The 61891-nt window shown below is 49.4% G+C and overlaps 1 protein-coding gene and 1 long non-coding RNA gene across 5 annotated transcripts; one reads left to right on the top strand and one right to left on the bottom strand.

Annotated features, from left to right (window-relative positions):
- The first annotated feature begins 441 nt into the window (after positions 1-441).
- LOC134353544 (uncharacterized) lies at positions 442-11504 on the top strand. Of its 2 annotated transcripts, none has more exons than XR_010019638.1 (4): positions 442-575; positions 7484-7602; positions 9078-9191; positions 9287-11504. It is a non-coding gene; the product is annotated as an uncharacterized LOC134353544 (long non-coding RNA). The 2 variants fall into 2 exon arrangements; XR_010019637.1 differs by lacking the exon at positions 442-575 and adding an exon at positions 2754-3070.
- Positions 11505-18327: 6823 nt separating this feature from the next.
- On the bottom strand, positions 18328-54689 carry LOC134353545 (ras association domain-containing protein 8-like). 3 transcript variants are annotated; one of them, XM_063061555.1, is made up of 5 exons: positions 54580-54689; positions 34130-34274; positions 30287-31050; positions 21733-21883; positions 18328-19985 (listed from the first exon to the last, which is right to left on the bottom strand). In XM_063061555.1, exons 2-5 carry the CDS (start codon positions 34254-34256, stop codon positions 19879-19881), a joined length of 1149 nt encoding a protein of 382 aa, XP_062917625.1. In that variant the 5' UTR covers positions 34257-34274; positions 54580-54689; the 3' UTR covers positions 18328-19878. The 3 variants fall into 3 exon arrangements, with proteins under 3 accessions (XP_062917625.1, XP_062917624.1, XP_062917626.1); XM_063061554.1 differs by having other exon boundaries at positions 34130-34279; XM_063061556.1 differs by lacking the exon at positions 54580-54689 and adding an exon at positions 53999-54020.
- Between the last annotated feature and the right edge of the window lie 7202 nt (positions 54690-61891).

The following is a 61891-nucleotide window of genomic DNA, read 5'->3' on the forward strand; positions in this document are numbered from 1 at the left end:
CCCAGTGGACTCGGGCGTGGGGGTGGCCATTCAGGGCGGAACCACAGAGACCGGGAGCTGAGCATCCTTGTCCGGAGAACGATGGCGAAAAGAAACCGCAGGCACCGGAGAGGAGCTCTGCCTGACACAACCCTTCAACAACCGCAGACGGGTGCCACAGTAGTGCAGCAGTTAGTGTGATGCTATGACAGCTCAGGGTTCAATACCAGTGTCCTCTGTAAAGAGATTGTGCGTCCGCCCTGTGGAATGTGTAGGTGTCCTCCCACAGTCCGAAGGCGTATGCTCGGTGGGTGAGGTGTTTGTTGTGAACTGTCCCGTGTTTAGGCTAGGGTTAAGTGCTGGGTTGCTGGGCGGTGCAGCTCAGCGGGCCGGAAGAGGCTGTTCCGTGCTGTATCTCTAAATTAAAAAAAATTTAAGTGTCAGGGAAAGCCTGGGATTGCGGAAGAAACAGGGGAATGTCTGTTGCTTGAATTGGAGTGGTCAGTCCATGGATCGTCCGTCCCGAGACAAAACCTCACAGAATTCTGTATGAAGCTCAACGCTAAATGAGTGAGGGTACCAAAGGCAGAGGGGAGGTAGGTGCCTGCAGCTACGTACAGCACCTCACTACTCAATGTTAGCACTGAGGGAGAGTCACCCCGGGAGGGGGGGTACTGAGGGAGGGTCACCCCGGGAGGGGTGGTACCGAGGGAGAGTCACCCCGGGAGGGGGAGTACTGAGGGAGAGTCACCCCGGGAGGGGTGGTACTGAGGGAGGGTCACACCATGTGGGGGGTACAGACAGAGGGTCAGAGGGTCACTCCAGGAGGGGTGGTACTGACGGAGAGTCACACCGGAGGGGGGGGTACAGACAGAGGGTCACCCCGGGAGGGGTGGTACTGAGGGAGGGTCACACCAGGACGGGTGGTACTGACAGAGGGTCACAGGGGAAGGGCTAGTACTGACGGAGGGGTGATACTGAGGGAGGACCAGACAGCGGGTTAGGGACACTGAGGGAGGTTCACAATCTCTCCACTATCTCACTATCCCCCTCCTCTATCTCACTCCCACTCCCCTCCCTCTATCCTCCTCTTCCCTATCCCCTCTCCCCCATCTTACCCTCCTGTCCCCATCTCTATCTTTCCCCTGTCACTCCCGTTCTCTTCTTTCCCTCTCATACCCCTCCTCCCATTCACTACCATTCTACCCTCCTCCCCCTCCCTATCTCCCCCTCCCCACCCTCTCTCCCTCCCCTCCTCCCCTCCCCTCTCCTCTCTCCCTCCCCTCCCCTCTCCCCTCCTGCCCCTCCCTATCTCCCCTCCTGCCCCTCTCTCTCTCCCCCTCTCCCCTCCTGCCCCTCCCTATCTCCCCTCCTCCCCCTATCTCCCTCCCCTCCCTATCTCCCTCCCCTCCTCCCCCTCCCTATCTCCCCTCCTGCCCCTCCCTCCCCCTCTCCCCTCCCCTCCCCTCCCCCTCTCCCCTCCCCTCCCCCTCTCCCCTCCCCTCTTTCCCTCCCCCTCTCCCCTCCCCTCTCCTCTCCCTCCCTCTCTCCCTCCCCTCCCCTATCTCCCTCCCCTCCTCCCCCTCCCTATCTCCCCTCCTGCCCCTCCCCTCTCTCCCTCCTCCCCCTCCCTCCCTGTCCCGTGGGTGGTGCTACCCCAGATGCTACGTGCTGAGTGGAAGGTACCGGGAATCCGCGTGCTGATTGGTGCAGCCACTTGCCAGTCACTGACAGCTGGGGATAGGGCGGGACTATGAGGGAGAGAGAAAGTGAAACCGCGAGTAAGTGAGGAGTGAAAGGGGGAGATGGAGAGAGTGTGGGGGGGGGAGAGGGCAGAGAGAGAGAGAGTGGAAGAGGGAGAGATATAGAGAGTGAGTGAGAGAGAGGGAGGGAGAGATGAGAGAGAAGGAAGGGGTAAGGAAGAGATGTGGGTAGAGAGAAGAGAGTGGGGGGAGGGAAGGAGGGAGGAAAGAGAGGGGAAGGAGGGAGGAAAGAGAGGGGGAGGGAATGAGGGAGGAAAGAGGGGGAGGGAAGGAGGCAGGAAAGAGAGGAGGAGGGAGGAAAGGGGGAGGGGTGAAGGAGAGTGAAATGGCTAGGGGTGAGGTAGCACAGGAAGGGAAAGGGTGAGGGCAGAGGGGATAGGACAGAGTGAGGGTGTGGTGAGGGAAGACAGGGCAGGAGGTGGGTAAAACCACCAAACGGGGAGAAGTCAGGAGAATGGGGTTGAGAAGGATAATAAATCAGTTGTGACTGAATGGTGGGGCAGACTTGATAGACCAAATGGCCTAATTCTGCTCCTATGCCGTGTGGTGCTATGGGTGGAGTGGCCAGGTAGGGTTGGACACGGGGTGTTGTGAATGGGAGAGGGAGATCAGGTGTGGGGAGAGCGGACAGTGGGGGAGTGAACGGAGGGGACGGGTGGGGAAATGGATGAACATGAAGCAAGAGAGGGAGGGCAGTGTGCGAGGGGGAGGGTGTTATGGAGGATGATGTTATGAACATGGGGGTAGGTCGGCCACTGCCCCACACACACTGCGTTAACATGAAGCCCACTGTGCGTGTGACAGCGGCGAACCGGCTCTCAGGACAGCAGCTGGAAGATGGGAGGGGAGTGAGGGAATGGAGTAGACTTGGGGAAGGAATGAGAGGGTGGGGGTGCGGGGGCCATGTCAGACACTGACCCACAGTTTACTGTGTAACGTTCAGTGGGCCTGAAGCAACACCTGAATGGAGGGGGAGGGGGAGGCAGAGGGAAGAGGAGAAGGAGGGGGAGGGGTGTGTGTCCATGAGGCAGTTTATTCCCCTGGTGGGACCCCCCCAGAGGGCACTGGCAGTGGAGGATGGGTGATCTGCTCCGTAGGGTGGTGCGAGAACATTAAGCACTGGGCAGGGGCAATGTCTGAGGGAATGGAGATCTCAGACACAGCGGGGCAGCTGCATCCCACCCCAGGCTCAGCGTCAGGGAGCAGCTCCATGTCGACTGGACCCTCTGGATCTCTAGAGTGAAATCAAGGAGTTGGTCGTGGGCTTCAGGAAGGGGAAATTGAGGGATCACACACCAGTCCTCATGGAGGGATCAGAAATGGAAAAGGTAAGCAGCTTGAAGTTGCTGGTTGTCAACATCTCTGAGGATCTGTCCTGGGTCCAACATATTGATGAGGTTACAAAGCTACAACAGCAGCTGTATTTCATTAGCAGATGTTTTATGTCACTAAAGACACTCTCAAAGTTTTACAGGTGTACCATGGACAGCATTCTAACTAGCTACATTATCATCTGGAATTGGGGGGGGGGGCTACTGCGCAGGATCAGAAAAAGCTGCAGAAAGATGTAAGCTCAGCCAGTTCCATCATGGGCACCAGCCTCCCCAGCATCGAGGACATCTTCAACAGGCGATGCCTCAGAAAGGCAGCATCCGTCATTAAGGACCCCCATCACCCAGGACATGCCCTCTTCTCATTGCTACCATCAGGGAGGAGGTACAGGAGCCTGAAGATACACATTCAATGTTTAAGGAACAGCTTCTTCCCCTTCACCTTCAGATTTGTGAATGGACGTTAAACCCTCACTGGGTTTTTCTCTCTTTTTGCACTGCATACTTAATTTTTTAAATGTATGTTTCTTATTGTAATTTATAGTTTTTAGTATATATTGCAATGTACTGCTGCCACAAAACAACACATTTCACCATGTAGAGTGTGGAAATGATATTAAACCTGATTCTGACTCTGAGTGGAATCGCTCGATAGCTGAAGTTCAGCCAGAGGTCACAGCTTAAAACAACATCCGGAAACTTCCGCAGGAAGGACTGCAACAACACCCAGCTCTTGTTCAGGGAATGTGTGTGTGTGCGTGTATGTGTGTCAATGAGTGTGTGTCTGTATGAGAGCGTGTGCAAATGTGTCTGTGTGAGAGAGAGTGAGTGTGTGTCTGTGTTAGTATGTGCAAGTGTGTTTGTGTGTATGAGTGTGTGCCTGTGTCTTTAAGAGGTGTGCAAATGTGTTTTATGTATGAGACAGTGTATTTGTGAGAAAATGAATGTGTGTGTTTGTGTGAGTTTGTGTGTGTGTGAGAGAGAGTATGTGCAAATGTGTTTGAATATGTGTCTGAGTATGAATGTGTATGCCTGTGAGAGCATATGCAAATATGTTAGTGTGAGAGAGAGTGAGCATGGGTGGAAGTGTGTGTATGTGTGTTTCAGTGTGGATGGTGTGCGGGTCTGAGAGTGTGTGTGTGGGCACATGCAGAGTAGAGACGTGGCTGACCAGTGAAAGACACAGACAGGTGGTGCATGAAGCTGATGCGATTCAGTTTGGAAGAAGGCAATGGAAAATGGTGCAGGAAGAGAGAGATTGTGAAATACAGGTGCACTCCCATGGTTTTGCTGATATCAGAGTGGTGGGTGTACTGGGGAAGCCCCTGCCACTCAGCATTATGTTGATTATCCAGGGGCTTCGGACATCATATTGAAGTCAGCAGTAATGACCAATCAATGCCATCAGACTGACAAAGACCCCAAAGAGGATGTTTGTTATAGAGGGCGAGTCCAGGACCAGACGGGATGCTTAGTGATGATACTCATGCCTTTAGAACAGAGATGAGGAGGAATTTCTTTAGCCTGAAAGTGGTGACTCTGTGGAATTCATTGCTGCAGGCAGCTGTGGAGGCCAAGTCATTGAGTATATTTAAAGTGGAGGGTGACGGGTTCTGGATTAGTCAGGGGGTCAAAGGTTATGGGGAGAAGGCAGGAGGATGGGGTTGAGAGGGAAAATAAATCAGCCATGGTGGAACGGTGGAGCAGACTAGATCGGCTGAATGGCTAAACTTTGCTCCTAGCCTTACGGTCTTTTGGACGCACTGAGCCAAGGAGTAAGAAGGAGTGCTGGGTTAGGGGAATATGGGTGATTGAATTAACAACAGGAAGGGGGGTGAATGGGGGTTTGGCACAGGAATTGGAGCAAAAGGAGAGCAATGTTATCGCACAGTAAGCTGTTGTGGTCGGCTGTGAAAAGGAAGGAACGGGGCTTTAAACTGGGTAATGAATACTTGTCATTTACAGGGCTGTGAGGAAAGAAGAGCAGCAGGGTTATCACAACGCTTTACAATGCCGGTGATCAGGGTCTGGTTCTCTCCATAGTCTGTAAGGAGTTTATACATACTCCCGGTGAATGGGTGGGTTTCCCCTGGGTGCTCCAGGTTCCTCCCACCAGTTAGTAGGTTAATTGATCACGTGGCTCTAATTGTGCGGTGTGGGCTCATTGGGACGGAAGGGAATGTTACCCCTGCTGAATCTCTAAATAAAAATAAGGTGAAGAGGGAGGTGGGACTGATTGTAGTCAAATCACAATGGAGCCACATTGTTCTGTTAGTGTGTCGAGCAGTCTGACTCAGAAACACTTGCTGGCTCAGTCAGGTCATTACCTCGATGATCAGTGTAACACATGAAAACCAGACGCTGTAGGTTCCATTCTCACACCAGAGCTTTGCTGGAATTTCCTGGTTATGTTCACTGAGACCTCGAGTTCATTTGAGTTTTGAGATCATTCTGTGCTCGCTATTGAGGTGACAGCAGCAGGGAGTGTTACCTGCACTACCTCAGCCACTGGCAATCTTCTCACCTTTAGCTCAGGCTCTCTGGGATAATTTAGTCTTATCAATAACCCTGACTGCCTCTTGGTATTTTTTTAATTCTTCTGTTGGGATCTGGACATGATTAGGACAAGTTATTGTGATGATCAGTTATAGTAAAGTTCCATTGAGCGTAGGGCTTTACCTAGGGGAGGTGTCTGTAAGGAGCTTGCACACCCCGCTTTTGACTGTGTCGGTTTCTCTGGGTGCTCTGTGGACAGTCCAAAGACATACTGGTTAGGGTCAGTAAGATCTGGACACGCTATTTTGGCACTGGAAGTGTGGCGACATGTGCTGGCTGCCCCAGCGCATCCTTAACACAAACTATGCATTTCGCTGTATTTTTCAATGCACGTGGAATGGCGGCAGAACAAGACTGGCTGGAGTATCTGGAAGCAGTTCGGACGGCCCAGGAAATATACATCCCGAAGTTGAAGAAGTATTCTAAAGGCAAGATGACACAACCGTGGCTGGCAGGGAAGTAAAAGTCAATGTAAAAGCAAAAGAGAAGGCACGTAATAGAGCAAAAATGAGTGAGAAGTTAGAGGATTCGTGGACTTTTAAAAACCACAGAAGGCAGCTGAAAAGCCATAAAGAGAGAAAAGAGGGATGTTGGCGTTGAATGGTGAGCTGTAGTTGATAAAGAACAGTGAGGAGTAATTGATGTACTCACTGGAGTTTAGAAGAACGGAGGGGAGATCTCAGTGAAAACTGCTGAATATTGAAAGGGCTGGACAGAGTGGATGTGGAATGGATGTTTCCTCTTGTAGGTGATTCTCAGACCAGTGGGCACAGCTAGTTTTGTTTGCACTACCTTACTTTCCCTTTTCTATTTTCTATTTATGGTTTATAATTTAAATTTTTACTATTTACTATCAATTTGTAATCCAGGGAGCGCGAAGCGCAGGATCAAATATCGCTGTGATGATTGTACGCTCTGGTATCAATTGTTTGGCGACATTAAAGTAAAGTAGAGTAAAGCCTCGGAATAGAGGGATGTCCATTTTGAACAGAGATGAGGAGGGATCACCCCCAGAGTGTGGTGACTCTCTGGAATTCATTGCTACAGGCGGCTATGGAGGCCAAGTTATTGGGTAAATTTAAAACAGAGATTGATAGGTTCTCAATTAGTCAGGGTGTCAAAAGTTAGGGGGAAAAGGCCGGAGAATGGGATTGAGAGGGATAATAAATCAGCCGCGATGGGATAGCGGAGCAGAGTGGAGGGCTGAATGGCCTTATCCTGCTCCTATGTCTTATCGTCTTCAACCTCATATATATTGAACACATACCCTGTAGTACTGAAGGGAAGAGTTTACAATTGTCTACCTTCACTATGCCCTCCATCGGGGTAGACCTCACAGAGTCATGCATACACCTGACTTTGTCTACCATGTTGACGTATCAGTTAGTGTCTGTAAGGAGTTCGTATGTTCTCCCTGTAACCACGTAGGTCTCTTCCCACAGTCCAAAGATGTGGCAGTTGGTAGGTTAGTTGGTCATTGTAAATTGTCCTGTGATTAGGCGAGGGTTAAACAGTGGGTGTGTGGACAATACGGCTCAGTGGGCTGGAAGAGCCTGTTCCCACTGTATCTCTAAATCAGTATCGTACACAACATCCCTTCCGACCATTCATTTTATATAATAATAACTTTATTTATAGAACACTTTTCATACAGATGATCTGGTTCAAAGTGCTTTACGATGGGATAAAAGTCCAAACATGAAAATAAAATAAAAAATAAAAATAAAAGACAAAAAGATGTTGGTTAAATAAATGGTTTCTGAGCTGGTGTTTAAAAGTGTCAACTGTGTCTGCATCCGTTATAGATTTAGGCATTGAGTTCAAAAAAGCTGACTTGCCAATTATCATTTAAAGGAAATCGTTTAAATTTAAGAGACGTGCAGAAGAAGACCTGAGAGCTGGAGCAGGATTACAAAACAAAAACGATTCTGGGATGTACTCCTGTCCTAGACCATCGAAAGCTTTAAAAACAAGTAAGTGAACTTTAAAATCAATTCTGAAAGAAGCCAATACAGAGTAGAGAGGACTGGAGTTAGAAGTCTAGTGCAGCGTGTGAATGAGTTGAAGTTCCTCAATAGATTCCTTTAGAAGGACAGTAAACGGTTCATTGCAGAAATCTAGACTATTCCATATAGAGGTGTGAATTAGTTTTTCAGCCTCATTATGTGACAGAAACAGACACAACTTTGCAAGATTTCTTAAGTGTAGAAATGCTACCCTGGTCACTTTCTTTCTGTGGGAATTAAAATTCTCATCTGAGTCAAGGATAACATCCAGGCTAGTTACTTCTGATTTTTCAAGGGGAGCCAAGGGTCCCAAGTTATCAAGCACTTTATTTCTTTTGGTTTTGGGACCATCCAGAAGTATTTCAGTTTTATTTTCGTTTGGCTTTGGAAATTATTGCTAATCCATTTGCTTATTGCAGCTATATCAGAAGCCAGAGAAGTTAGAGTGTTATTATCATCAGGCTCAACTGCCATTTACAATTGTGTGTCATCTACATAACCGTGGAAGTCAAGTTTATGCTCTCTAATGATGTCTCTGAAGAGGAACAGGTATAAGGAGAAGAGTAGGGGACTAAGACAGCTTCCCTGAGCAATGCCAAAAGGCACATTGTATCTCTTAGAAAACTGGTCTCCAAAACAGACAAAAATATTAATGGAACTATCAACAAAAATGATTAGAGGCAGAACCAGAGAGGCCAACCCAATTCTCAAGGTGATCTAGGAAAATGTTGTAGTCAATTGTGTTGAAGGCAGCACTTAGATCTGGAAGAATCAGAACCGAGACTCAGTTGGTATCAGTGGTGAGCTTCAGGTCACTGACAATTTTGGTAGTTTGTTTCTGGTAAGGATGACAAGGAGCATCTCCAAAACCTCAAGATAGTGTTAAAAAGATTAGAAGATGGTGAGCTCAGAGCACAACACAAGTATGAATGCTTTAAACCAAGCATCGCTTACTGTGGTCAACCCATTGACGCACAAGAATGCTGAGAATATTGAAGATGCCCCAAAGCCAAAGGATGTTGTGATCCTTTTTTGTCAATTACTATAACAGGTTCCTGCTAAGCCTGGTCACTTTGCTCCATCCCTTCAGCTGATTACAGCAGATTGGGAAGAAATGGTAATGGACGAAGCAGTGTGAGGTGGCTTTGCGAAAGGCAAAGGAAGTGGTGACGTCAGACACTGTACTCCAGTGAAGCTTGCCTGCGTTGCCTCTCCTTATGGTGTAGGTGCAGTCATGTCACGTGTTATGTGTGATGGTAGTGAACGCCTGATAGCCTTTGCATCACGTTCCCTTACTGCTGCCTAGAAAAATAACGCACAAGTTAACAGAGAGGCTTTGAGTCTGGGTTGGGGTGGAGAACATTTTGACCAGTGCTTGTATGGGGGGAGAGTTTACCCTCATTACTGATCATCAACCACTAGTGTCCATTTTCAATCCACAGAAGGGTGTTCCACTAATATCAGCAGCACAGAGAGAAGAGATGGGCTCTGTTTCTTGGAGGACACAAATGCAAGATTGAATTCAAGAGGACGACTAACCATGGAAATGCTGATGGGTTAGACCATAAGACATAGGAACAGAATTAGGCCATCTGGCCCGTTGAGTCTGCTCCGCCACTTAATCATGTCTGATCCTTTTTTTCTCCTCCAGTTCCCGACCTGTGGTAGTGGCCAGTGCCGTCATGTTTGCTGTTGTGTGCTGGGGCAGCAGGCTGAGGGTAGCAGACACCAACAGGATCAACAAACTCATTCGTAAGGCCAGTGATGTTGTGGGGATGGAACTGGACTCTCTCACGGTGGTGTCTGAAAAGAGGATGCTGTCTAAGTTGCATGCCATCTTGGTCAATGTCTCCCATCCACTACATAATGTACTGGGTGGGCACAGGAGTACATTCAGCCAGAGACTCATTCTACCGAGATGCAGCACAGAGCGTCATAGGAAGTCATTCCTGCCTGTGGCCATCAAACTTTACAACTCCTCCCTTGGAGGGTCAGACACCCTGAGCCAATAGGCTGGTCCTGGACTTATTTCCTGGCATAATTTACATATTACTATTTAACTATTTATGGTTTTATTACTAGTTGTTATTTATGGAGCAACTGTAACGAAAATCCAATTTCTCCCGGGATCAATAAAGTATGACTATGACAATGACCTTCTCCCCGTAACCTTTGATGCCATGTCCAATCAAGAACCTATCAATTTCTGCCTTAAATACACCCAACGACCTGGCCTCCACAGCTGTATGTGGCAAAAATTTCCACAAATTCACCACCTCTGACAAAAGAAATTTCTCCGCATCTCTGTTTTGAAAGGGCACCCCTCTATCCTGAGGCTGTGCCCTCTTGTCCTAGACTCCCCCACCATGGGAAACATCCTTTCCACATCTACTCTGTCTCGGCCTTTCAACATTTGAAAGGTTTCAATGAGATTCCCCCCTCATCCTGAATTCCAGCAAGTACAGACCCAGAGCCATCAAACGTTCATCGTATGATAACCCTTTCATTGCTGGAATCATCTTTATGAACTTCCTCTGGACCCTCTCCAATGCCAGCACATCTTTTCTAAGATGAGGGGCCCAAAACTGTTCACAATACTCAAGGTGAGGCCTCACCAGTGCCTCACAAAGCCTCAGCACTACATCCCTGCTCTTGTATTCTAGACCTCTTAAAATGAATGCTAACATGGCATTTGCCTTCCTCACCACCGACTCGACCTGCAAGTTAACCTTTAGAGTGTTCTGCACAAGGACTTCCAAGTCCCTTTGCATCTCAGATTTCTGGATTTTCTCCCCGTTTAGAAAATTGTCCACACTGCTATTTCTACTACCAAAGTGCATGACCATGCATTTTCCAACATTCTATTTCATTTGCCACTTTCTCGCCCATTCTCCTAATCTAAGTCCTTCTGCATCCTACTTGTTTCCTCAACACTACCTGCCCCTCCACCAATCTTCGAATCATCTGCAAACTTGGCAACAAAGCCATCTATTCCATCATCTAAATCGTTTATATACAGCATAAAAAGAAGCGGTCCCAACACCGATCCCTGCGGAACACCACTAGTCACTGGCAGCCAACCGGAAAAGGATCCTTTTATTCCCACTCGCTGCCTCCTAACAATCAGCCAATGCTCTAACCATGTTAGTAACTTTCCTGTAATAACATGGACTCTTAATTTGGTAAGCAGCCTCATGTGTGGCACCTTGTCAAAGGCCTTCTGAAAGTCCAAACACACAACATCCACTGCATCCCCTTTATCTATCCTACTTGTTATCTCCTCAAAGAATTCCAACAGGTTCATCAGGCAGGATTTCCCCTGAAGGAAACCATGCTGACTTTGTACTATTTTGTTCTGTGTCACCAAGTACTCCGTAAACTCATCCTTAGCAATTGACTCATCACCTCATCCTTGACAATTGACTCCAACATCTCCTGAACCACTGTGGTCAGGCTAACTGGTCTATAATTTCCTTTCTGCTGCCTCCCCCCTATTCTTAAAGAGTGGAGTGACATTTGCAATTTTCCAGTCCTTTGGCACCATGCCAGAGTCCAATTATTTTGAAAGATCATTTCTGATGTCTTTGTATCTCTACCACGACCTCATTCAGAACCCTAGGGTGCAGCTCATCTGGTCCAGGTGACTTATGTACCTTCAGGTCTTTCAGCTTTTTGAGCACCTTCTCTCTTGTAACAGTAACTGCACCCACTTCCCTTCCTTCACCCACTACAACATCTGGCACACTGCTAGTGTCTTCCACAGTGAAGACTAACGCAAAATACTCATTTAGTTCATCTGCCATCTCCTTGTCTCCTGTTATTATGCCCCACCTCATTTTCTAGCAGTCCTATATCCACTCTCATTTCTCTTTTATTTTTTACGTACTTGATTAAACTTTTACTATCCACTTTGATATTGTTTGCTAGTTTGCCTTCATATTTCTTTTCCCTTCTAAGGATTTTTTTAGTTGCTCTCAGAAGGTTTTTAAAAACTTCCCAATCCTCTATCTTCCCAGTAATTTTTGCTTTGTTGTATGCCCTCTCTTTTGCTTTTACAACAGCTTTGACTTCCCTTGTCAGCCACGGTTGTACTATTTTACCATTTGAGTATTCCTTCATTTTTGGAATACACATGGCCTGCACCTTCCTCATTTTTCCTGGAAACTCAGGTCATTGCTGCTCTGCTGACTTCCCTGCCAGCAGCTCCTTCCAGTTTACTTTGGCCACCTCCTCTCTCATATAACTGTAAATTCCCTTACTCCACTGAAATACTGTGACATCAGACTTTACTTTCTCCCTATCAAATTTCAAGTTGAACTCAAATCATATTGTGATCACTGGTTCCTAAGGGTTCTTTTTAACTAAGCTCCCTAATCGCCTCCCGTTCATTACATAACACCCAATCCAGTATAGCTAATCTCCTAACAACAGGAATTCTGCAAATGCTGGAAATTCAAGCAACACACATCAAAGTTGCTGGTGAACGCAGCAGGCCACGCAGCATCTCTAGGAAGAGGTACAGTCGACGTTTCAGGCCGAGACCCTTCGTCAGGACTTCATCGACTGTACCTCTTCCTAGAGATGCTACCTGGCCTGCTGTGTTCACCAGCAACTTTGATGTGTGTAGCTAATCCCCTAGTAGGCTCAACAACAAACTGCTCTAAAAAGCCATCTCTTAGGCATTCAACCAACTCACTCTTTTGAGATCCATTACCAACCTGATTTTCCCAATCGACCTCCATGTTAAAATCTCCCATGACTACCATAACATTGCCCAAATGGATTGTCCCATTTACCCTTGGGAAAGGAAATACATGAAAAATTTACAAAAGAGGACACTCTTCTTGATGTATTCTCCCTAATGCAAATCAGAAGGCTTCCTATCCAAAGGGAAACCAGAAAAAAACCATCATTGTCTCAGGTCTACATGGCCACCCAGAATGGCTGGAATGTGCAGCAGAAATTGCACATCCCCCATTTTTACCAGCACTGAGATGAACTTGCCCTTGACGGGGTTTGCCTTATGTGGGGATTGAGAGTTGTTGTACCATCCAGGCTGACAGCTCAAGTGTTCGAAGAGCTAGGCATGGCCAAAATGAAAGTGTTGGCTGGAAGGTTTATCTGATGGCCTGTAGATCGGGCAGCTTGCCGTGCTCTGTTCAGGATGCCAACACACCCAGAAGGTGCCAAGAGCAGCGGCTCTCCATCCCTGGAAATGGCCCTCATTGCCCTTGCAGAGGATTCTTGTGGATTTTGCCAGACCATTCATGGGCACAAATTTCTTGATAGTAATGAATGCAGCTACAAAGTGGCCAGAAGTGACCCCAATATCCTTCACTACACCCTCACGTACAATGCTGATGTGTTGAGAATCTTTTTTGCAAGGTCTAGTGTTCCAGAACACTGAGTCAGTGACAATGGACCACAGTTTATTGTGGAACAGTTTCGGTTATTCCTGAAAATGAACGGAATAAGACATAGTACCACTGCACCACTCAGCTACAAATAGCTTGACAGAAAAGTTTGTCTAGAGTCTAAAGATCACTGACACTGAACCAGAAGCTTCTCATACATCAATGTAGCACAATCAACAACTGACCAGCCATGCTGTTCCTGAGTCGTCCCTTGCACTCACATTTGGATCTCCTCAGTCCCAGTCTCAGAAGGAGTATGCAGGACCAACAGCTGAGACAAATTGAAGGCTCTTAGGGCGAGGTGGTTCAATGTTTCATGCCTGGACAAGCATTCCCTGTGAAGGACAACAGAAGTGATCAAAAGTGTGAGTGGGTACTTGGAAAGATGAAGGACAAAGCCAGACCACTCTCTACACCGTGGAGATTGTGTCTGATGACACATTGATCAGTTGAGGAGAGCAAAGTCAATTGTTAGAGAAGCAGGTTGCCTACCGCTATCGGAAGCACTTTCTGCAGGTCTCAGAGTCGACTCCTACAACCACCACCCTGAAACCTGACATTGTTTCACAGCCACAAATCTCACCTGCCAAGCAGAGTGACCTCCCCTTCTCAGGAAAGACGTTATCCCTCAAGAGTAAGAAACCCTCCACAGCAATGAATGGGACAATTTAAAATTCACTATGTTGTGGACTTCTTTTGTCACAATTTAGAAGAGTGTGTATAACAGAAATAAAAAAGTAGTGAGGTAGTGTTCATGGGTTCAATGTCGATTTAGAAATTGGATGGCAGAGGGGAAGAAGCTGTTCCTGAATCACTGAGTGTGTGCCTTCAGAGTTCTGAACTTCCTTCCCGATGGTGATTGTGTGAAAAGGGCATCTCCTTAAAGATGGAGACTACTTTCCCGAGACACCGCTCCATGAAGATGTCTTGGATAATTTGGAGGCTGGTACCCATGATCGAGCAGACTAATGTTACAAGTTTTTGCAGCTTATTTTAATCATCTGCAGTAGCCCCCACCACCATACCAGACAGTGATGCAGCCAGTCAAAATACTCTCCATGGTACGTTTGTAGAAGTCTTTGAGTGTTTTGATTGACAAACCAAATCTCCTCAAACTCCTAATGAAATATAGCTGCTGTCTTGCCTTCTTTATGGCTGCATCAATATGTTGTGTCCAGGTTAGATCCTCAGAGCTTGACACCCAGGAACTTGAAACTATTCGCTGTCTCCACTTCTGATCCCTCTATGAGGATTGGTATGTGCTCCTTCATCTTACCCTTCCTGAAGTCCACAATCAGCTCTTTCATCTTACTGACGTTGAGTGCCAGGTTGTTGCTTTGGCACCATTCCACTATTTGGCATATCTCGCTCCTGTACACCCTGTTGTCACCACCTGAGATTCTACCAACAGTGATTGTATCATCAGCAAATTTATAGATGGTATTTGAGCTATGCCTAGCCACACAGTCATGGGTGTAGAGAGAGTAGAGCAGTGGGCTAAGCACACACCCCTGAGGTGCACCAGTGTTGACTGTTGGTGAGCTAGAGATGCAATTTCCAATCTGCACAGATTGTGGTCTTCTGGTTAGGAAATTGAGAATCCAGTCGCAGAGGGAGGTACAGAGGCCTGAGTTCTTTTCAATCAGAACTATAGGAATGATGGTGTTAAATGCTATTGTCAATATACAGAGTCCTGACATTGTTCAGGTGATCTGAGGCTGTGTGGAGAGCTGTAGAGATCATGTCTGTTGCAGATATATTGTGGTGATAGGCAAATTACAGTGGGTCCAGGTCCTTTCTGAGACAGGTGTTGATTCTGGCCATGACCAACATCTCAAAGCATTTCATCATCGTAAATTAGATTAGATTAGATTATGAGGACACTCAGTCCTCGTTTATTGTCATTTAGAAATGCATGCATTAAGAAATGATACAATGTTCCTCCAGTATGATATCACAAAAACACAGGACAGACCAAGGCTAAAACTGACAAAAACCACATAATTATAACATATAGTTACAACAGTGCAAAGCAATACCGTAATTTGATAAAGAGCAGACCATGGGCACGGTAAAAAAAAGTCTGAAGTTCTGATAGCCTCATCATCTCACGCAGACGGTAGAAAGGAGAAACTCTCCCCGCCATGAACCTCCAAGCGCCGCAAACTTGCCGATGCAGCACCCTGGAAACACTTGACCGCAGTGGACTCTGAGTCCGTCCGAAAACTTCGAGCCTCCGACCAGCCCTCTGACACCGAGCACCATCTCTGCTTTGACCCCGGCCCCGGCCGCCGAGCAACAAGCAAAGTTGAGGACTCGGGTCCTTCCCCTCCAGAGATTCTGGATCACACAGTAGCAGCGGCAGCAAAACAGGCATTTCAGAAGGTTCACCAGATGTTCCTCCGAGCTCTCATGTCTGCCTCCATCAAATCAGAATTGTGCACGGCACCCTACTTGACAGATAACAGAAATTCATCACCGGAGTGGCTGCTGCGAGCTGCGTCACGTCGCCATCTTCTCCTTTGTGAGCATCATTGGACAATAGTCCAATAGTCGTTGAGGCAGCTCACGCTGCTCTTCTTGAGAAATGTGTGTGTATTCTTTGTTGTTTACATAATGCACTGCAGGGTATATGTAAAAGTATGTAAATGGCATACATCATTACACCATCACATCCTCACAAAAGTAAAAACAAAGTACACGTGTTTATCTCCTGGTTCCTTGTTTTGCTTTCAATTAGTTTTAATGTTTTGGAGTTACAAACCATAACAGTGCACAGCATGGGGTTGGCTGCTTAAGAGATGCAGCAAAAAACAATGGGGTTATGTTAATTGGCCTGCAGCAAGCCAGGCAACTACAGCTCAAGTATTTTGCACTATCAGAAGAAATTGAAGGAAGTTTGCAGACCAAACTGAAATTATCACCTAGCATATCAAATAGCTGGTCTATCAATAGTTGGGAGATTTATAGAGTTGGCCCTCACAACACTAACCTTGGGCATCTGGCTGTCCATCCTCAGGCGCTTTTAGACCATATGTGTGAATTACTTTGTCCAACAAAAGGCATTTGAATCTTCAGATGTGTCTTATAGTGTGCTTTCACTGTAAATATTTCACTTCAAAGGAAGGCACGTATTGCAGAAAAAGATTTTATTGTAACTATTGAGATTGTATTGAGTCACCTTGACCTGAAGGGTATAAAAATGTGATGTACTTTCAGTTTGAGGCACTCTACCAAGAGGGTCTTCAAGAGGATGTCCATTTGCATGATGAATAAAGACTTTCATATCCACCAACTCTTCTGGTGTCTCCAGTGACTTAGTCACATCCACAATACTGGCATCCTGGAGACAGTTAGACTCATCCCATGAGCTAGAGGAATTTGGCAAAGGGGTGGGGTGGGGCAGGGCAGGGAGTTAGCAGAAAGTCCCGTCATGGAATTCATTCTGGTCAGAGGTCAGCACTAGTAGCCAGGTCAGTGGCCCCATGTTTGGCTCTGAGTGTAAAGGGGGAAGGGTGAAAACTGGCAGAGCGATGATAACAGGGGGCTCGAGAGCAAGGGGAGCAATCGATGCTGTTATGCTGTTGCTGAAACTCCAGATGGTTGAGGGTGGGGGTGGAGTAAGGAGCTGGGAGGTGATAGGTGGGAAAGATGAAAGGGCTGGAGATGAAGGAATCTGATAGGAGAGGAGAGTGGACCATAGGGGAAAGGGAAGGAGTCGGGGCACCGGGGGGGGGGGGAGGTGATAGGCAGATGAGAAGAGGTGAGAGGCCAGAGTGGGGAATGGGGGAAGGGGGAGTGAAAAATTTCTATCCTAAAGAACATTGCGAGCAACCTCTTGTCCCGGTGTTAGGTAGGTTTAAACACCACCTGCCCCATTGGAGGTCAGTGTCTCTGGGACATGTGGGTGTACCTGACCTGCACAAACCAACTCAAACTGACTGAACAGGTCGAGAGCGCAAGGCGGGGTACGAACGATGAGGAAGGTAAGAACAGACCCGCATTTTTCTACTGCAGGGTCTGACCATGAGACATGGGAGCAGAATCAGGGTTTTTGTCCCATCGAGTCTACTCCACCATTCCTGACAACTGTGAAATCAACAATAACTCACTGGGAAAGTTGAAGGCCCAATTTCTGCAAGTCTGCAGAAGCAGAGACGGCCTGACGTGAGGTTGGAGGACAGTACGTGTGTGTGGGCGGGTGGGCGGAATGGGGCTTGCTGTCTTCTGTCGGGCGGTGTGGACGTACTTTGCTGGCACCGGAATGAGTGGTGACACTTTGGGTTGTCCCCAGCACAGTTGTTAATGCAAACTATGCAGTTCTCTGTATGTTTTCATGTACACGTGATAAATACGTCTGAATCTAATTGTCCAGGCACCTGTCCTACCTCGGCACAGTACAACCCTCAGGCTTGACTCCTGGCCCCTGACGTGAACAAACTCAGGTAACCAGCCTTTCCTGTTTGTGTTAACAGTGGCCAGTGTTGGTTATAATCCTCTAGCTGTAACAGTAACTCAGTTCTCCCTCTCTCTGAGTTTAGGATAAAGGATAAAAGATTTAGAGGATTTGAGGAAATGCCAGAATGTGTGGCGAGTGTAGGATGAAAGTGTGTAGACAGCACACCTGAGCAACCCCAGGTTCCGCAATGATGAGTCAAAAATGGGCCATTCTGTTTTAATGATCAGAGGGAGTCTTAACCACCATCTCCCTCGTTATCACCTTGCACCTTATAGTCTGCCTGCCTGCACTGCGCTCTCTCTGTAAGTGTGACACTTCATTCTGCACCGGTGATGAAATGATCTGTATCGATAGCATGCAAAGCAAGGTGTTTCATGTACCTCCGTACATGGGGTGTGGGGCAGAGGGGGGTGGTTCACGTTCGTTTATCATTCAACCATACATCCCCCTGGGGTCAGGGTGCAAAACACATTACCGACAACACACAGCACCTATCACATACAGTTACAATGCGTAAAAACATGGTCACGAAGAAATAATCTAGCCTAAGTCCCTGAGGGGCATGGCCTGTAGATCGATGGTAAATTGTCCTGATCCAGTCTGCTCCTCCAGAGTGAACAGTGGGTGGGTGGTGCAAAGCGAGCGGGCAGTGGGAGGGGGTCACAGAGAGAGCGGGCAGTGGGAGGGTGGTGCCGAGCGGTACCTGTGATGGGCACTCGGGCGCTGAGGTATTTTATTTGTTTCAGCTCATCCAGTCACAACTGGACGTGATCTTCATGAGTGATCAATAAAACACAAACAGCTATTTTCAATTGTCATTTATTTTTGAACATTAAATACTTTAAATCAGAAAGATCGGAGCCAGTCATGACCTTTTATACACTACATTCCTGAGGGAGACAGACGGCTAATCAATCTAGGTATATAAACTATCGCATGTATTTATATTTATTGTGCTCTTTATCTTATTGTGTTTGTTTGTGCTGTATCGGATCCAGAGTAACAATCACTTTGTCCTCCTTTACACTGGTGTACTGGAAATGACACGGAATCTAACATCTCTCCCGCAGTTCCATCCAGGATTGGCGTGTAGTCATTATGAACCTGAACCGAGATTATAACCTCAAAAGTTCCGTATTTAACTCTCCAGTGGGCAAACTCAGAAACAGAACAACTCTGTAAAATCCTTACTCAGACAAGAAATTTAAATTATTCACATAGAAATAGAGTTTATTCTCATAATTTGCCCTTTCAAATATAGTTAAGGGTTTCTGTACAACTTTGTTAACATTATAATCCAAGACTGGGTGATTTTCCCACCACTGGCAGAGGGGGAAATGAGTGGGGAGGGAGAGAGAAAGAGAGAGGGGGAGAGGGAGGGGCAAGAGAGGGTGGGGAGAGAGAGTGGGGGAGGGGAGGGAGAGAGAGTGGGGGGTGAGAGAGGGTAGGGGAGGAAGACAGCTGGATTGAATAAGGTACAGAGTGACTCCCCACTCCCGAGGGTCCGGGAGGCAGGCCATAACAGGCTAATGACATTGAATTCAAGAACACAAGAGATTCCGCCAATGCTGGAAATCCAGAGTAACAGACAGAAAATGCTGGAGGAACTCAGCAGGTCAGGCAGCATCCATGGAAATTAATAAACAGTCGACATTTCGGGCAGAGACCCTTCATCAGGACTCATAGGGAGTCCGGAATTGGAGAACAGAGGTGGGGAAGGGAGACCCACTCAATTCTCTGCATGAATGATCATTAGTCACCCCATGGTAGATGCAAGGCTGGGTGGTGTTGAACCTGTTGGAGAGACACAGGGAGACAACAGTAGATCTATTCCCCGCAGTAGATGGAAGGCTGGGTGGTGTTGAACCTGTTGGAGAGATGCAGGGGGTCAGTCCAGTGTTAATTTTATTGCGTGGGAGGAACAGCCTCATGGATTGAAAGGCCTCGTCTCAAGCAGCACGGTAATGAAGTGGTTAGCGTAATGCTTTTCAGTGCCAGTAACGACTAAACGGAGTTCAATCCCTGGCAGTGCCTCTTCTCCACATGACTGTGTGGGTTTCCTCTTGGTGCTCTGGTTGCCTCCCAAAGACGTACACGTTAGGGTTAGTAAGTTGTGGACACGGTACGTCGGCGTCAGAAGTGTGTGATACTTGCGGGCTGCCCCCAGCACATCCTCGGACCGCGTTGGTCATTGGTGCAAGCGACCCATTTCACTAGATGTGTCGATATGCACTCGACAAATAAAGCAAGTCTTTATCAGTTTTAAGAGACTGGGTGGTGGACACTGCTCCCCCTGTCTGCAGTCTGTCCCACGGCACAAACCAGCCCCCTGGGTGGGGATCTGGAGTCACCATCCACACACAGGACACCTCAAACGAACACCCCCTCCGGGTTCAGGCTCGACACCACGGGGTTCTGCAGATTCCGCGGGTTTCCCAGGAAGTGCCTGGATGTGGTTCGGGCCGTGGAGTCCAGTTCTGAAACACAGAATATTGTGGTCGGGGTTAGAGCAGATCCAGCACACTTATCGGTTTATTCAGAGAACAGGCCCTTCGAGCCACACTACCCAACAACCCACTGATTTAACCCAAGCCTGATCACCGGATGGTTTACAATCACCTATTAACCTACTAACCAGTAAAGTACAGTACATCCTTGAACCGTGCGAGGAAACAGGACAGCCGGGGAAAATCCATGTGGAATGTGGAGACAGCGCTGGGACTGAACTCAGAACACGGAACTCTGGTGCCCTGAGCTGTAATAGCGTCACGCCAAGTGATACACTACTGCGGTGCCCCAAACGCATGTACCCTGAAACCTCAAAACATTCAGTGAAATGCGTGTCTGCACCAGGGTGAAGGGATGTTCAGGAGTTTGGGGGGGCTCAGGGTGAAGGGATGTTCAGGAGTTTGGGGGGGCTCAGGGTGAAGGGATGTTCAGGAGTTTGGGGGGGCTCAGGGTGAAGGGATGTTCAGGAGTTTGGGGGGGCTCAGGGTGAAGGGATGTTCAGGAGTTTGGGGGGGCTCAGGGTGAAGGGATGTTCAGGAGTTTGGGGGGGCTCAGGGTGAAGGGATGTTCAGGAGTTTGGGGGGGCTCAGGGTGAAGGGATGTTCATGAGTTTGGGGGGGCTCAGGGTGAAGGGATGTTCAGGAGTTTGGGGGGGCAGACAATGGGTGAAGGGATGTTCAGGAGTTTGGGGGGGCAGACAATGGGTGAAGGGATGTTCAGGAGTTTGGGGGGGCTCAGGGTGAAGGGATGTTCAGGAGTTTGGGGGGGCTCAGGGTGAAGGGATGTTCAGGAGTTTGGGGGGGCTCAGGGTGAAGGGATGTTCAGGAGTTTGGGGGGGCTCAGGGTGAAGGGATGTTCAGGAGTTTGGGGGGGCTCAGGGTGAAGGGATGTTCAGGAGTTTGGGGGGGCTCAGGGTGAAGGGATGTTCAGGAGTTTGGGGGGGCTCAGGGTGAAGGGATGTTCAGGAGTTTGGGGGGGCTCAGGGTGAAGGGATGTTCAGGAGTTTGGGGGGGGAGACAATGGGTTTTCGAGAAGAGTTGGGTGTCTGGCGGAGCGGGTTTCACCAACCTTGGCAGGGAAGGAGCTAGGAGAGATGTCGGGTGGGGATTTCGGAGAGTGGTGGGCGGTTGGGTCTGGAAGACAGGGTCCAAAGAGGGGTGGGAGATGGTGCTGATGGTGGTGGGTGGGGACTGGGAGAGGCACTTGCTGGAGAGGGGCATTAGAGAGGCAGAGGTGTATTTCTGGGTGGGAGGGAGTGAAGGACGGTCAGCCAGAAGAGAGGTGGGAGAGTTGGGGGTCACCTGGAAGAGGTGTGGGAGAGTGGGGGAAGGGAGTGTGAGGGTCATCTGGAAGAGGTGTGGGAGAGTGGGGATTACTCAGGAGAGAGGGGGAAAGGAGTGTGAGGGTCACCCAGGAGAGAGGGGGAAGGGAGTGTAGGGGTCACTCAGGAGAGAGGGGTGGGAGGGTGGGGTTGCCAAGGAAAGCAGTGGGAGGGTGGGGTGTGTGCCTGGGAGACACTGGGAGGGAGCAGCTGTGTCTGGCAGCGAGGCAGGAGTCACCGAGGAGAGGGATTTGTGCCTAGGAGACAGAGCCACTCCGTCTCACTGTCTGGGAGAGGGTAGAGGGATCTAGATGGTTGGGTATCTGGGTTGGACTGCAACAGGGGTGTTGTCAGTGAGAGACCCTGAGGATGTGTGGGTGTTGGACTGAACTCACCTCCAGGACTGGAGGGTGGGCAGGGTCCCTGGGCAGGCAGTCCCTCCTCAGTGCGGCCGTGGCCCCCACCACTGCCCGTTTGTTGGATGAAGTGCTGTAGGTTGCACTGTCTCAGCTCCTTGTTCAGCTCCTCCAACTCCAGCCCTTTGGCCTGAAAACACAGACACGGCGATCAGCAGCCATACATGGGCCAGCACAGGGCAGTAACAAAAGACCACAGGGACCACAGGGACCACAGGACATAAGAGCAGAAGTAGACCATTCAGCCCATCAAGTCTGCTCCACTGTTCACCGTGATTTATTATCCTGCACTGCTCCCTGTTACTATTGATGGTGAGGACCTGCAAGTACCTGGGGGAGCACCTGGACAACAGACTTGAGTGGAGCACCAACACAGAGACTGTGTACAAGAAGGGCCAGAATCACCTCTACCTCCTGAGAAGACTGAGGTCCTTTGATATATACGGGCCTCTCCACATGTTCTGCCAGTCTGTTGTCACCAGTACAATCTTCTACGTGGTGGTGTGCTGGGGCAATGGCACCAACATGGGTGATGCCAACAAGCTCAATAAAGTGAGTACGCCTCCCCCCCGCCCCCTGTTAGACTGTTATTGATCTCTGTTTAGCTCTTTTTACCACACCCAGCTGTTACGGTAATTGTTGCATTATCAAGTGCGTGCTGGAGCTTTTGGAAAGCATCAAGTTGGATAAGTCGCCAGGACCAGACGAGATGTACTCCAGGCTACTGTGGGAGGTGAGGGAGGAGATTGCTGAGCCTCTGGTGATGATCTTTGCATCATCAATAGGGACGGGAGAGGTTCCGGAGGATTGGAGGGTTGTGGATGTTGTTCCATTATTCAAGGAAGGGAGTAGAGATAGCCCAGGAAATTATAGGCCAGTGAGTCTTAACTCAGTGGTTGGTAAGTTGATGGAGAAGATCCTGAGAGGCAGGATTTATGAACATTTGGAGAGGCAGAATATGATTAGGAATAGTCAGCATGGCTTTGTCAAAGGCAGGTCGTGCCTTATGAGCCTGGTTGAATTTTTTGAGGATGTGACTAAGCATGTTGATGAAGGAAGAGTAGTAGATGTAGTATATATGGATTTCAGCAAGGCATTTGACAAGTTACCCCATGCAAGGCTTATTGAGAAAGTAAGGAGGCATGGGATTCAAGGGGACATTGCTTTGTGGATCCAGAACTGGCTTGCCCACAGAAGGCAAAGAGTGGTTGTAGAGGGGTCATATTCTGCATGGAGGTCGGTGACCGGTGGTGTGCCTCAGGGATCTGTTCTGGGACCCCTTCTCTTCGTGATTTTTATAAATGACCTGGATGAGGAACCGGTGGGATGGGTTAGTAAGTTTGCTGATGACACAAAGGTTGGGGGTGTTGTGGATAGTGTGGAGGGCTGTCAGAGGTTACAGCGGGACATTGATAGGATGCAAAACTGGGCTGAGAAGTGGCAGATGGAGTTCAACCCAGATAAGTGTCAGGTGGTTCATATTGGAGAGTCAAATATGATGGCAGAATATAGCATTAATGATAAGACTCTTGGCAGTGTGGAGAATCAGAGGGATCTTGGGGTCTGAGTCCATAGGACACTCAAAGCTGCTATGTAGGTTGACTCTGTGGTTAAGAAAGCATACGGTGCATTGGCCTTCATCAACCGTGGGATTGAGTTTAGGAGCCTAGAGGTAATGTTGCGGCTATATAGGACCCTGGTCAGACCCCACTTGGAGTACTGTGCTCAATTCTGGTCACCTCACTACAGGAAGGATGTGGAAACCATAGAAAGGGTGCAGAGGAGATTTACAAGGATGTTGCCTGGATTGGGGAGCATGCCTTATGAGAATAGGTTGAATGAACTCAGCCTTTTTTCCTTGGAGTGGCAGAGGATGAGAGGTGACCTGATAGAGGTGTATAAGATGATGAGAGGCATTGATCATGTGGATAGTCAGAGGGTTTTCTCCAGGGCTGAAATGGCTAGCATGAGAGGACACAGTTTTAAGGTGCTTGGAAGTAGGTACAGAGGAGATGTCAGGGTTAAGTTTTTTTTTAAACGCAGAGAGTGGTGAGTGCGTGGAATGGGCTGCCGGCAATGGTGAGACTCCTGGATAGGTACATGGAGCTAAGAAAAATAGAGGGCTATGGGTAATCCCAGGTAACTTCCAAGGTAAGAACATGTTCGACACAGCTTTGTGAGCCGAAGGGCTTGTATTGTGCTGTAAGTTTCCTATGTTTCTATGTAATCAGTGTGAAGTTGTAAATCTTGCAAATCTTGTAATCTTCGACTTGTAAGACTTGTGCATCTTATTTCTCTTATAATAATTGTATACCTGTGCTCTTGTAATGCTACTGTGGCACTGTGATTTCCTTTGGGATCAATAAAGTATCAACCTATCTATCTTATCCCTCCCAACCCCATTTTCCGGCCTTTGACACACTGACTAATCAAGAACCTTTCAACCTCTGCTTTAAATATATTCAATGACTTAGTTTCCACAATTGTCTGTGGCAATGAATTCCACAGATTCACTGGCCTCTTGCTAAAGAAATTCCTTCTCCTCTCTTTTTTAAATGGATATCCCTTTAATCTGAGGCTGTGTTATCTGGTCCTAGACCCCCCCCTACCACAGGAAATATCCTCTCCACATACACTCTAACCAGGCCTTTCAATAGGATTTAATGAGATCTCTCATTCTTGGAAACTCTAGTGAGTTCAGGCCAGGGGCTGTCAAATGCTCCTCATACATTAACCCTTTCATTCTTGGGATCATTTTCGTGAACCTCCTCCAGACCACCCCCCCCAATACCAGCACATCCTTTCTTAGATAAGGGGCCAAAAACTGCTCACAATACTCCCAAGTGCCTCTGACCAACGCCTTCATCCTGTCACCTCGCAGCCTCCAGGGTTAGTCTCAGCCTGTCCTTGTAACTTGTTGCTTTATCCCTGTCCTCTACCTTCTGCCTCTTCATAATGCTTTGCTGGTTGGCAGTCTCTTCCCTCAGTGATCTTCACGATTCTGTATGCGCATCTTCCAGTGAGATTCCTCACCGCCACAGACAGACCATCCCTCTCCCTGATCGCTGCAGCATACTCCGTTCAGATTTAGGGAATATCTGCTTAAATGTCCAGCCCTGCTAATCTCCTGTCTCACCTCATCCACCTTAGCCAGCTCTGTGCTCACACTCTTCTCAGAATCAGAACCAGAACCCGGTTTATCATCACTGAAAGATTACGTGAAATCTGTTGTTTTGTGGCAGTACAGTGCAAGAAATAAAAAACTGAAAAGGTGGCTGCATAGGGTGGGAGCAAAAGAGGAGACAAGCACCCAGGGCATGCCCTTCACCACCAGGGAGGGGGTACAGACGCCTGAAGACACACACTCAGCGATTCAGGAACAGCTTCTTCCGCTCTGCCATCCCATTCCTAAATGGACATTGAACCCGTGAACACTACCTCACTTTTTAAAAATATATAATATTTTCTATTTTTTGCGCAATTTTTAATCTATTCAATATAAGTATACTGTATAAAGTATACAGGATATGATTTAATTATTTATTTTTTCTTCTAAATTATGTATTGCATTGAACTGCTGCTGCTAAGTTAACAAATTTCACATCACATGCTGGTGATAATAAACCTGATTCTGAACTTTATTTAAGTTTAGGACACTTCCCTCAGACCCATCTTACTAGCCCTTAACCTGAGCTTTAAATTTTGCCATACTGTGATCACCTTTTGTGAGAAGTTTTCCACAAGATCTTTAATTTATCCTGTGCCTTCAGATAACACCAGCTGGAAAATTCCCACCTCCCACCTTCCCAGCCTTTCCTAGTTTGTGAAGATTTAGCAAGTCATCGAAAATCTTGACAAACTTCCATAGGTGTGTTGTGGACAGTACATTCACCAAGTGCATCATGGCCTGGTATGCATACACTAATGCCCTTGAGTGGGAAATCCTACAAGAAGTAGTGGATATGACCCAGTCCATCATGGGTAAAACCCTCCCCACCATTGAGCACATCTACGTGAAGCACTGTCCCTGAAAGCAGCATCCATCATCAGGTAACCCCAGCACCCGGCCGTTCTTTTCTCACTGCCGCCATCAGAATGGAGGGGCAGGAGCCTCAGGACCACATCACCATGCTCAGGAACAGTTATTACCCTCAACCATCCATAGGACACTCGACGGCCTACAGGGACGAGGTCCAGCACCTGGCCGTGTGGTGTGCCGACAACAACCTGGCCCTTAACACCCAGAAAACCAAGGAGATCATTGTGGACTTCAGGCATGCTAGGAGCCACACTCACGTCCCCATCTACATCGACAGAACTGTAGTGGAGCGGGTATCAAGCTTCAAATTCCTTGGTGTCCACATTTCCAAGGATCTCACCTGGTCCCTGAGCTCCTCCATCCTGATCAAAAAGACGCAACAGCGCCTTTATTTCCTGCGGAGCATCAAGAAAGCTCACCTCTGTCCCAGGATACTGACTGACTTTTACCGCTGTACCATTGACAGCATACTCACCAACTGCATCTCAGTGTGGTATGGCAATTGTCCTGTATCAGACCGCAAAGCAGTCCAGCGTGTGGTGAAAACTGCCCAGCGGATTATCGACACCCAATTGCCCACCATTGAGAACATCTACCATAAACACTGCCTGGGCAGGGCGAAAAGCATTATCAAGGATGCATCTCACCCTAACCATGGACTTTTTACTCTCCTCCCATCCGGTAGGCGCTACAGGAGCCTCCGCTCCCGCACCAGCAGGCACAGGAAGAGCTTCTTCCCTGAGGCTGTGACCCTGCTGAACCTCACATCACAGCGCTAAGCAATATTGCACCCATATTGAACTGTCTCAGTACTTTTATATTTGTGTGCTGTAGCACTTACTTTTTATTCACAGTTATTTTGTAAATAACACTATTCTTTGCATTTCTGGTCAGATGCTAACTGCATTTCATTGGCTTTGTATCTGTACTCGGCACAATGACAATAAAGTTGAATCTAATCTAACCTAATCATCAGGCTCTTGAACCAGAAGCGATAACTTCACTCACCCCAACATTGAAGTGTTCCCACAAACTATGGACTCACTTTCAAAGACTCTTTATCACACGTTCTTGATATTTTTTGCTGTTTCTTTTGTTTGTATTTACAGCAAATGTCCACAAGAAAATAAATCTCAGGCTTGTATGTTGTGGTATATATGTACTTTAATAATAAATTTACTTTGAACTTTGCACCCTCCTCAAGTCATATCTCCAAGAAACCATCCTAAATACCCTCCATGAACTTGTCCCTACGTCTCCCCTGTGATTATGGCAGTACCTTCCTTACAAGCCTCTACCTTCACTGGATTCTGACAGGAACTGCCCATACATCTCCATCCCAGCTCATCCAGCAGTAGCTGCTCTCTGCCACCAGGTGGCAGCAATGCCCCATCTCGCACAAGACACCCATTGGGTTGTAACCAAAACAGCTCAGTTCCCAATCACATGACAGGGCCTGATACTCTTTTCCAGACATGCTGCCTGGCCTGCTGAGTTCCTCCAGAATTTTGTGTGTGCAGCTCAATTTCCGTTCATTTGGCCAATCGAGTCTGCTCTGCCATTCCATCACGGCTGATTTATTATCCCTCTCAACCCCATTCTCCCGCCTTCTCTGTAACCTTTGATACTCTGACTAATCAAGAACCTCTCAACCTCTGCTTTAAATAGAACCAATGACTTGGCCTCCACAGCCCTTATGGCAATTCACCACCCTCTGGCTAAAGAAATTCCTCCTCATTTCCATTCTAAAAGGACGCTCCTCTATTCTGAGGCTGTGTCCTCTGGTTTTAGACTCTCCCACCACAGGAAACATCCTCTCCACATCAACTCTATCAAGGCCTTTCACCATTCGATAGGTTTCACCCCTCATTCTTCTGAATTCTAGTGAATACAGGCCCAGAGCCATCAGATACTCTTCATATGACAAACCATTCAGTCCTGGAATCATTTTCATGAACCTTTGAACCCTCTCAAGTTTCAGCACATCCTTTCTAAGGTAAGGGGACCAATAACGGCTCACAATACTCCAGGTGAGGCCTCACCAGTGCTGTATAAAGTCTCACCATTACATCCTTGCTTTTATATTCTAGTCCTCTCGAACTGAACACTAATATCTCATTTGCCTTCCTCACCACAGACTCAACATACAAGTTAACCTTTAGAGAATCCTGCACAACAACTCCCAAGTCCCTTTGTGCCTCAGTTTTTTTGTATTTTCTCTCCATTTAGAAAAGTCAACAATTTTATTTCTCCTACTGAAGTGCATGGCCATACACTTTCTGACACTGTATTCCATATCCCATTTCTTTGTCCATTCTCCTAATCTGTCGAAGTTCTCCTATAGCCTTTCTACCTTCTCAAAACTACCTGCCCCTCTACCTGTCTTTATATTGTTTGCAAACTTTGCAACAAAGCCATCAATTCCATCATCCAAGTCATTGAAAAGTACCCCAAAACCACATCCTTAACAATCGATTCCAATACCTTCACAAGCACTGAGGTCAGACTAACTGGTCTATAGTTTCCTTCCTTCTGCCTCTCTCCCTTCTTGAAGAGTGGAGTGTCATTTACAATTTTTCAGTCTTCCAGAACCATTCCAGAATCTAGTGGCTCTTGAAAGGTCATTACTAATGCCTCCACAATCTCTTCAGCCACCTCTTTCAGAACCCTGGGGTGGACACCATCTGGTCCAGGTGACTCATCTACCTTCAGACCTTTCTTAATAACCTTCTCTCTAGTTATGGTAACTTCATACACCTCATGACCCATGACCCCTGGAACTTCCACCACACTGCTAGTGTCTTCCCCGGTGAAGACTGATGCAAAATGCTTATTCAGTTTGTCTGCCATTTCATGGTTCCCATTACTACCTCTCCAGCATTGTTTCCCAACGGTCCAATTCCACTCTCACCTCTCTTTTACACTTTGCGTATCTGAAGAAACTTTTGGTATCCTCTTCAATATTATTGGCTAGCTTACTTTCATGTTTCATCTTTACCTTCTTCTCAACTTTTTTAGTTGCATTCTGTTGGTTTATAAAAGCTTCCCATTCCTCTAACTTCCCACTAATATTTGCTCTATCATATACCCTCTCTTTGGCTTTTATTTTGGCTTTGACTTCTCTTGTTAGCCACAGTTGTGTCATCTTTCCTTCAGAAAACTTCTTCCTCTTTGGGGTGTTTATGTCCTGTGCCTTCTGAATTGCTTCCAGAAATTCCAGCCATTGCTGCCCTGCCATCATCCCTGCCAGTGTTCTTTTCAATCTCCCACTTAAGAAAGCTGATGACTCTATCCATGATGTCCGGGGCCCTGGCACCCAGAGGAAGCATACGATGCAGGAATCTCGTTTTCACCTACAGAACCTCCCGTTTGTTCCCCTAACTAACGAATCCCCTCTCACCACAGTGTGCCTCTTCACCCCTCTTCCCTTCTGAGTCAGAGTCAGACTCAGTGCCAGAGACTCGACCACTGTAACTTTCCCCTGTTAGGTCACCCCACCCTCTCAACAGTATCCAAAGTGATATACCTGTTGTTGAGGGGGATGGCCACAGGGGTACTCTACACTGGCTCCCTAACCCATTTCCCCTTCCTGTCACCCAGTTTCCTGTGTCCTTGGGTGTAACTGCCTCTCTACATGTCCTATCTGTCACCCCCTCAGCCTCCCGAATGATCCAGAGTTCATCCAGGTCCAGCTCCAACTCCTTAACGCGGTTTGTTAGAAGCTGCAGCTGGACACACTTCCCCTCTCATTCTTCTAAACCCCAGCGAGTACAGGCCCAGATTCATCAATCACTCCTCATACATTAACCCTTTTATTCCTGGGATCATTCTCGTGAGCCTCTCCAAGACCAGCACATCCTCTCTTAGATAAGGGGGCCGAATCTGCTCACAATACGTCCGACTGATGCTTTATAAAGCCATTTGCCCACATTTACCTGCTGAAACTCCCCAGCCAATCCACGTGCATCGGCATGTCTGAACACACACACACACACACACACAATGATCTAGTAACAGCTTCTTCCCCTCTGCCATCAGGTTTCTGAATGGCCATGAACCCTCTGACAATACCTGCCGCTCTGCATCTCCACTACTTATTCAGGTGCAATTCTTGGTGATTCGCTGTCTTTGCACTGTACCACTGCTGCAAAAGTGTTATTTACTTTATTTGGGATACAGGTCCTTGTGGCACAGCAGCCACTCACGGATTTAACCCGAGTTAATCACAGGACAATTTACCGTGAATAATTAACCTACCCTTGGGACTGTGGGAGGAAACCAGAGCACCTGGAGAAAACCGTCGCGGTTCACGGGGAGAATTAGAGACAGCGTCAGAATTGAGGTCTGGACTGTGATGCCCTGAGCTGTACTAGTGTCACACTAACAGGAAGACAGTGACAACGAAGCTGACTGTAAGAGTGTTCCTGGCCCGTCCTGCGCCGTCCCGTTGCCCTGCCGGACTGTGTGTGGCGTGAGCAGTGACACCAGCCTCACCTGCAGCCTGAGCTCGGCCTCCTGTAACGCTTGTTCCACCATGAGCAGGGACCTCTGCAGCTGCTGGTTCTCCTCGTCGACACCCTGGATGTCGGCTCGCACGCGGCCGATGGCCACCCTGGTGCTGTTTTGGTCGGCCAGCTGCGCCGCCCTCGCTCTCTCGCCCTCCTGCTTGATCTCCCGGCCTAGCAGCTGCGCTCGGTGGCCCATCCCCAGCAGACTCTCCGCCACCTCTTGCATGTTCCCCTTCAGTTCCTCCAAGCGGCTCAGGAGCTCCCTCTCCCTCCACCGCTCTGCCTGCAGTTCCCGCTCCCAGTAGCCCTCCTCCTCCTCCTCATCCCCCTCCTCAGTCCTCCTTGCCGCTCCCTCCTCCGACTCTCTGGGCTGCCTCCTGCTCGCCGTCTCCGCCAAGCAGGCGCCGTGCCTCTCCGCAAGCTCCCTCAGCTGCCTCTGCTGTCGCTGGATCAGCTGGACCAGGTCCTCCTTGGCGGGGGGGCCCGCTTCGGCCCCCCGCGACTTCCACTTCTCCCGCTGGGAGCGGTCGGGCGCCCCACCGGTGAAGGTCAGGGACTTCTTGGGCCGGCTGTGGGCAAGTCCTGGGCTGGGGTTCTCCGGGGCGGTGTGGCCAGTACGGCGCAGGATGAACTGGATGTCGCGGGCAGACTGGCCACATGCGGTCAGCAGCTGGACAGGACACTCGGTTGGCATCAGCTGGCGCTCGCTGCCCTGGAAACTCTGAATCAGCACATAACGGCCTGTCTGACCTGCAGCAGGGAGCAAAGGGCACAGGGTCAGAGGCATCACAGCTGGGGCAGAGGGCACAGGGTCAGAGGCATCACAGTGGGGGCAGAGGGCACAAGGTCAGAGGTTTCAAGGTAGGAGCAAAGATCAAAGGGTGAGGGATCTGCGATGGGGACAAGGATGGGGTCAAGGGTCCCGCAGAGGGAGCAGAGGTTGAGATCCTGTGGAGCAATAAAGGTGAAGAAGTCAGAGATGGGAATGGGGTGCAGTGGGACCCAGCGCCATCCATCTGCAGTCGTGTGTCTGCGACTTGGGTCAGGCCGCCAGCGTGTGAGCGGCTGGTGACAGGAGGAGGCAGCGAAGCAGGCCCCAGGACCATTGGACAGAAACGGGATCGATAGGGTGACAGGAATGAGGAGCAACAGCGACTGGAGGGTCAGAGGCCGCGTGTCCTCATCCCTCATACATTCCCAGGTAGGTGACTGGAATCACACCCCATCTATACCACCCAGCTGTCTCTGCCCAAACCCTCATAACGCTTCACTGTCTCCCCTAACCCCTAAACCCCCATTCCATCTCCACAACCACCCCATCACCCCTCGTCTCCCACCCAAACTCCTCCCTCACCGCCCATCTCCCCCCTCACCCATCTCCACAACCACCCCACTGCCCTCCTCTCCCACCCAAACACCTCCCTCACCACCCACCCATCTCCACAACCACCCCACCGCACGCCTCTCCCACCCAAACCCCTCCCTCACCACCCACCCATCTCCACAACCACCCCACCGCACGCCTCTCCCACCCAAACCCCTCCCTCACCATCCACCCATCTCCACAACACCCCATCACCCCCTCTCCCACCCAAACCCCTCCCTCACCACCCATCTCCACAACCACCCCATCACCCCCTCTCCCACCCAAACCCCTCCCTCACCGCCCACCCATCTCCACAACACCCCATCATCCCTCCTCTCCCACCCAAACACCTCCCTCACCACCCATCCATCTCTCCACCCTCACCCATCTCCACAACCACCTCATCACCCCCTCTCCCACCCAAACCCCTCCCTCACCACCCACCCATCTCCCCCCACCCATCTCCACAACCACCCCATCACCCCCTCTCCCACCCAAACACTTCCCTCACCACCCACCCCACACCACAACCACCCCATCACCCCTCCTCTCCCACCCAAACCCTCCCCTCACCACCCACCCATCTCCACAACACCTCGTCATCCCTCCTCTCCCACCCAAACACCTCCCTCACCACCCACCCATCTCCACAACACCCCACTGCCCTCCTCTCCCACCCAAACCCCTCCCTCACCACCCACCCATCTCCACAACACCCCATCATCTCTCCCACCCAAACCCCTCCCTCACCACCCATCCATCTCCACAACCACCCCCTCTCCCACCCAAACCCCTCCCTCACCACCCACCCATCTCCACAACAACCCCACCAGCCCCCTCTCCCACCCAATCCCCTCCCTCACTGCCCACCCATCTCCACAACCACCCCATCACCCCTCGTCTCCCACCCAAACTCCTCCCTCACCGCCCATCTCCCCCCTCACCCATCTCCACAACCACCCCACTGCCCTCCTCTCCCACCCAAACACCTCCCTCACCACCCACCCATCTCCACAACCACCCCACCGCACGCCTCTCCCACCCAAACCCCTCCCTCACCACCCACCCATCTCCACAACCACCCCACCGCACGCCTCTCCCACCCAAACTCCTCCCTCACCACCCACCCATCTCCACAACACCCCATCACCCCCTCTCCCACCCAAACCCCTCCCTCACCACCCATCTCCACAACCACCCCATCACCCCCTCTCCCACCCAAACCCCTCCCTCACCGCCCACCCATCTCCACAACACCCCATCATCCCTCCTCTCCCACCCAAACACCTCCCTCACCACCCATCCATCTCTCCACCCTCACCCATCTCCACAACCACCTCATCACCCCCTCTCCCACCCAAACCCCTCCCTCACCACCCACCCATCTCCCCCCACCCATCTCCACAACCACCCCATCACCCCCTCTCCCACCCAAACACTTCCCTCACCACCCACCCATCTCCACAACCACCCCATCACCCCTCCTCTCCCACCCAAACCCTCCCCTCACCACCCACCCATCTCCACAACACCTCGTCATCCCTCCTCTCCCACCCAAACACCTCCCTCACCACCCACCCATCTCCACAACACCCCACTGCCCTCCTCTCCCACCCAAACCCTCCCTCACCACCCACCCATCTCCACAACCACCCCACCACCCCCTCTCCCACCCAAACCCCTCCCTCACCACCCACCCATCTCCACAACCACCCCATCACCCCCTCTCCCACCCAAACCCTCCATCACCACCCACCCATCTCCACAACACCCCATCATCTCTCCCACCCAAACCCCTCCCTCACCACCCATCCATCTCCACAACCACCCCCTCTCCCACCCAAACCCCTCCCTCACCACCCACCCATCTCCACAACAACCCCACCAGCCCCCTCTCCCACCCAATCCCCTCCCTCACTGCCCACCCATCTCCACAACCACCCCATCACCCCCTCTCCCACCCAAACCCCTCCCTCACCACCCACCCATCTCCACAACCACCCCACCACCCCCTCTCCCACCCAATCCCTCCCCTCACCACCCACCCATCTCCACAACACCCCATCATCACCCCCTCTCCCACCCAAACTCCTCCCTCACCACCCACCCATCTCCACAACCACCCCATCACCCCCTCTCCCACCCAAACCCTTCCCTCACCGCCCACCCATCTCCACAACAACCCCATCACCCCCTCTCCCACTCAAACCCCTCCCTCACCACCCACCCATCTCCACAACCACCCCACCACTCCCCTCTCCCACCCAAACCCCTCCCTCACCGCCCACCCATCTCCACAACCACCCCATCACCCCCTCTCCCACCCAAACACCTCCCTCACCACCCACCCATCTCCACAACCACCCCACCGCACCCCTCTCCCACCCAAACCCCTCCCTTCACAGCCCATTCGTCCCCACCCACCTCTGCCCCAAAGCCCCCCACCCTGGTTCTGCTACTCACCTATGGCCTGTGCCAGAGCGATCACGACTTGCTGGCAGTTGGTGTCCTCGGTCACCCCGCACACCACTCTCTGTACACCCTCCACCCACACCTTCAGCTCCATCAGGGTGCTGGCCGACACTGGCATCGGGGCCCCACGTGGGCACTGCTCTGCAACAGGGAGAGGGCCCTCAGCAACGGGTGAGAACAGTGATCCCTGGCACCCCTCACCCTGTCCCACCTAGCCATCCTTACTTACCATCCCTCCCACAGAGTGACCCTCTGTACTGGTCCAACAGTCCGTCCTGGTCCGAGCACACAGACCCCGTGACAGGAAAGCTCACTAGCATCTTCAGGAGACTAAAGAAATTTAAAATGTCCCCTTTGACCCTCACCAATTTTTATCGATACACCACAGAAAGTTTTCTATCGAGATGCATTACAGCTCGGGACGGCAACAGCTCTGCCTGTGACCACAGAGAGTGTGGACACAGCTCAGCATATCATAGAAACCAGCCTCCCCTCCATGGACTCTGTCTACACGTCTCACTGCCTCAGTAAAGCAGCCAGTGTAATCAGAGACCCCACTTACACCGGACATTGAATCTTCTCCCCTCTCCCATCGGGCAGAAGATACAAAAGCCTGAAAGCACATCCCACCGGCTGAAGGACAACTTCTACCCCACTGTTATAGGATTATTGAATGGGCTTCTTGTACGATAAGGACATTTAACCTCACAATCTAGCTCGTTATGACCTCGCACCTTATTGTCCATCTTCACTGCATTTTATTTGTAGTTGTTACACTTTGTTCTGCATTCTGTTATTGTTTTACCTTGTTCTATCTCAACGGTCATAAGACCATAATCATGATTATCCGCCCAGTCTGCCAGAGCTGCCTTCACATGCTAGGACAGGCCAGTCCTGATCTCCCCAGCTTACAAGGCTCGCCAGCCACTCTCGCCTGGTCTCACGAGCCTGTCAAAGCAGTGGTCAGAGGTGTGGCTGCTGTGGTATGAACATAGGTACTTGGAGCTACAGGTGAGGGCGGAGTGTCTGCTGGGGCCCAAAGTGGGCCCTCAGTGGTTGGGAAAGTGTTAGGGTCTATAATTAAAGATGAGGTTTCGGGGTACTTGGAGACTAATGATAAAATAAGTCAAAGTCAGCATGGTTTCTGTAAAGGGAAATCTTGCCTGACAAATCTTCGAGGAAGTATCAAGCAGGGTGGACAAAGGAGAGGCAGTGGGTGTCATTTACTTGGATTTTCAGAAGGCATTTGATAAGACGTCACACATGAGGCTGCTGAACAAGATAAAATCCTATGGTGTTACAGGAAAGATACTGGCATGGATAGAGGAATGGCTGACAGGCAGGAGGCAGCGAGTGGGAATGAAAGGGGGCCTGTTCTGGTTGGCTGTCAATGACTAACGGTGTTCCTCAGGGGTCAGTATTAGGACTGCTGCTTTTCACATTGTTTGTCAGTGATTTAGATAATGGAATTGATGGCTTTGTGGTAAAGTTTGCAGATGATATGAAGATAGGTGGAGAGGTAGGTAGTTCTGAGGAAACAATGCAATTGCAGTAGGACATAGACAAGTCGGAAGAATGGGCAAAAAAGTGGCAGATGGAATACAGTGTTGGGAAATGTATGAAAATGCATTTTGGTAAAAGGAACAATAGTGTGGACTATTATCTAAATGGGGAGAAAATTCAAACATCAGAGGTGCAGAGGGACTTGGGAGTCCTCGTACAAGACTCCCAGAAGTTTAATTTACAGTTTGAGTCTGTGGTAAAGAAGGTAAATGCAATGTTGGCATTTATTTCAAGGGGAATAGAATATAAAAACAAGGAGATAATGCTGAGGCTTTATAAGACACTGGTCAGGCTGCACTTGGAGTTTTGTCAACAGTTTTGGGCCCCATATCTCAAAGAAAGTGTTGTCATTGGAGAGTCCAGAGGAGGTTCACGAGGATGATTCTGGGAATGAAGGGGTTAACATATGAGGAGTGTTTGGCAGCTTTGGGCCTGAACTCACTGGAATTTAGAAGAATGTGTGGGGATCTTATTGAAACCTACTGAATGTTGAAAGGACTAGATAGGGTGGATGTGGAGAGGGTGTTTTCTATGGTGGGGGTATCCAGAACTAGAGGGCACAATCTCAAAACTGAGGGGTGACCTGTTAGAACAGAAGTAAGGAGGATTTTTTTCCACCAGAGAGTGGTGAATCTGTGGAATGCTCTGCCACAGACTGTGGTGGAGGCGAAGTCCGTGGGTATATTTAAGGTGGAAGTTGATCGTTTCCTGATCGGTCAGGGCATCAAAGGATATTGTGAGAAGGCGGGTGTGTGGGGTTGAGTGGGATCTGGGATCAGTCATGATGGAATGGCGGAGCAGAGTTGATGGGCTGAATGGCCTAATTCTGCTCCTGTGTTTGATGGTGTTAAAGGGAAGTGAGCTGCCCCGGAATGGACATGCCAAGCCCCTTCACCAGACATGCTACCCTCCTGGACACCCCATAACCAACGGCTCTGTATCGTTCTCCGGAGAGCGAAGGACATGACGAGGCAGAGAAGAGATCAGGGTCATCCACTGCAACCAAGACCTCAGCTGTGATGACCACTCGAGCTAGAGAGAGTGGGATTTCCCCAGTGCAATACCCTTTTCACTTAGAAACCACCACACAGGTCTCCTGTCATTGTTGTATGTGACAGACAAGCAACACCTCAACGCACTGTGAAATGATCTGACCTGTATAAACAGAGCACAGCACAAACTTTTCACTGTAGCACGGCAATTGGAACAAAACTGATTTCCTATCGCATCCCACATAGTACAGAGAATATCACCAGCGTGCTGGGGGGAAGCAGTTGGCGGGTAGGGTGTGGCAGTGAGCCGCACTGGAGTGCGGAGAGTCTGGAGGAAGTTCCAGCGTGCTGGGGGGGTGGGGAGGGAGGGAGGGACAGAGCCTGAGAATGCTGATCACATTCCTCGGCCGCTCTGCATTCCAGGGCAGAGCCAGGTTGAGCAATGTTACTCTGACACCATCACATGCCTGGCGTAGTAAAGGGTATTAATCATCACACGACAATTACCGGCGAGAGGGAAACTCCGCTTGGCAAATTCAGGCAGTTCTTGAGGACAGAGAGGGCAGGGCTGATGACTGGGGAGCAAATGGATGCAGTGTCACCCGAGTGCCAAAAGACTTCCGAGAAATTTGCCTCAGTAAAGCAGCCAAAGACCTCACTCACCCCGGATATTCTTCCCCCCCACCGCCCCCGCCCCCCCGGGCTCAAGGAGAACTTCTACCCACTGTTCAGACTTTTTAAACATCTCTTATACAATCAGATTGTACTATGTCATAGTCATAGTGAGGCACGGCACAGAAACAGGCCCTTCAGCCCATTTAGTCCATGCTGGACTATTTAAACTGTCTACTCTCATAGCCTCCATATTCCTGACATCGTCATACCTATCCAAACTTCTCTTAAACATTGAAATCGAGCTCCCATGCACCTCTTGCATAGGACACTCATTCCACACTCTCATGGCCCTCTGAGTAAAGAAGTTTCTCCTCATGTTCCCCTTAAACTTTCACCTTTCATGTTAACCCATGACCTCTAGTTGTGGTCCCACCCAGTCTCAGTGGAAAAGCCTGCTTGCATGACCCTATCAAAGAGCTGATTGTAGACTTCAGAAAGAGTTAGAACAAAGGACCATGTACCAACCCTCAGAGAGATCAGAAGTGGAGAGAGTGAGCTCGTTCCTGGGTGCCAAGATCTCTGAGGATCTAACCTGATCCCAACATATCGATGCAGCCATAAAGAAGGCAAGACAGCGGCTATACTTTATTAGGAGTTTGAGGAGATTTAGTTTGTCACCTAAAACGCTCGAGAACTTCTACAGATGTACGGTGGAGAGCATTCAGACAGGCTGCATCACCATCTGGTATGTGGGGGGTGGAGGCAGGAGGCTACTGCTCAGGATCGAATGAAGTTGTTAAAGTAGTCATCTCCATCTTGGGTACTAGCCTCTGTAGTATCCAGGACATCTTCAAGGACCGGTGCCTCAGGAAGGCGTTCTCCATCATTGAGGGCCCCCATCACCCAGAACATGCTCTCTTCTCATTGATACCGTCAGGAAGGAGGTACAGAAGCCTGAAGGCACACTCAGAGTTTGAGGAACAGCTTCTTCCCCTCTGCCATCCAATTTCTAAATAGACATTGAACCCGTGAACACTACCTCACTACTTTTTTATTTCTGTTATTTTGCATAACTTATTTTAGCTTCACTATTTAATATGCATATACAGTGTCTATAAAAAGTATTCAGCCCTCTTGGAAGTTTTCATGTTTTACTGTTTTACAACATTGAATCGCAGTGGATTTAATTTGGCTTTTTTGACACTGATCAACAGAGAAAAACAGTATTCCCAGATCCATTTGTTGTACCACACTTCTCTGTGCCCGATCGTTCACTGTGTAAAACCTACCCCCTGTTAGTCCTACCAAAGTGCAACAGCTCACAGGCTGAGGGTAGCAGACACCAACAGAATCAACAAACTCATTCGTAAGGCCAGTGATGTTGTGGGGATGGAACTGGACTCTCTCACAGTGGTGTCTGAAAAGAGGATGCTGTCTAAGTTGCATGCCATCTTGGACAATGTCTCCCATCCACTACATAATGTACTGGGTGGGCACAGGAGTACATTCAGCCAGAGACTCATTCCACCGAGATGCAGCACAGAGCGTCATAGGAAGTCATTCCTGCCTGTGGCCATCAAACTTTACAACTCCTCCCTTGGAGGGTCAGACACCCTGAGCCAATAGGCTGGTCCTGGACTTATTTCCTGGCGTAATTTACATATTACTATTTAACTATTTATGGTTTTATTACTATTTAATTATTTATGGTGCAACTGTAATGAAAACCAATTTCCCCCGGGATCAATAAAGTATGACTATGACTCACACTTGTCTGCATAAAATTCCACCTGACATTTTTCAGCCCATCTTTCCAGCTGGCTCAGATCCCACCACAAGCCAAGATCGCCTTCCTCACTGAGCACTGCACCCCCAGTCTTGGTGTCATCAGCAAGTTTGCTGATCCAGTTAACCACATTATCATCCAGATCACTGATATAGGTGACAAACAACAATGGACCCAGAACAGGTTCCTGCAGCACACCACTAGTCACAGGCCTCCAGTCAGGGCAACCATCTACTACCACTCTCTGGCTTCTCCCGCAAAGCCAACGTCTAATCCAATTTACTACCTCATTCTGAATGCTGAGTGGCTGAACCTTCCTGACCAACCTCCCATGTGGGACCTTGTCAAATGCCTTACTAAAGTCCACGAAGACAACATCCACTGCCTTGCCTTCATCCACTTTCCTGGTAACTTCCTTGAAAAACCAATAAGATTGGTTAGACATGATCTATCACGCACAAAGCCATGCCACGATCCTTAATGAGCCTATAATTTCCTGGTTTATTCTTAAAGCCTTTCTTAAACATCAGAACGACATTGGCTATCTTCCAATCTTCTGATATCTCATCTGTCACTAAGGATGATTTAAATATCTCTGCAATTTCTGCATTTGCCTCCTGCAGGGTCCAAGGGAAGAGCTCGTCAGACCCTGGGGATTTATCCAGCCTAACAGTTGTGGGACTTGAGGACCCGAGTTATCAGGAAAGGCTCAATAGGTTTGGACTTTATTCCGTGAAATGTAGGAGAGTGAGGGGACGTGCGATAGAGGTATATAGATTTATATAGGAGAATGAGGGGAGGTGTGACAGACGTACACAAAATTACGAGGACTGTAGATAGGGTCAATGCAAGCAGACTTTTTCCACTAAGAAAAGAAATTCTGCAGATGCTGGACACCCAAGCGACACAAACAACACACTGGGAAAGGTGCAGGACTGCAGAATGGTCTCAGCCCAAAATGCTAACTGTACTCTCCTCCACAGATGCTGCCTGGCCTGCTGAGTTCCTCCAGCATTTTGTGTGCCTTGCAATTTCCACTAAGGTTGTGTGAGTCTACAACTTGAGGCTATAGGTCAAGGGTGAAAGGTGAACCTGAGGGGGAACTTCTTTACACCGATGGTACATGATGGGAAGGGTATGGAGGGTGTGTGTCCACAGGTCTAGGCAGAAGACCAGGCATGCATGGACTAGATAGGCCAAAGGGCCTGGTTCTGTCTTGTATTGCTCTAAAAGTCTGGAGAGAAGGCCATCTAGCCTGCTAACACACCCTCAGTAGTTTCAAAGTGTACCGTCTACAAAATCCACCACAGTTACTCACTGTGGCTACTCAGATCCGAAAAGTCCAGATGAGTAGAGGGGTGTTTGGGTCCAAGTTCATAACTCTCTGAATGTGGCTACGTTCAAGAGTCAAGGGATTGAGTTCAGGAAGTCATGTTGTACCTTTATAAAACTCTAGTTAGCCTTCATCTGGAATACTGCATACAGTTCTGGTCACCCCATTACAGAAAAGATGTTGAGGCTTTGGAGAGGGTGCAGGAGAGGTTCACCAGGCTGCTGCCTGGATTAGAGGGCATGTGCTATCATGAGAGGCTGGACAAACTTGGGTTGTTTTCTCTGGAGGGTCGGAGGCTGAGGGAGATCTGATAGACATTTATAAGATTATGAGGGGCATGGATAGAGGAGACAGACGGTATCTTTTTTCCAGGGTTGAAATGTCTAATACCAGAGGTCATGCATTTAAGGTGAGAGGGATAATTTCAATGGAGATGTGAGGGACAAGGTTTTTTTTATTCAGAGGGTGGTGGGTGTGTGGAACGCACTGCCTGGGGTGGTGGTAGGGGCAGATACATTACAGACATTTAGATAGGCACATGAATGTGAGGATAATGGAGGGATCTGGACATTGTGTAGGCAGAAGAGATTAGGTTAGTTGGCCATTTGATTACTAATTGAATTGGTTCAGCACAACACTGTGGGCCAAAGGGCCTGTTCTGTTCTATTCTCCATGTTCTCCCTTATCGTTCTCCCACACAAACAGACAAAGTGAATATCCCCATCGCCAGGGTGATGACAGATAAGAAATAAATGCTAGCATTGGAAGCAGCAATCTTGCCCTGTAAATGAACAATCCAAAGACATTAAGGTTAGGGTTAGTACGCTGTCTGTATGCTGCATTATTGTCAGAAGCTTGGCCATTCTTGCGGGCTGCCCCCAGCACAATCCTCAGACTGTTGGTTGTTGACGTAAACAATGCATTTCACTGTTTGTTTTGATGTACGTGTGACAAATAAAGCTAAGCTTTATCTCATTTTTTTGTTGGTCCAGGGTTAACAAAGTGGATAGAGTGGGTAATCTTTAACCACTCACATCCTCCATACTCTAGCAAACACTGTCCAGGCCGCTGGGATAAAGTTTCACTGGTTGGGGGGGGGGATGTGGGGAAGTGCCCCAAGGAGGGGGTGGGAAAGTGCCAGAGGGATTGGACCCCAGTCAGTGGCAAATTGAACTCGTGTACCTTGAGTTCATGAGTGGGTGGGGAAGAGTCGGACTGAGTAAGTGGTTCGGAATCAGAATCATTATCATTGACATCACAGGATCACAGGACATCCTCTGAGCGCGACCCCCCACCCCACCCCGACTGGGTGACCATAAACCAGGAGCCTGGGACTGAAGTGCAGCCAGAACTTGAGGAGCAGCCCCTTCAGATATTCACACGGGCTGCAACCCCTCACATCCATGGGGGCATGGTACATTGACTCCTCCCGGCCACAGACAAGACAGGTGGACAGAGTAACAGTGAAGCTGCTCGGGAATCTATTACACGGTACTGCCCTGTACAAAACCCCTCCGCCCCAGGTCCCCAATGTACAGGGGAATGACCCCTGCACAGACAGACTTCCGCTGGTGGCCTCCCTCACTGCCTGATGGTAAGCCAGGCTGCCACAGTGTGCCCGGACGGCAGGCGAGGGCACTGAAGTGAGAAATATGCAACGGGAGCCCGTACGAGAACCATCTCGACACATCGTGGAACGGCATGGCGGGCATCTGTCAGACAGCTCACGCTATGTGGGACCAGCTTGCAAAGGAGATCTCGAGGTTTGGGTCCAGCAGAGTGGGGAGCCACCGCACACCCCTGAGCTACCCTCCACACCCACTGTGGCAGGATGGGAAACGACCTTCCCTGTGGCATGAGCTCTGCCCCCTGTGGGCGCAGGAGTACTGTGACCAGGAGAGCCCATTCCAGACCTGCAGTAGCTTCTGGTGAAACCCTGGCATCTCCCGCATGGTGACGTGGCTGATGCTTGCCACCGGGAGCTGTGTGCCCTCCTTTACGTAATGCCACAGGCAAAGTAAGTGTGTCACCAGTGCGTGCCATCTCAGAGGGTGTTGAGGCAGAGAGCTGCCAGCTGGCTATGTACGTACACCAGTGACCGACCACCCTCTGCAATCAGAATACTCAGGACCACAGCAGAGACACAGTACCTGGTGTGCCCCAGAAGAAGTCCACCAACTTTGTCAGGATCCTGGTGACAAATACAGTCGGTGGGACTAGAGTGACCAGCTGGTACCAAGGCATGGAGGCTACCGGCTTGTTAATGACCAACGCCCTGCCCTGGTAGAAGATTGCCACCATCCCAGTCAGCAGAGACTTCCATCTCTACGACCCGCCAGTTCGCCGGTCAAGTCTCTGCAGTGAAGATCCCCAGATAGAGGAGGTCTGTGGTGCTCCACGCAAATGGTCTTAGATCCTCTGGCAGGAAGTCCATCTCCCGCTGAGCCACTAAAAGACCAGAGCACATTCTCCTGTTGACCCTGGCTGGCAGACAGTGTGGCTGAGAAGACCGGTTGGTAGTCTCGCATCCTCTGTAGGTCAGCAGGGTTGGTGATCATAAGGAGGACGTCGTCAGCATAAGTGGTAAAGACTATCATCATGTCCAGTTCGCCAGAACCAAACCTGTTAACCACTTACGAAGAGGGCACAGGACAGGCTGTACAACATCGGGCAGCCCTGATGCACACTCACGCCCCCACCCCCCAAGCAAAAGGGTGCCGCCAAGGATCCATTGACCTTGATCAGGAATTTGGTGGCAGGGTCAAACAGACAGACACGGGCAACAAGACGCAGTCAGAGTCCTGAGGAGAGAGCCACGATTCACCCTGTCAACCACCTTCTCCTGATCCAGAGAGAGAAAGGTGGCTGACAGGCCAACGTCACAGGGCAGAGGGATCAGGTCTCGGACAGGGTGGATATTGTGCTGAAAGGATCGGCCTGGGTGGATCAGCACAGAGCCCAAGCGATTGGCCGTCGCCTGGGCAAAGATCGCATATTCGGTGTGCAGGAAAGACTGCCTGGAGCTCTGGCCTGAGAACAGGAGTGAGGTGTGTGCGGGAGGGGTTAACGTGATGGGGCTCGGGTGCTGAGTGAAATTAAGCTGTTCCACCGCTCTCCGACTCCTGCCCGGCTGACGCGAGTCACCCCCTCCCCGTTTGTTTTGGAGCTGTCATCACCTGTGTAGCTGCTGTTTACAGGACACAGCGGCCTGTGGGGCTGGGAGCTGATGTATTGTTTTTGGCAGTGGGAGAGGCACGGGAACTCAGCCACAGCTGGCGCCTGTTTGAGTTGTGCTCTAACTCAGTGCTCCACAGCCTACAACTCACACACAAAGGCAGGGACTCCTGCACTCTCTGCCGTGAGTACGTGTACATCATGGCCCACCTACCCTGCCACAGTGACAGCCCCCTCTCGCCGGATAAAGGTTCACAGGCAGAAATCCTCACAGCGCCGCATCCTGCGGCCACTCTGCCCGTTTAGAACACAGAACAGTACAGAATGGGATCAGGCCCTTCAGCCCCAGCATCTCTGTGCTGATCACGACAAATCAAACGAACCCTACCTGCCTGTACGTAGTCTCTCTCCCTCCATCCCCTTTTAAACTCCAATATCGTATCTGCCTCCGCCACCACCCACTACTCTGCTTAAAAAATACTCACCCCGTACATGTCTCTTTTGAACTTTCCCCCCCTCACCTGAACTCTATGCCCTCTGGTATTTGACATTCCTGCACTGGGAAAAAGATGCTGTCTGTCCACTCCATCTATGCCTTTCATAATCTTATAAACCTATCAAATCTCCCCTTCTCTGCCACTCCAGAGAAAACAACCTGTTTGTCCAACCTCTCGTTGCCCTCTAATCCAGGCAGCACCCTGGTGAAGCTCTTCTGCAGCCACTCCAAGCCTTCACGTGCCTCCTGCAATGGGAGACCAGAACTGCACCCAAGATTCAAGATTGTTTCAAGTCATTTACAGTACACAGGCGTAAAGGAGAACAAAATAATTGTTAAAAGTTGTTAATTCCAGATCTGATGCAGCACAAAAAACACAATAAGATAAAGAAAACAATAATTAAAAACAATAAATATAAATACATAAAATAGCTTATATAGATTGTGTGTCCATAAAGTGATGCTAGGCACAGGAGTGTCTGTACATAAGGTGACGGACAGGAAATAATAAAGTAGTGGTGTTTGGGAGCGTGGAGGGTGGGTTAGTGGGTGGAGGTATTGATCAGCCTCACTGCTTGGTGAAAGGAATGGATTTTTTACCGTTCGGTCATGCTCCAAACATGACCTAACCAGAGTTTTATACAGCGGCAATGACTTCCCAGCTTATTGAGATGAGTCACCCCGGCACACCTCCATATCCCTGAAAAACGGAAGTCATCAGACACCTTCAGTCTTTGGCATGAGAACTGAACTCTGCTATTAACAGCCAGATCAGGCTCGCCCCACAGTCCCTGAAAGAGTCAGTGTATGATATATATGTGATATATGGTAGTGGAGAGGTTGGTGAAACAGTCTCTCCACGACGCCCAGGCGCCCCCTGCCGCGGGTGGGTGGTGAGACAGTCTCTCCACAACGCCCAGGCGCCCCCTGCCGCGGGTGGGTGGTGAGACAGTCTCTCCACGACGCCCAGGCGCCCCCTGCCGCGGGTGGGTGGTGAGACAGTCTCTCCACGATGCCCAGGCGCCCCCTGCCGCGGGTGGGTGGTGAGACAGTCTCTCCACGACGCCCAGGCGCCCCCTGCCGCGGGTGGGTGGTGAGACAGTCTCTCCACGACGCCCAGGCGCCCCCTGCCGCGGGTGGGTGGTGAGACAGTCTCTCCACGACGCCCAGGCGCCCCCTGCCGCGGGTGGGTGGTGAAACAGCCACATTCCTGCCTGGAATTCTCTCTCTCTTCATTCTGCGAGCTCCTCCCTGCACCAGAGGGGCATAAAAGATTCCGCAGATGCTGGAAATCCGAGCTACACACACAAAATGCTGGAGGAACCCAACAGGCCAGGCAGTATCTATAGAAAAATAAACAGTCAAGAGAGATTATTCCTCTCCATAGATACTGTCTGACCTGCTGAGTTCCTGCATCACTTTGTCAGTATTGCTCTGGTTTACTGGGATCCTGCTCTCCCTATCTGTGATATTTACCGCGAGCATTGCAGATGAAGGGCCTGAATCATTGTTGAGGATCCCGACCACAATCTCTCTGACCCTCTACCGTCAGGGAGGAAATACAGGAACATCAGGACCCATCCCACAATCTCTCTGACCCTCTACCGTCACGGAGGAGATACAGGAGCATCAGGACTAGGACTGTCAGACTGGGTAACAGCTTCCTCCCTCAGTCTGGGAGACTAATGGATACCCTGCCACTACCAAGGTCTCGTCAGGGGGACAGTGAGCTGTTTACTGCGCTGTGCACCACTGCATTTTGATCATTCCTGCCTGTGGCCATTAAACTTTACAACTCCTCCCTTGGAGGGGCAGACACCTGGTCCTGGACTTATTTCCTGGCATAATTTACATATTACTATTTAACTATTTATGATTTTATTACTATTTAATTATTTATGGTGCAACTGTAACGAAAACCAATTTCCCCCGGAATCAATAAAGTATGACTATGACTATGAATTATATTTAATTAACTTGTTTGTGGTAATATTTTGGCTTATGTTCTGTGTGTGATATATGTAATAATACAGGATAAACAAGCAAGAACGATTTACTTAGTAGATATAGCCATTCCAAACACACACAACATACGGAAATCAATAATGAAAAACACCAGAAATATGCTGAATTAAAAGAGGAAATTGAAAGACTATGGAACATGAACAAGGTATATATTGTCCCAACAGTAGTATCTACAACTAGAATCAACCCAGTCGCTATACAATAGCATTAAACAATTAGATGCACACAGCAATATCTATGTAAATCTCCAGAAAACCACAATACTAAACGCCACGAGAACAGCCCAAAAGTTCCTAGCGGTTGAGAAATGAGCGTGCTTGGCTATGCCCATACAGGTTTTACCAGCTTGAGCTGAGGAAAAAAATAAAAATACAGCAATGATAATAAATAAATATTGAGAACATGAGATGAAGAGACCTTGAAAGAGGTTGTGGGAACAGTTCAGTGATGGGTCGAGTGAAGTTATTCCCTCTGGTTCAGGTGAACGCAGCAGGTCAGGCAGCATCTCTAGGAAGAGGTACAGTCGACGTTTCAGTCCCGAGATGTCATCGTTGGCCTGAAATGTCGACTGTACCTCTTCCTAGAGATGCTGCCTGGCCTGCTGCGTTCACCAGCAACTTTTATGTGTGTTGCTTGAAATTCCAGCACCTGCATATTTCCTCGTGTTTGCCCTCTGGTTCAGGAACCAGTTCAAGAGGTCGAGGGGTAATAACTGTTCCTGAACCTGATGGTGTGGATCCTGAGGCTCCTGACACCTTCTTCCTGATGACAACAGCAAGAAGAAAGCGTGATCTGGGTGGGGGGTGTCCCGCATTCCTGTGACAACGCTCCGTGTCGTGCTCAATGGTGGGGAAGGCACTACAGCACAGAAATAGGTCCTTCAGCTGAGCTAGTCTCTGCTGAACTATTAACCTGCCTCATCCCACTGACCTGCAGCCAGACTGTAGTCCTCTCCAGCCCTCCCCATCCATGCACCTATCCAAACATTAAAACCGATCCTGCATTCACCACTTGTGCTAGCAGTTCACTCCACACCCTCAACACCCTCAGAATGAAAAATTCTCCTTACACATTCCACCTTTCCCCCTTAATCCATAATCTCTAACTATAATTTCACCCAACCTCAGTGGAAAAAGCCTGCTTGCATTTACCCTACTACATATAACCCTCTTCATTTTGTAAACTTCTATCAAATCACCCCTCAATCTTCCATGTTCCAGGGAGTAAAATCCTAACCTATTCAATCTTTCCTTATAACTCACGTTCTACAGTCCTTGTAAATTTTACTCTTTCAACCCTATTTACACCTTTCCTGTAGGTAGGTGACCAAAACTGCACACAATACTCCAAATTAGACCTCACCAATATCTTGTACAACATCAACATCACATCCTGACTTCTGTACTCAGTACATTGATTTATGAAGGCCAATATGCCAAAAAAACTTTCTTTACCACCCTACCTACCTGTGACACTACTTTCAATGATGGATCTGTATTCCCAGATCCCTTTGTTCTACCACACTCCTCAGTGTCCTACTGTTCACTATGTAAGACCTTCCCCGGGTTGGTCTTACCAAGATGCAACACTTCGCACTTGCTACATTACATTCCATCTGCCATTTTTCTGCCCTTTTTCCAGCTGGTTCAGATCCCCCTGTAAGCTCTGATAGATGCCCTTGCTGTCCGTTACACCCCCAATCTTGATGCCATCCACAAATTCGCTGATCCAGCTTACCACGTTACCACACCTGCGGCACACCACTAGACACAGGCCTCCAGTCAGAGAAACAATTATCAACAACCTCTCTCTGGCTTCGTCCACGAAGCCAATGTCTAATCCAATTTATTTTCTCATCTTGAATGCTGAGTGACTGAGCCTTCTTGACCAGCCTCCCATGTGGGACCTTGTCAAGTGCCTTGCTAAAGTCCATGTAGACCACATCCACTGCCTTGTCTTCATCAACTTTCCTGGTAAATTCCTCGAAAATCTCTTTAAGATTGGTTAGACATGACCTACCATGCACAAAGCCATGCTGACCATATCTAATCAGTCTCTTTCCATCCAAATACTTGTATATCTGGTCCCTTCGAATATATTCCATTAACTTTCCCACTGCTGATGTCAGGCTCACCAGCCTATAATTTCCTGGTTTATTTTCAAGAGTCTTTCTTAAACAGTGGAACAACATTAGTAATCCTCCAGTAGATCCCCTGTCGCTAAGGATGATTTAAATACCCCTGTAATTTCAGTACTTGCCTCCCACAGGGTCCGAGGGGACACCTCATCAGGTCCTGAGGATTTATCCACCCTGATTTTCCTCAGGACAGCACATGCCTCCTCTTCTGTAATCTGTATTGGGTCTAAGACCTCGCCTCTGCTTTGCCTCACTCTATGGACTCTGTGACCATCTCCCGATAAATACAGATGCAAAAAATCAATTTCAGATCTCCCACACCTCTTCCCTCTCAACACATAAATTACCATTCGATCTTCCAGAGGGCCAATTTTGTCCCTTGCTCTCTATCCTATTGCTCCTAATATATCTGTAGAAGTCCTTAGGATTCTCCCTCGCCTTGTCTGCCCGAGCAATATCGTGCCTTCTTTTAGCCTCTAATTTCTTTCTTAAGTGTTCTCTTGCACTTCTTATACTTCATTAGCACCTCACTTGTTCTTACCTGCCTATACCTGCTTTGCACATTCTCTTTTTTTCCTAACCAGGGCCTCAATATCACTCGAAAACCAAGGCTCCCTCAACCTGTTATCCTTGCCTCTTATTCTGACAGGTACATACAAGTTTTGTATTCTCAAAATTTCACTTTTGAAGGCCTCCCACTTACCAAGTACACCTATGCCAGAAAACAGCCTATCCCAATCCACATTTGCCAGATCTATTCTGATACCATCAAAATCGGTTTTTCTCTCATTTAGAATCTCAACCTGAGGACCAGACCCATCCTTTTCCATAATTATCTTGAAGCTAATGGTATTATGATTACTAGATGCAAAGTGTTCCCCTGCATATATTTCTGTCACCTGCCCTCTCATTGCCTAGTAGGAGATCTGGTATTGCACTCTCTCTAGGTGGGACTTTGATTATGGAACTTTACGGAGACATTCGACAAACTCTTTCCATCCAGCCCTTTGACCATATGGGAGTCGCAGTCAATCTGTGGATAGTTAAAATCACCTACCATCACAACCTTGCGTCTCTTGCAACAGTCTGCGGTTGCTTTGCAAATTTGCTCCTTAAAATCTCACGGACTGTTGGGTGGTTTATAATATAATCCTATTAACGTGGTCACACCTTTCTTATTCCTCAGTTCTACCGATGATGCCTTACTGGACAGGTCTCTCCAGTCGGTCCTGAGTGAGCACTGCTGTGATATTTTCCCTGACTGTGATTGCCAACCCTCCCCCTTTAATCCCTCCCCCACTCCATCATATCTGAAACCACAGAACCCCGGTACACTGAGCTGCCAGTCCTGCCCCTCCTGCCTCACCAGCGGCTACAATGCCATAATTCCATGTGCTGATCCATGCCGAGCCCATCTGCCTTTCCTACAATACTCCTTGCAGTTTAGCACATTAACCCACCGCTTTGATTCCTAACCTTGAAAATAACAACACCTTTCTCCAGAGCCTCTCCACTAACTGTTCCGGCACTCTGGTTCCCATCCCCCTGCAACTCTAGTTTTAACCCCGCTGTGTAACATTAGCAATGATGAGGAAGCAGTGTGCATGTGGCAAGATCTGCAAGAACGATCGCAGCTTGAAGATCCACCAAGCGAGGATGAAGTGTTTGGTGGGAGCAGGAGCAGCACAACACGCAGGTGTCCAACCTGGTGAGATGAAGGAGGGGCCAGGCCCGGAGTCACCCCATAGTGCCCGGAACCTCCAAGTGTTGTAAACTAATCCCTCTAACGTGAAGTCTAACAGGAGGTGGATCAAATGGCCTGCAGCTAACATGACTTCACTGTGGAAGCAGTTTGATGACGATGTTAACCAAATTCTGGAGGCAACGGCGAAGGGAGGGGTTGATAGGAAGCTGCAAGCTGGATGGAGAGCGAGGTGTCTCCCAGTGGAGGTTGGTTGTAGGGGATTCGCAGCCCGTTCCCTAGCCAGAGCCTTCAGCATTTTGGGCATCGAGGGAGAGAGGAAGAGGAGAGCCATCTGCAGTACCACCAATGCGGCAGAGAGGGCCTCAAGATGGCTGTGGCTCAAAAGAGGGGAGCCATGGAGTCATAAGTAGCTAGCCATCTGGACACAAGCTGGGGTCTGATCAGCCCCGGCTGCGTCATCTGGAGGAGGTTGTATGATGTTGAAAGACCCGAAACACCTGATGATTCCAGGAACATCACTGAAGATGTGCCCAGAAGCAACAGCAGATGTATGTACACAGCCAACCTTAGTAAACAGCCGACTGAAGTACTGAGACCGCCATGGAGTTGGGGAGACACAGAAATATAAGGCCGTAAGACACATGAGCAGAATTAAGCCATATAGCCCACCAAGTCTTCTCCACCACTGCTTCGTGATTGAGTTATTCCTCCTAACCCCATTCTCCTTGTAACCTTTGATGCCCTGACTAATCAAAAACCTGTCAACCTTTGCTTCAATGACTTGGCCTCCACAGCCATCTGTGGCAATGAATTCCACAGATTCACCATCCTCTGGCTAAAGAAATTCCTTATCTCTGTTCTGAGGCTGTGCCCTCTGGTCCTAGACTCCCCCACTATAGAAAACATCCTCACCATATCACTCATTCTCAGCCTTTCAACAGGTTTCAATTCTTCTAAACTCCACCAAGTACAGGCCTAGATCCATTAAATGCTGCTCATATGTTAACCCTTTCATTGTAGGATCATTCTCGCAAACCTCCTCTGGACCTCCTCCAATGCTAGCACATCTTTTCCAAGTACGGCCTGACCACGACTTTATAAGGCCTCAGCAAGTCCCTGTGACTAGGGAAAACACAGCAAGGTTTACTGGTCAACAATCTTTCACTAGAATTGAAAATACTTGGTGATAAACCTTCTCCCAGTTCTGATCAAACGCCCTGCATCTTAAATATTAACTCTGTTTCCAGCACCACAGATATTGCCTGAGTAACTTGAACAAGTTCTGCTATGTTTCCCCTTACTGTCTGTCTGCCTACAGTACAGTCTCTCTGTAATAGGAACACTTCACCCTGTACTCTGCCTGCAGTACAGTCTCTCTGTAACAGGAACACTTTACCCTGTACTCTGCCTGTGCTACAGTCTCTCTGTAACAGGAACACTTTACCCTGTACTCTGCCTGCACTACACTCTCTCTGTAACAGGAACACTTTACCCTGTACTCTGCCTGCAGTACACTCTCTCTGTAACAGGAACACTTTACCCTGTACTCTGCCTGCAGTACAGTCTCTCTGTAACAGGAACACTTTACCCTGTACTCTGCCTGCACTACACTCTCTCTGTAACAGGAACACTTTACCCTGTACTCTGCCTGCAGTACAGTCTCTCTGTAACAGGAACACTTTACCCTGTACTCTGTTATTGCTTTTCCCTTGTACTACCTCAATGTTCTACGTAACTGTAACCAAACTTGTTCCTTGTTCTTTCTGATTCAGCAGGATGGATCACAAACAAAAGAGGTACTGTGTACATATTCAAGGTTATAAAACATTACTGCAACTTGAGTACATGTGACAGTATTTATTTTACTAAGAGAAACAGTGTAGAACAGACCCTTCTGCCCAACAACCAGCAACCTGCTGATTCAACATTGGCCTAATCAGAGGTCAATTTACAATGACCAATTAACCACGTACTTCTTTGGAATGTGGGAGGAAACCAGAGCACCCACAGGAAACCTACACAGTCACAGGGAAAACGTACGAACTCCTTACAGACGGTTCTGGAAAGCACCAAGCTGTAAGTGTCAGGCTGACCACTCCGCCTCTGAGGTGCCCACTGTTCAACCTGTTGCTCTGCATTTAGGAATTTTACTGTGTGCTTCACATTTCTCCTTTTCAAACAGTTATTCTATAAAGCAGATACAACTGGCTCCACCCCTTCCTTTCCAGTCCTGATGAAGGGCCCTGGCCCAAAACAATGACTATTTATCCTCTCCAGAGCTGCTTGCTGGCCTGCTGAGTTCCTGGGGCATTTTGTGGGTGTTGCTCTGGATTTGCAGCATCTGCAGGATCTCCTGTGTTTGTACTTTATATAACAGTTGCTGTTTGAAATGTGCTCACACATGAATAGGCTGTCAGCTATATCCGTTTCATTAGCTGTTACTGAATATTATTCGGTTCACTCCCTTGTTCATGCTGGGACATACTGTTATGGAACACCTTCACAACCTCACAGACTTTCAGATACGAGTTAACTTCATTATGCCCAATCTATGAGACGTCACAATCCACCTCGTTATGGCCCTTCTCTGTAGCTGTTACACTTTATACTGTGTCTGCTATTGTTTTCCCTTGTTCTACCTCACTGATTGCGTAACTGTGTCAAAATCAAAGGCAAAGAACATCTATTACCAAAGTGCGTATGTTTACCCTAACCCCCACGAGATTCATCTCCTTGCAGGAACTTACAGGAAAATAAAGAAATACAATAGAATTACAAAAATTGCACACATAAGCAACCAACGTGCAAAAGAGAAAGTGTGTACATACTGACAGGTGAGTTGTAGGGTCCTTGCCGTGCAGGGATGCCATGGCTTTGCACGGTACATTCATTTTACTTTGCAGCACTGCGCGCTAACAAGCCCTTCCGACCCTCTGAGTCCAATTACACCCATGTGACCGATCAACCCACTGACCTGCATGCCCCTCTTGGACAGTGGTCACAGACTCCTGAGGGGCAGCGCTGGGAGTTGAACCACATTCGCAGTCGCTGTAACAGCTCGCTGCTAACTGCCATACCACCCTGCCACCCAATGTGACAATAACAGATCAGTTTACCAAACTGTTCAGCTCAATACAACAGAAACAGGGCAACAAATTACTTTAGGAAGGTTCAAGTCTCATTAAAATCACAAACAGAAGGTTCTGGAAACAGGAAGCAGCAAAACCCGGAAACATCAACTGCTTCTCTCTCCACAGATGCTGCCTGAGCATTTCCAACTCTTTCCACCTTCTTCTCAGAATTCGAGAGTTGGCAGGCATGACCCCACTTTCACCAGTCTCACAGTCCATACACTCTACCCGTCTACCCGTGCCAGGGTACTGGTACACAGCTCCCACCGGAGCCTTCAGTAATGGCATAACAGTTAGAGGATCATAGTCACTAGAGCACAGAAACCGGCCCTTCAGCCCATCTGGTCTATGCCGATCTATTAATCTGCCTGGTCCCATTGACCTGCGCCCAGACCATAGCTCTCCATACCCCTCCCATCCATGTACCTAAGCAAACTTCTCCTAAATATTGAAATCAAACCCACACCCACCTCTTGTGCTGGCAGTTCATTCCACACTGTCACCACTCTCTGAATAAGGAAGATTCCCTCCCCCCCCATGTTCCCATTAACCTTCAACCCTTAACTCATGACCTCTACTTAAAGATTGCTTAATGTCATTTCCTGTTTAGAAGTGTAGAGAACAAAATAATTGTTACTCTGTTTCAGATACAGCACAAAAAACACAAGACGAAGAAAAACACCATAATAAAAAATACAATAAGTTTAAACACATAAAATACCTTATACACATTCAACTTCAGAGGAAAAAGCCTGCTTGCATTGACCCTACCTATACCCCTCATAGTTTTGTATACCTGGATGAAATCCAGTCTCGTACCTCCAGTGTATAACGTCCGAACCCTACTAAACCTTTCCCGGTACCTCAGGTTTATGCCCAGCGCTCGCCCCGGGCCACACTTACACCGATAGTCCACTCCACAGATCATCAGCGGCCAGTCTTCTCAGACCCCTGACACCCTCCGCTGAGCGGCGACCCCTACTTTAATGACAATACATCCTTTGTTTTTCGCTTTTGTCCCCCACCTCACCCCCGTCCCCCCGTTCTCGGTCGCCTCTCCCCACGAGGGGTGAAACCTCTCTCTCTCTCTCGCCCGGGACAGGGACCGGGACCGGCCACAAGTGGAAATCCGGGAGCTGGATCGCAGCCGGAGCCTGGGATCTAGCTGCGGGAAAAGGTTGGGGGGTGGGGGGTTGGGGGGGGGGGGGGGAATGCCTGGGGAGGTAGACCGGGACCCGGATCCAGGTCCAGTCTCAGACCCAAACCTAGATCCGGATCCGGACCCGGTGTTGGATGCAGACCGGGAGCCCGGAGTTTCCAGGCAGGACAAACTTTCCCGACTTGGTGGAGGGAGGGTAGGGGGTGGAGGAGGTGGGAGGAAGGGAGGGAGGGTAGGGGGTAGAGGAGGTGGGAGAAAGGGAGGGAGGGCTTACGGTCGAGCCCTGACCGTTCTCCGGTGCGCGTTCCCGGGTTCAGGCACTCACCGTGACTCGGTCTGGGACAGCGGCTCCCGATCCCCGATCGCCGTCGATCCAAAGGAGACGGAGACGCTCTCGCACCCGCTCTCTCAGCCGCGACTCTCGGACTGGCAGCGGCCGCGCCCCGGCTCAGGTGTGGGAGGAGCCGGAGACGGAACAGTCTCTCCCGCGGGGGGCGGGGTCACCGCTACAGGTGGTGCTGGGACACCGGCGGGACAGGTAACCAGGTATGGGCGGTGCAATAACTCGGCAATGTGTGAGTGGCCCAGGTGGTACAGGCACAGGTGTAAAGCTCCAGAAGTACCACGAGACAGGTGACTGGTAAAGGGGTGCTAGAGTACAGGTACAGCTGTACAGCTATAGGTACACGTGGCGTAAACAGTACAAGTATTGGAGAACATGCCTGCCTGTGGGGGGTACAGGTACAATCCAGGTAACACACGGACAGGTGGTACGTGTAAATCAAAGTACATTTATGTCGCCATATGCACCCTGAGGTTCAGTTTCTTGTGAACATTCACAGTAAATACAGGAAACACTATAGAATCAGTGTTGTAGTGGTGAATATGTACAGGTGGCTGTCAGCCCGCAGGGCCGCACTCCCTGAGTGAAGGTACAGTTTGATACATTCCACTACAGTGGGGCACGGAATGAGCCGGCACCAGGGTCTGTCCCAGCAACCAAGAGGATCCGGGTATTCCATAGGACACCTCACATTATGTCACAGGCTACTCGACCCAGTTCATCCCTGCCAGCCACTCGTTACCCAAGTCACACCCACGTGCCCCCCCCATCAGAAGATTCTGGATAGGAAGCAGCACTATGGAGGAAAGGTGGCACTCTGGGAGGGGTTGCAGAGCCGGGGGGGGGGGGTAGTTGACAGCCTCTCTTGCCCAAGCCCAGCTCGTACCCGGACCTTCACTAAAAATGAGAAATTCAACAAACATCTGCCTGTATCTGAGACACAAGAATATCTGCAGTTGCCGGAAATCCGGAGCAACACACACAAAATGCTGGAGGAACTCAGCAAGACAGGAAAAGAGCACAGTCAACATTTCAGGCCGAGACCCTTCGGCAGGACTGGAAAGGAAAGAGGAAGACCCCAGAATAAGAAGGTGGTGGGAGGGGAAGGAGGACAAGCTGGCAGGTGACAGGTGAAGTCCAGTGAGGGGGAAGGTGAATACCTGGGGGAGGGGTGATGCAGTGAGAAGCCAGGGTGTGACAGGTGAAGGGCTGAAGAAGAAGGTATCTGATAGGAGAGGAGGGTGGAAGGAGGAGGGGCATCAGAGGGAGGTGGTGGGCAGGTGGGGAGAAGAGAAGAGGTAAGAGGGGATCCAGAGCAGTGAATGGGAAAGGAGGCGGGAGGGAAGGGAGAAGTTCCCAGGCTGAGAAATCGATGTCCGTGCCATCAGGTTGGAGGCTACCCTGATGGAATATGAGGTGTTTGGCCTCTACCTTGATTGTGACAGAAGGGGAGGCCATGGACCATCATGTCAGAATGGGAATGGGAGTTGGAGTTAAAACGGTTGGCCACTGGGAAATCCTCCTTTTGGCGGACGGAGTGAAGGTGATGGGTGAAGTGCACCCCAATCTAATTTGAGGCTGCACCAGGAGCATTGGATGGAGTAGACACTCCCCACAGATTTACCTCACCTGACAGGACTGTTTGGGGCTCTGAATGGTGGTTCATTCACCAACTACAGGCAGTATGGGGGGGGGGAATGTGGGGGTTGGAATGGATGTGCATCTGCTTTCACCGGGGTGGGGGGGGACGTTACAGTCGACAAGTTATATCAGAATCAGTCTTAGGTTCAATATCACTGGCATTTTGCTGCAGCAGTACATTGCAATACATAAATTATACTATAATAAGAAATATATAAAACATTAAATACAGTAAGTAGTGTAAAAATAGAGCAAAAGTGGTAAGGTAATGTTCATGGGTTGATTGTCCATTCAGAACTCCCACGACCTTGAACAAAACAAGAGTGGAGCAGTACGTATCAGCTGTCTGACCCCAGCACTGGTGTTCGGGGAGGTTGGTGGTGAAGCAAAAACCCTCAGTGCCTGTGTGAACTAGGGTGGGGTGTGCTGGGACCTGTCGACCTACGGAGCGAGGACTGGGAGGTGGGATTCTCCTTATCTCCATTGTCGGTCTGCACTGGCGCACTGGCACAGGAGGTAATCTACCACCCTGAGACCCTCTGCAGAACCACAGACCGTCAGACACACACGCACAGACAGGGGGTGGGGGTGAGACACGGGAAGCTCGTCCGTACATTGCACGGCGTGACCCCAAGCCCCAGTCTCCCCTAGTTTAACATTCACCCCTCCACTCAGATCTCTCAGCCTTTGCCCCCCCCCAGTCAAACCCAATGTAACCCCGAAGGCTGAAGACTGAAGTTTCAGTGAGTCTTGATCCAAGCATCGACACTCCAGGCTTGACTTGTCTAGAGGCCAGAGGCCTGAGGCCTGTGAGTCCAGGGTCACAGACTGGAGGCCAGATGGGGACATGTCTGTATGGGGGAGTGGCTGAGAAAGGGGCTCGTTTTACTCTTGTTGTTGCTTGTGTTGTTCTGCTGAACATGGTGGGTATGTCATGTTGGCACTGGAGTGTGTGGCAGCACTTATGGGCTGCCCCCAACACATCCTTAAGTGCCATGTATCCTTATCGATTTCTCCTTCCCCTCTCCTCTTCTTCTGTTCCCCACTCTAGCCTCTTACCTCTGCTCACTTGCCTGTCACCTCCTCCTTCCCTTTCCCCTTGGTCCACTCTCCTCTCCAACCCTTTATCTTTCCTACCCGACTGACTTCATTATCACCCTCCAGCTATCCTCCTCCCCACCTTCTCGTCCTGGCCTCTTCCCCCTTCCTTTCCCATCCTGAAGAAGGGTCTTGGACTGAATTGTTGGGTGTTTATTCATCTCCATAGATGTTGCCTGACCTACTGAGATCCTCCAGCATTTTGTGTGTGTTGCTCTGGATTTCCAACATCTGCAGTTTCTTGTGTTTACATCCTTAGGTGTGTTAGTTGTTAATGCAAATTATGGATTTCACTGTAAGCTTTGATGTGCTTATGACAAAATAAATCTAATTCTAATTGTTTGTTCACCTGCTCTGTCTGTTTACCTGTCCAGACACCTGTTCTTGTCATGGTCCGGTCCGTGAAGTCCGCGCTCCGGTTTACGGTCCGGTCCGTGGAGTCTGGACTCCATGTCTTCTGGCTGTCCCTTGTTTCAGTTGGGCTTAATCATAGGCACCTGATTCTCGTCTTGATGCTGGGAATACAAGTGGCCCTGGGTTCGAGTGTGGGTGCTGTATCGTCTCGTCAGTATCCTGTCCTTGCCTCTGTGGGGTAAGTCAGGCCGTCTTTGCCGTTACCCTGAGGCTGGACTGTTCCCTTCCCTTCCCCTTCCTTCCGGAGCCTTGCCTGGCAACCAGTGTCCGGAGCCTTGCCCGCAGCCTTGTCAAGTTCAACCACCGGAGCGAGACCGGAGCCTTGCTGTGTCAAGATAAGGAACTATCTATTGTTGAGTTGGAACTGTCTCTGTGCCTACGCCTTCACTAGGTAGGTCCAGCCGTTTGCCGCTACCATTGGGAACCGTCTTGTCGTGTTCAGCATTCTGTGTAGAGCCCTGGCCCGAAGTCCCATTCCCAAGGAGGGGTCCCGGCTCTGTGTTCCATGTCCCTGTGTTCCTGTCTCTCAAGTCCATGGCTCGTGTTCCCATGCTCTAGACCAAGGCTCTGTGTTCCTGCGCTCCCCAAGACCAAGGCTCTGTGTTCTGTGTTCTGCGTTCCTGTCGTCCCAAGTCCAAGGTTCGGCTGTTCCTGAGTACCAAGTTAAGGCTCCATGTTTTTGTCCTGTCCATGTGCTTTGTCCTGTACTGGAATTCCCTCGTCTTGCCCAGGAGTCTCTCGTTCTGTCCTGTAGCCTTGCCTAGTCCTGTCTCCCAAGACCACGTCATGTCTTCGCTTTGTTTCGGAGTCCAAGCCCGAGTCAAGAGCCAGGTTCTGGGTCCTCGTCCAGTCTCTGGCTCAGAGTCTGAACCCAAGCCTCGTCATGCCCTCGCCTCGAAGAACCCAAGCCTCGTCATGCCCTCGCCTCGAAGAACCCAAGCCTCGTCATGTCCTCGCCATGAAGTACCCAAGCCACATCCAGTCCTGTAGCCACATCATGTCCTCGCCTAGTTCCGGGGTCCGAGCCTGAGTCAAGACCCAGGTTCTGGGTCCTTATCCAGTCTCTGGCTCTGAGTTCAAGCCCAGGCTCCGAGTTCCCAATCCTTCTTCTGGTCCCGCTTGCCTAGCCAATGTCCTAGCCCAAGTCTGTGTTCTTGTCCCAGCTCCTAGTCAACTCCTTTTCCTAGTACTTCAGTGTCTGTGTCTTGCATTTGGGTCCGCTCCCAGCGCCGGCCCTTATGATAGTTCTACCTTGGCACAGTACAGCCCTCAGCTTCAATCCTGACGTCAATAGTTTCAGGTAACCAGCCTTTCCTGTTCGTGTCAGCAGTGGCCAGTTCCTCCACCTGCAACATTGACTCCGTTCTCCTTCGCTCCACTGACACATTGTGAATTTTCCACTTTCTCATTCCTCTCCCGGTCCCCGCCTCTCGCAGTTCCTCATCGTTATCAAGGCTTTCTCCTGACCGTGACGATCATCTCCCTCGGGCACATCAGGTGCGATTAACCCTTCCGCAGGTCTCTCATTCACGTCACTCTCTATGAGGAGGCCACGTCTGGAGCACTGCCATAAATTACCAATCCTAACCCTCGCATCTTTGGAACGCGGGAGGAAACCGGAGCTCCTGAAGAAACCCATGTGGTCACGGGAAAGGACATAGAAACTCCTCACAGACAGGGGCCGGGAGTTCGATCCTCGTCGCTCGCGCTGTTGTTAGTACTGCGGTGGTTTGTTCCGCTGTGTTAGTAGTACTGCGGTGGTTTGTTCCGCACTGTCAGTATTACTGCGGTGGTTTGTTCCGCTGTGTTAGTAGTACTGCGGTGGTTTGTTCCGCTGTGTTAGTAGTACTGCGGTGGTTTGTTCCGCACTGTTAGTAGTACTGCGGTGGTTTGTTCCGCTGTGTTAGTATTACTGCGGTGGTTTGTTCCGCTGTGTTAGTATTACTGCGGTGGTTTGTTCCGCTGTGTTAGTAGTACTGCGGTGGTTTGTTCCGCACTGTTAGTAGTACTGCGGTGGTTTGTTCCGCACTGTTAGTAGTACTGCGGTGGTTTGTTCCGCTGTGTTAGTATTACTGCGGTGGTTTGTTCCGCTGTGTTAGTATTACTGCGGTGGTTTGTTCCGCTGTGTTAGTATTACTGCGGTGGTTTGTTCCGCACTGTTAGTAGTACTGCGGTGGTTTGTTCCGCTGTGTTAGTATTACTGCGGTGGTTTGTTCCGCTGTGTTAGTAGTACTGCGGTGGTTTGTTCCGCTGTGTTAGTATTACTGCGGTGGTTTGTTCCGCGCTGTGTTAGTATTACTGCGGTGGTTTGTTCCGCGCTGTGTTAGTAGTACTGCGGTGGTTTGTTCCGCACTGTTAGTAGTACTGCGGTGGTTGTTCCGCGCTGTGTTAGTATTACTGCGGTGGTTTGTTCCGCTGTGTTAGTAGTACTGCGGTGGTTTGTTCCGCACTGTTAGTATTACTGCGGTGGTTTGTTCCGCTGTGTTAGTAGTACTGCGGTGGTTTGTTCTGCTGTGTTAGTATTACTGCGGTGGTTTGTTCCGCACTGTTAGTATTACTGCGGTGGTTTGTTCCGCTGTGTTAGTACTACTGCGGTAGTTTGTTCCACTGTGTTAGTATTACTGCGGTGGTTTGCTCCGCTGTGTTAGTAGTACTGCGGTGGTTTGTTCCGCTGTGTTAGTATTACTGCGGTGGTTTGTTCCGCTGTGTTAGTAGTACTGCGGTGGTTTGTTCCGCTGTGTTAGTAGTACTGCGGTGGTTTGTTCCGCACTGTTAGTACTACTGCGGTGGTTTGTTCCGCTGTGTTAGTAGTACTGCGGTGGTTTGTTCCGCTGTGTTAGTAGTACTGCGGTGGTTTGTTCCGCTGTGTTAGTATTACTGCGGTGGTTTGTTCCGCTGTGTTAGTATTACTGCGGTGGTTTGTTCCGCTGTGTTAGTATTACTGCGGTGGTTTGTTCCGCTCTGTTAGTAGTACTGCGGTGGTTTGTTCCGCACTGTTAGTATTACTGCGGTGGTTTGTTCCGCTGTGTTAGTATTACTGCGGTGGTTTGTTCCGCTGTGTTAGTAGTACTGCGGTGGTTTGTTCCGCACTGTTAGTAGTACTGCGGTGGTTTGTTCCGCTGTGTTAGTATTACTGCGGTGGTTTGTTCCGCTGTGTTAGTAGTACTGCGGTGGTTTGTTCCGCACTGTTAGTATTACTGCGGTGGTTTGTTCCGCTGTGTTAGTATTACTGCGGTGGTTTGTTCCGTACTGTTAGTATTACTGCGGTGGTTTGTTCCGTACTGTTAGTAGTTCTGCGGTGGTTTGTTCCGCACTGTTAGTATTACTGCGGTGGTTTGTTCCGCTGTGTTAGTAGTACTGCGGTGATTTGTTCCGCACTGTTAGTATTACTGCGGTGGTTTGTTCCGTACTGTTAGTATTACTGCGGTGGTTTGTTCCGCTGTGTTAGTATTACTGCGGTGGTTTGTTCCGCTGTGTTAGTATTACTGCGGTGGTTTGTTCCGCTGTGTTAGTAGTACTGCGGTGGTTTGTTCCGCTGTGTTAGTATTACTGCGGTGGTTTGTTCCGCTGTGTTAGTATTACTGCGGTGGTTTGTTCCGCTGTGTTAGTATTACTGCGGTGGGTTGTTCCGCTGTGTTAGTATTACTGCGGTGGTTTGTTCCGCTGTGTTAGTAGTACTGCGGTGGTTTGTTCCGCTGTGTTAGTATTACTGCGGTGGTTTGTTCCGCTGTGTTAGTAGTACTGCGGTGGTTTGTTCCGCACTGTTAGTAGTACTGCGGTGGTTTGTTCCGCACTGTTAGTATTACTGCGGTGGTTTGTTCCGCTGTGTTAGTAGTACTGCGGTGGTTTGTTCCGCACTGTTAGTATTACTGCGGTGGTTTGTTCCGCTGTGTTAGTATTACTGCGGTGGTTTGTTCCGCTGTGTTAGTAGTACTGCGGTGGTTTGTTCCGCTGTGTTAGTAGTACTGCGGTGGTTTGTTCCGCACTGTTAGTAGTACTGCGGTGGTTTGTTCCGCACTGTTAGTAGTACTGCGGTGGTTTGTTCCGCTGTGTTAGTAGTACTGCGGTGGTTTGTTCCGCTGTGTTAGTAGTACTGCGGTGGTTTGTTCCGCTGTGTTAGTAGTACTGCGGTGGTTTGTTC

The sequence above is a fragment of the Mobula hypostoma genome, chromosome 11, assembly GCF_963921235.1.
Source record: "Mobula hypostoma chromosome 11, sMobHyp1.1, whole genome shotgun sequence".
NCBI classification, from domain to species: domain Eukaryota; kingdom Metazoa; phylum Chordata; class Chondrichthyes; order Myliobatiformes; family Myliobatidae; genus Mobula; species Mobula hypostoma.

Coding starts and splice junctions, on each gene's coding strand:
- LOC134353545 (XM_063061555.1), bottom strand. CDS start 34,256: ATGCCAGTGTCGGCCAGCACCCTGATGGAGCTGAAGGTGTGGGTGGAG. Junction 21,884..30,286: donor AGGCCGAGCTCAGGCTGCAG/GTGAGGCTGGTG, acceptor CTGTGTTTTCAG/GCCAAAGGGCTGGAGTTGGA. Junction 19,986..21,732: donor CCCACCCTCCAGTCCTGGAG/GTGAGTTCAGTC, acceptor TCTGTGTTTCAG/AACTGGACTCCACGGCCCGA.